Source organism: Zingiber officinale, chromosome 1A (genome assembly GCF_018446385.1).
Source record: "Zingiber officinale cultivar Zhangliang chromosome 1A, Zo_v1.1, whole genome shotgun sequence".
NCBI classification, from domain to species: Eukaryota; Viridiplantae; Streptophyta; class Magnoliopsida; order Zingiberales; family Zingiberaceae; genus Zingiber; species Zingiber officinale.
The window spans coordinates 29,702,969-29,775,057 of record NC_055987.1 but is presented as its reverse complement, the minus strand read 5'-3'; the positions used below and the strand labels follow the sequence as shown (position 1 = coordinate 29,775,057).

The following is a 72,089-nucleotide window of genomic DNA, read 5'->3' as shown; positions in this document are numbered from 1 at the left end:
CAACCCCCCTTCAAGTCGGTCGTCCGATCCCCTTCAGAAAGGATGAACGGGAAATAGAAGACTAGCATAAAACTGGTCCTTAAAGAATGTGAGAAAGTCATCATATGGCATATACGGACGGTCGCAGGTAGAAGGGATGGCAAGTTGGTAATCAGCGGGGAAACAATACGTAAGCTTCATTTGGTCAATTTCATTGCCATTGAATTTGGAGGCTGTGGAGATATACTAGAGCCCTGAGACGGGCAGGGGAGGATGAGGAGACTCAGCTATGAAGAACAGAGGGGAAAGAAGATCAAAAGATCCGAAGAAAGAAAGAGAGAGAAGCTTACTGCATAAGAAATCACCGAAGGAGGAGGAGATGACGGTGAGAACGAGGAAGATGGTGCAAGGAATAGAAAGAATCAGTGGCTTAAAAACGTGGAGAGCGGTCGTTCTCAGTCGTTCGATCAAGGGTTTAGAAAAGGAGAGTTTATCGCGGTCGTTGATTTCAAAAAGGCAATAGTCACATCATTACCAAACCGTCGTCTGTCACATCACGTCTACGGTGGCATGCGATCACACCACGTGGCATTCTTCTATAGGAAGCATTCATGGTAAAGCTGAGAGCATGATTGCGGGGCATGGCTGAGCGTGCCCAGCATTAATGGAAGAAGATTTGAGAAGTTTTCAAGAAATTAAGATGACATTAGTGGCAATTAAAAACCACTACTGTCGAGAGTATAGCTCAGTGGGGAATCAAAAAATTAGCTAAATGTCTTCTCTTAAGCAGCTGAACGACAATTATAAAATTGAATGTCTTCGCTTTAGCAGCCGAACGATGGCTATAAAATTAAATGTCTTCACTTCAACAGCCGAGCGACAGCTATAAAACTGAATGTCTTCACCTCAGCAGCTGAAAGGCGGCTATAAAACCGAATGTCTTCACTTCAACAGCTAAACGGAGGCTATAAAATAGAATCTCTTCACTTCAACAGCCAAATGACGTCTATAAAACTGAATGTCTTTGCTTTAACAGCCGAACGACGACTATAAAATTGAATATCTTCGCATCAACAGCTAAATGATGGCTTAAAAACCAAATGTCTTCACTTCAGCAGTCGAATGGTGGCTTTAAAATTGGACATCTTCATCAGTAGCAATCGAATGATAGCTATAAAATCCTGGGAAGATATTGGCAAAGTCTATAGGCGACCCTGAGTTACAAGACGCTTGATCGAGTAGAGAGGCTCACGAGCATACTAATGGTCCAGTCAGTCGGACTTGCAGTCTCCTTCAACTAGACTTGAAGGGGAGACTTATGATCTAGTAATAATATAGGGTCCCACCAAGGATGGGTCAAAGTAGGAAAGACCGCTGACGTGGAAGATAAAGTTAAGCTAGGTATCCAAGTCTGTCGAGCTGACCGACTACGGCTGAGCGGACCGAGTACTACCGAGTGAACCAAGTACTACCGATTGGATGATACCAACTTGAGAGACAAGTAAGCCGAGCTTGTCCTGGCTGGGTAAATTGTCCTCTGACCATAAAGAAAGATAGTCACTAGTCTCGCTGATCGGGCACCATGCCCGGTCGGACAAAGATAATTGAGGACAGTCAGGAAGCTCTTAAAGGGACGAGGTAGCAGGTCTAATGACACTGCTAGATAACCCCGACCGAGTGAACGTCGATGAGCCGAGTAAGTTCCCATCAAATATCTTATCATATCCTTTTGAGAGTTTGTACTTCTGACAGCAGGGCATGTCTAGCAGGTAATAGTACTTTAGAGGCTTCTAAGATGTCATGTCAGAGAATTGCATGGCTACTTAAGGAATAGTATCAGAGATACTTTTTAACCTGTCTCTTCCTAGGACACCTAGGAAGATTGCCTATACCTTGAGATACATGCACGAGCACCATGTTGACACTATAAAAGGGGGTTCTTAGCTATAGGAAAAGGTATGCACAACTTCATCTTCTACATCTACTTGATATAGTTATCATTTCTTGAGATCATCGATTACTGACTTGAGTATCGGAGGGCCAACGCTGAGAACCCTTTATCAGTCCAGCACTGATGTTTGTTGTCTTGCAGAGCTATATGGAGTCTTCATCGCATCAACCGTACAACCACATCCCCAGCTTGCCATCTTAGCTAGTTTTGGACAGGATCATAGCTCATTATTTTTAATATATTAAATATATTTTTATATATTTTTTAATGAGAATGGAAAAGAATATAACCCACATGATAAAATATTACACAATCTCATTCTCTAAAAATTAGGATCATTAGTTTTTAATATATTAAATATATTTTTTGTGTATAGTTTTTAAGAGAATGAAAAAGAATAGGACATACTTGATTAAAGATTTACATGACCTCAGTCTATGATCAAAACTTTGGATTTCGCAAAGATCTCATTATGATTTTAATGGATAGAGACTATTTTTTTAACAAATTAAATTTATTTTAAATTATGGATATTATTTTATAAGATTTAATTTATTTCTCTTCAATATCTCATAATCCTAATCTTCTCACATTACATTTCTCTTTCGTTGGTGATGCTTTCTCTATTAATCAATAAGAACATGAATTAAAATTTTTTTATCTTATCTATACAATGCAAAATAAAAATGCTAGTTTTTTTTTTGAGTTCTTCCTTGATATGAGTTATGACGAGTGGACCCAAGAGATGATGTGGTGATCAAAGTCAAGATGACGTGATAGTCAAAGTCAACGGTCCCCAGCTAGCTCTGATTGGCGACCCGGTACTAGGGCTCATTGGATGAGCCTGGCCAGATTCTGTGTCGTGAGGAAAAAAGGCCGACAGGCCCTTAAACCGGTCGGATGTAAGGGTTTCAGTGCTTCACCTTTGAACTAAATAAACAACGTGCCTAGTCACTCAATAGTCGATCGAGTTTAAGGACGGTCGCCCTTATAGGCCGGTCGGAATAATCGACCTACCTCACATTTGACCAGCTATAGACCTGGTCAAAGGGAGGGTCAAACTCATTACTCTGTAAGAGCCTCTCTACATATGGTCAATCGATATTATCACCAGTTAGCCCTATGGGTATATGTTTAATAGTAGAGTGGACCGGGTTTATATGATTCCATATCCATCTCTTCTATGTATAAGTGGAATAACTTTATAAATCTGGTCAAACGGGCGCATGCACTTTATCTACAAGTTATTATACTCTGGGCAGGACAAAAGACACTTTGGCTCAGAATATTAACCAAATCTCTCATAACATAGTATTTCTTCAAAGGCTTGTTATATGCCCGACTAGACAAAATATCGACCGGGTCTAAGGCGCTTATCTTCATATTGTGGATCGAACGGATTTTTAACACGCACAAGTTATTATATTATTTCTCAAACAGACTCTCATCGTGTCCACAACATCATATTAGTTCTCAAGCGGATTCCTAGTATAACCAGGGTATTATATTATTCTCCGAACGAATGTCTCAAAACTGCACAGAATATAACCAAGCGACTTAATACCATGATAGCTATAACGGCGACCGACCTTACTGGCAGACCAAGATATAGGCAGTATAATACACAACAGAGCAGATTATACAGAATATAACCAAGCAGCTTAATAGAGATGGTCGGCCTTAAGGACCGACCGAGATATACTCAGCAGACAACATCCTAATAACATGTTAGAATAATAACTGTGTCAGAGAATATTCTTCTAGAAACTTCTTCAGGGACCATCATGTCTCCCATCAGTAGACCATTTATAACAGCATATTCCTTCATCAACCTCAGTAATAACAGAAGCTATAAATGACAAAAGAGGTATACATGTGGGTAAAGGGAAGATTCCTCATATAATTATTATACATTGCCTAACAAACTCTGACACACTTTGCCACCTCATGATTGCGGAGGTTATGAAAGGTGGTATATAAAGGGGGAGCACTCTCCATGGTGAAGGTATGTTCTCTGAACATTTGTAACTTTACTCTCGTGTGCACGTTTTTACTATTCTTCATTCACCTGTCCGGACTTGTACTGACTTGAGGCCCTTCGCTAGGGACTCCCCCCTAGTTTCTGGGAGCTGACATTTTGTTGGCTCATCTCCATATGCGAAGGAGCAGAAGAAGCTTTCCCATGGAGTAAAAAGGTCTTCTTCCATTCAACCACCGATCCACAGTGCCAAGCGCATCATCTCTGTAGTTTTCAAACAGGATCATCCCTCTTTTCCTTTTCCAACTCCCTCTCTCTGTGCTTCTCTTGCTCGTTGAGATTGAAGAAGAGAAACCATTCCTAACGCTAACACACTGATCCGGTTGGTGCTATTATGCTCTTTGCTTAATTCAATTCAAATGTTGATGCATTTATCTATATTGTGTCTGATCAAAATAGAAGATTTTGTTATTTTTTAGCAATAATGAGTTAGATACCTCTATCATTTTATTTACTTGATAGACATTAAGTTTAACTTTTATTTAAATATATTTACTGTAATAAATTATTTAATTTTTTCCTTTACCTCCATTCTATCATTTACAACTATTCTAGTTTAAGTGATGAAAAATATGATTTATTTTTTCTTTTACTCTATGCCTAGAAAGTGTTGGACCCCGTGGTAGTTTTGATGTGATCAACCAAGTTAGTTAGGTCCTGCTGTGTTTGATCCCTGTGTCTGAGTGTGCAGGAGCTTAGGAGCACAGGAAGTCGAGCGGAAGACGCAGCTAGCGAGAAGGACGGCACGGGAAGGGAGCCGACGGGCTCGGTGCGTCCGAAGGACGAGAGAGCTGCGGAAGAGTACTCCCGGTGGGCGTGAAGAGCGTGTGCGGCGTTCGAGAGACGTTAAGCGGGGACGGAAGGCTGCTAGAGGAGAAGGCCGGGAATTGGGTTCGGGTGAGCCCTATTCTGGTTGGCCGCAATCACCCAAAAGAATGGAGCTTCGGAAGCTAAAGCGAAGAAGAAAAGGAGTCAAAAGAGGCTGGAAATTACTGTAGCAGAAAGTTACTGTAGCAGAAGTTACTGTAGCTTGAAGGCGCCTTAAACAAGCTTGAAGGCACCCTTGAATGCACCTTCAAGCCTGTTCAAGGCGCCTTCAACAGTCTGTTTTGACCGTTTGCGCTGCGGATAAAGTTTTATCCGCTGACCGAGCTGGAGGCGTCTTAAACCTTGTTGGAGGCGCCTTGGACCCTCGAGATAGACTTTCCAGGAGCTATAAAAAAGCCCCTGGAGCTAGGAATTCACTAACAACTTTGACAATCAATTCTGTACTCAATTCCTAGCAATAGTTCTGAGCCATTAGTGTGTAAAAGGCTTCTCCGCCTTCAGCAAAGGAGATTCTTCTAGTGCGCTTTTTCATCGCCCTGGATTAACAACCTCCTTGGTTGTAACCAGGTTAATTGTTGAGTTTCTTTTTACTTCTGTTAATTTAATTGTTATTATTTTACTATTACTTTTCTGAGTTGAAATCCGAGGAGGGTATTTTTATTTTGTGTTTTTAGCAATTCACCCCCCTCTTGCCGGCCTCCGCTGCACCAACAAGTGGTATCAGAGCCAGACCGCTCAGAAGGACTAACCGTCGACTGACGCACAACGATCAAAACGATGACCGGAGACAGTGAATACCCACCTGCATTCGAGGGGGAGTTTGCTTCATGGAAGCAAAAGATGGAGGTATACCTTAACTCTGATTTTTCTATTTATTTAATAATGAAATCTGGTTATGAAGCACCAAAGAAAGCAAACGGAGAAGAGCTCGAGAAATACCTCTGGAACGAGAAGCAACGTGACGAGTTTATGGCAAATGCACGAGCTGAATTTCATCTTCTAACCACAATACCAAATGAAGATCTCGACAAAGTCGGAGAGTACAATAGCGCAAAAGAACTTTGGGAAAAGTTCTTAAAACTCCACGAAGAACAAATTGAAGTTGAATCCGACTCCTCGATGGACACTGATCCGACGTCAGAAGAGTCCGAAACTGAGGTAAGTGCCGAGATAGAACCAGTAACCGAACTCCAACTTGAAGACCTAGAATGCTCATCACAAATGAGCATCGATGAAGGGGGAGAAACATCAGAAGACGAAAACAACTAGACAGGGGGAGAATCAACCACCGACAAGGTAAGTCAGGTATGGTCTCCACCTCTTGGCAAATTAATTGCTTCAATTGAAATATTGTCGAAAGGTTTTCGTGAATTACAAATTATTTCATCTAAAGAATATTTTAAATTAAAAACTGAAAAACTATTAAAGAATATTGAGTTAAAAGACATAATTTGTCAATTAAAAGATTTTGGCAAACTAACAATAGAAAATGTACAATTTTTTGCATGCTCAATATTTGTTGCCATAATTCTAAAAAACTGTGAATTAAGAACTTATGAGAAGTTAAAATGGAAATTTAAAAGTCATAATATTTGATCTTAGTTGAAATGTTAGACTTAGCACTTTCAGAGAAGAAAATTAAACAGTAAATTTCTTTATAAAGCTTTGTCAAGGAAGTGATTGTTGCTCCAATAACCAAGAAGGTCTAGTGCCTCGCCACGACCTGGAAGCTAAAATACTGAAATGAAATGTTTAATTAACTTTCTGAAAAAGCATTTAAAAATTAGAATTAAATAATGCTTTGAAAGTTTAATCAAACATTTTTGAAAATTTTGTTTATAAATTCATTTTTAGAAATATTTTTTCCTGAAAAATTCTAAAGACTTAATTTTCTTTTTGACTTGAATTTTTTTTGGAAAATACTTAGAATTTTTTTAAAAAAAAAAAAGTTCCCTCTAATTAAGACCCCATTTTTGCTGTGATCAAAGGGGGAGAGAAAAATACAAGTTTAGGGGGAGTTAGAAAATTTTAAAATTTCTGTTATTATTTTTATAAAAAGTGTTGCAATTTTACTAATTGCAAAAATTATGCTTAACTTGTTAGTTTAGTAATTTTTTCTTTAAAATTACTCTTTATGTCTATTTTAAACCCTAACTTGAACTTGGGTTGATGCACATCAAAAAGGGGGAGATTGTTGGACCCCGTGGTAGTTTTGATGTGATCAACCAAGTTAGTTAGGTCCTGTGTATTTGATCCCCGTGTCCGAGTGTGCAGGAGTTTAGGAACACAAGAAGTCGAGCGGAAGACGCAGCTAGCGAGAAGGATGACACGGGAAGGGAGCCGACGGGCTCGGCGCGTCCGAGGGACGAGGAGACTAGCAAACGTGAAGGGCTCGTGCGGTGATCGCAAGGACGCGAAGCCGGGGAGGAAGACTGCTCGAGGAGAAGGCTAGGTGAGCCCTATTCCGGTTGGCCGAAATCACCCAAGTGAGTGGAGCAACGAAAGAGCCAAAGTAGACTTGGAGCTCAGTAGTAGCTGCTGAAGGCGCCTTCAAAGTGGATTGAAGGCGCCTTAAACAGAAGGCGCCTTGAAGGCGCCTTCAAGCTGTTTCAAGGCGCCTTCAATCAATGACCGTTTGCGCTGCGGATAAAGTTTTATCCGCTGACCGAGCTGGAGGCGCCTTAAACCTTGTTGGAGGCGCCTTGGACCCTCGGGATAGACTTTCCAGGAGCTATAAAAAGGCCCCTGGAGCTAGGAATTCACTAACAACTTTAACAATCAACTCTGTACTCAATTCCTAGCAATAGTTCTGAGCCATTAGTGTGTAAAAGGCTTCTCCGCCTTCAGCAAAGGAGATTCTTCTAGTGCGCTTTTTCATCGTCCTGGATTAACAACCTCCTTGGTTGTAACCAGGTTAATTGCTGAGTTTCTTTTTACTTCTGTTAATTTAATTGTTATTATTTTACTATTGCTTTTCTGAGTTGAAATCCGAGGAGGGTATTTTTATTTTGTGTTTTCAGCAATTCATCCCCCTCTTGTCGGCCTCCGCTGCACCAACAGAAAGACTCCCATTTAGTTCTATGTAAATGATAATGATTGGTTTAGTCTCATTGCACTTTTTGTTTTCTAAGGATTGTATTGAGTTTTATCATTTTTTACATGTGTTTTTTATTTATTTAGTTTTTGTGCTTGAGTTGAGTACGAGAGCATGATTTTTTTTCTATTGTTATCCTATTTTATTATTCTTATTTTCTCAATTTTGTTCCTTTTTTGTAAGGGTTGTTATTCTTTCTTTATTTTTAAATAATTTTGACTACACTTATTTTCGACTAAGTGAATTATAAACTTATTATCTCCTTAAAATGTATTCTTATCTCTAATAATATTATGTTTATACAGTAAAACTTATAATTCTCTAAATTATGTTATCAAAAATTGAATAAATTAATAATTTTGCATCTCTACAAGTGAGAAAATTATTTTTTTTTTAAAAAAATATTTTTTAAAATTAATATTTTAATTTATTAAAAAAAATTAAACTATCATTTTTTATCCTATGCCTAAATGAAAAAAAGGTAAAAAAAAAATTAAAAAACATGTCAGGACTATATTATTTTTTCTCACCTAAGGCTTCAAATAGACTTGAGTCCGCCGGCTCATAGTCGGAATAGTTGCTTTTTCAGCCATTCAATTAATAAACTCACATCGATTGATGTGTAGTCTTCTTGTATTTGTGTCTGCCGTCACTAGGAAGATCACGACGAATCTCTCCTGAAATTCGCGCAGGAAATTCCTCTTCGAGAGAATGTTCTTCTCTTGCAAAACTTCAAGTAGTTCATCTACAGCGATGAATGAGAGTTTTTCCAAAATTGCACGTAGCATCAGTTTGTTTTTAAAAAAAAAAAAAAAAAAATCATTCGCAGTTGCATGGCAACTGCACGCCGACTACCAACAAATACGTCTCCTCCTACAGATCACCCATCGCAAAGTCCCAAAATTTTGTATTCAGTAGATTAGTAGTAGCTTATAATCAGTGTTTGTAGTTACAGCAACAAGATCTAACTCTGTCAGACCCACATCAGAATTGTTGGTTAAATGAATTGTTAAACCTTTCAAGGTCCTCATGGTTTCTAGCAAAAGAGGGACAAAACTTTTCCTCCTTGATTTCATATTCCGAATTGTTGGTTAGCTTCTAAAGCAAAAGTGTTGCACAATAAACAAAGTAAAGCAAAAGGTTGGACAGTCTGGTGCTTAGAGACACTTAACGATGAACAGCTGATACGAGCTCCATTAGTCTCCCCTTCCATCTCTGTAGAGCACACCTCCCTTCTTTCTTGCTTAATGCAAGATCAAAAGGGTCCACAGATAAGTCGCGAAATTGCAATCCTTTGTTTTTTTTTCTTTGCAATCGCCATCTACGTTGTAGTCTGAAGAATTCTTTTGCATTTCACGCGACAATTCTTTCCAGAAAGCCATGGTACCAAAGGTTGATGGAGGCTGTGATTCTTTGGAAGAATGCGAGGAAGTCTCCGGCAGTGGATTCAAGATCAGATTCAGCAAACGCCGACAGGTCGAAGTTGAGGAAATGCACCTCTTTGAAGGTTGCGTCTTCCTTCACCCGAGTGTGTCTCTGCTCCCCGATCTCCTCCTACAATGAGGTGTTTCGGGCCGACGTCCCCACGAGGAGGAGCTTCAGCTACCCGAGCTCGAAAGCTTTTGCGCCCCCGTCGCATCGGGTCATCGGCACAAGGAATTCACTGGAAACGAGGAGAGTGTTCAGGGGGAAGTCGCTGACGGACGATACATTGATGAGGAGGTTTGTGGTGGAGGAGGAAGCGATGATGCAGCTGAAGAGGAGGAACCAGATGGAGTTTGTGAGGCAGAGGAATGCGATGAAGAGGAAGAAGCTCGGGCCTAGTCCTCTCTGCAGGATGGCAATGGCTGCAGAAGAGCCCAGCCCAAGATCTGCATACAATTAGGGTTTCTTCATCTGATACCCATTCTTTGGCTCTATATATGCCACTCACTTCTAGGGGTTCGTAACCCTCCACTGAAGAAAAGTGGCTCTAATTCTTTGGCCGTAAAGGTACGGCGATCTTGTTCTATGCATTTGATTTTTGTCTTCGTCTTCTTTCTCCTTCTGATCCGCGAATGTTGATGGGAAGAAAACGCACATACCAAAAGCCAATTTGCAGAGCGGAGACGCCTGGATTTTGATGGCGATCTCTGCATTGAAGGTTGGCGAGAGCGAGCTAATGGCAGTTCTCCGTGCCTCGCAAGTTTCTTCTCTCTTGACGACGGCCTCGAACAAGCTGCTACATTTGACAATTTTTTCCGTGATACTTTTGCTATTCATCTTCTTCTTCTTCTTCTTTTTTTCTTCACGGTGATTTTTGGTCTCCTTTTCCCCGATCCTTTTGATCTTCTCCAAATTCTATTTTCTTTTCGTAGTTGTTTTGATTTTGCGATCGAGAAATCTCGAGATGGAGTTTTGCTCTCGTTTGGTAGGAAAAAAAAAACAAAATTGTTAAACATATGATCAAAATGAATCATAAAATTCATCATTTTGAAGGAGAATTTCAAATCCAGTACCGTTGCCTGGACTGATTATTTAGTATTTTGTTGAAGAATCTGATCTCATAATAGAAAAAAAGAATTAGAGACATTTAAAATATATTAAATGCGGTTCTAGCGTCCCGTCTAGGAAGGTAATGAATCCATAACAATTAATCGGTTGATCAAATTCAATATCTTTTTTATTATCTTCATCGTATATTCATATACATTAATGAATTGAATATCTCCAATTCTAATAATTTTTTTAATTCAATTATCATCTTTTACAAAAATATAATAAAATTAATATATTATATATATAGAGAGAGAGAAAAGATATCTTGCTGCACGGTCCGTGTAAATTGGTACGGTAGAACGATCCAGCACATATTTTAACGCGCGTCACACCAAATCATATGTATGCTTGTCATAGGATAAAATGTTCGTGTGTGTATATATATATATATATCTTACTATTTTATTAAAAAAATTTCCCCTTAACTAATTTTGGTGAAGCCTAAAATTAATTTATGTTAATATCCTTTTTTCTATTCACACTAAAAATAATTTCAAGATTTATTAGTAATTTCACAGGCGAAACAATCAGTGATCTAGAGTTCGAGACTCAGTTACGACGCATTATTATAAATTTTTTTCAGCATTAATTTTGAAAATCTTATTATAAATAATAAGAATGAAAATGTTGAATTAACGAAGAAAAGAAAAGGTTTAGATTAACTAAATTACTAGTTAACTAATATTAATTAAAAATAGTCATTGACAATGGCATTAAAAACTTATTGTCCTACAATAAGGTTGCGTTTAGTAGGGTGTAATCTGCCTTGTAATGTAATCCAGATTATATTACAAGGCTGATTATTTTGTTTGGTTTTATTTTTAACTTATAATGTAATATAATCTAGATTATAAAATGTAATGAAGTTTTGTAATCTGGATTACAAAACAAACATATTGTAATCCGATTACATTACAAGGTCATCTTTTAACAAAATTTTGAATGTCAAATATACCCCTACTCTGTCGTCGCCCATCTTCGCTCGCCGCCACTGCCACCGTTTAGCGCCACCCCCGGTGGTTGACGACCGACGGCCGACGATCGACGGCCGACGACTGCCGGCGACTGCAAACTCCGACAAAAATGTAGCGCCCGCCGGTAGAAGTGGATATTTTTGTCATTTTATAATAATACGAATTACATTCCTTATAAAAATAATGGACACCAACCAAAAGAATGTAATCACCTTTGTAATCAAAGATTACATATATTTCATTACCAAACGTAGTAATGTAATCAAGATTACATTACATTAAATTACAAATTTGATTACATTACAAGCTCAATTACATTACGCCTAACCAAACATAGCCTAAGTGTACGGTTAAGTTGTCTAGTAAAAAAAATATAGATCCATTGATTAAGAACTAGATTTTTTACAAAGTAAGTTATCTAGATGATCGAATATTATGCATGATCACAAAAGCAAGAGAAAGAGAGAGAAAAGGAGAGTGAGTAAGGGAGAGAGAGTGTTTTATATAAAAAATGTAGTTCTCTTTAGTTCCACATCTTAGAATTGATAATACTATAATCAAAAAAGTTTTTATAAATATTTTAGGCCGACAATGTTAAAAAATATATTTTTCTTAGTTTTTTTTACTAAGATAAGTATAATATTAAATTAAATTAATTTTTTTCATAGGAAAGCTCGTTATAGTAATTTGTTACTGTGATTCTCTAGTGTCACCCTTTGCATTATTGCACTATTGTATGGGTCTGATGAATCTTACTCAAATAATTAATTCTTGATTTTGAACGTATGGGTGACACTCGAATTATTGCACTATTGCATGGGTCTGACCAGGGGCGGAGCTAGGCCCCTTATAACCGGTGGGGCAATGAATGCCATTGTTGATTATGAAGTTGGTGAGCTTTTGATCCTCAATGATCTGATACAAATATAAACAGAAGTTACATTAATGACTAATGAGCATAGAAAATTTTGATAAATTTGTACAGTATCAGAAAAAACAGTTACTCAGAAAAGATGAAGCATCATTCACCAGGTCATAGTACAATTTTGCAACTTAATTGATTAAGCAACTAAACCCACATGAAGATTTGGTTCTTTGTATCACACAATGTAAAATAGCAATTCTGAACCTCAAAATAGAATTTGTTAACCAATTTGGTGATGGATATGAATCTAATAAATTAAATTGGGAAAGAATTGGACAAAGTAAGCTAGTTATATAGTGGTAAAAACTAAGTAAATAAGCTAGTTGGAAAATTTCTGACCTTGAACATCTTTTGCAAGAATTTGCATATAACAGAAGATAAATAGCTTTGTATGTGATTCTATTAAATACAGAAGGTAAGTCAAAGAAAAGAAGGAAGCACCTTAATAACATGATTAGTAGAAATGACAACTCTCAATTGTTGTTTTCTTGCATAGATCAAAGAAAATCAGCTGGAAAATTAAATAAAGGGTTAAGTTCCTGTATTTAACAGCAGCCACAATATAAAAGTTTTTGTAGGATTAAAAGGCCTTACAATAAGCTTGTAGCCATATCTGAAATTTGAATGACTTAACAGATACAATACACGAAATTTTTCTGTCCAGAATTGTGAAGCTAGCCCCCTTCTATCAAGTGGAGCAAAATATTTAAAGCACAATATATTATACAAAAATTACATAACAAAATATTTTACAAGAATTCCCTACGAGTACACATATTTTGAAAACGACGTAATATTAATTCATTGTCAATTGTATCAAAAACTTCTTTTTCAATAAAAGTAACCAAACAATCATTCAGCCACCGATCTCCCATTCGATTTCGAAGTCGATTTTTCACAATCTTCATAGCAGAAAATGCCCTTTCCACAGTTGCTGTAGCCACCGGTAACACAAGTGCAAGTTTAATAAGCTTATACACCAATGGATATACAATATCTCTTCTTGTTTCAACTAATTCTCTCGCAAGACTTCCTATTCCTTTCAAATTTGCAAACTCTTTACTGGAGTTCATATCCATAAAATAGTTATCAAGCTGATTACCTAATGCTAGAATCTCAATTGATGAAAAATCTGCGGGATAAAAATTAGCAAATTGAAGCAACTTTTCCTTGTCAAAAGCAGAAAACAAATTTTCTGGGCTAAGACATTCCATACAAAGAAGCAATTCAGTATTTACTTCTGTAAATCGATCATTAAGCTCTTGAAGTTGCATATCCAAGACTTCATAAAATAGACTAACCTTGTAGTAGTGTAAATTGGTAACAATTGGAGCTTTACGTCTTGATCTACCTTTGAGAACACGAACTTCATTCATGTCTGGAATTACAATATCATGGCAATTACAAAACATCATTACTTCATTCAATAAATCATCCCAACCATTATCTCTCATCAATTGCAATCTCTTTTTTGAGATTTTAACTTGTATCATGGCATTGACAATATCTTGATTCTTTCTCTGCAAAATCTGGGAAAGTTCATTTGTAACACCCAAAATGCTCTTCAGTAAATGCAAAGTGAAAGCAAAATCAAATGTTTCTAAAGAATCCAAAAGACCAGCAGCTTCAGCCTTTTGTTCTGAATGAGCACCATCTTCCACTACATATTCTAAAACATCAAGAACAATGGAAAAATGCACAATTAAACTCATCAATGTGCCATAATGTGAACCCCAACGAGTATCACCAGCTTTTTTAAGCCCAGATTCTTGATTTAAGCCACGACCACTGAAAATTTCTCCATTTCCAAGTGCTTTTTTAACTTCAGCCATTCGTTTCTCTCGAAAGATATCTTGTCTTTTACATGAACCTCCAACTACTTTAACTACAATAGCAACCAAATTAAATAGAGAAGCAACTTGGAGATGATTTTTTGCTACTGCAACAATAGTAAGTTGCAGTTGATGTGCAAAACAATGAACATAATATGCAAAAGGATTATCTTTCAAAATCAAACTTTTGAGCCCGTTAAACTCTCCTCGCATATTACTTGCACCGTCATATCCTTGTCCTCTAATTCTAGCTATACTCAATCCATAATATGAAAGTAGTGATTCTATAGCTTTTTTTAGTGACAGGGAAGAAGTATCACCAACATGAACAATCCCAAGAAAACGTTCAACAACAATGCCTCTCAAATTTACATAACGTAAAGCAATAGCCATTTGTTCTTTATCTGATATATCGCGTGATTCATCAACTAATATGGCAAACACTTCATCTCCAAGTTCATTCAATATGGCATTTGTAGTCTCAAGACAAGCAGCATTTACAATATCTTTTTGAATTTCAGGAGAAGTTAATTGATTATTTTCCGGAGCATTTTGTAAAACTGCATTCTTTATATCTTCATTATGATCTGCAACGAATTTCAAAAGTTCAAGAAAATTACCTTGATTAAATGAACTTTCAGATTCATTATGCCCTCGAAAAGCTAACCCCTGGCGTAACAAAAATCGTATGCAATCAACTGAAGCAGTTAACCTGACTCTATAAAGATTGCGAGCTTGCTCTGTTTGCCTGGTAAGAGCAACTTCAATGTGTTGACTTTCTTTCATCAAATCTACACATTTCTGCCAAGCTTGATTATGTGCGCTATTTGAACTTCCAACATGTTTAACAAAAATCTCTTTTTTTTCCAATTAGTAAACCCAACTGAAGTAAATGAATCTCCACCTACTTGTTTTCCAAAATCTGGTCGGAATAAGTAGCAACACAAACAAAATGCAGCATCTTTACTTATGCTATATTCTAACCAATTTCCAAATTCATTAAACCAAGATGGACAAAATCTTCTTGATGCTTTACCGATTTTTCTTTGTGGAAAATTATGATTGCGAGGTTGACAAGGTCCTTTCTGCAGGTAAGCTCTTCTCACTTTTTCCCGATCATTAGGATCATAGTTTGAAATCTTTACCCGTAACCCAGGATCTGATTGAAGATCATCCAAATTGATTTCAACTTGAGATTTTTTTAAGGGAACATGTTGTAACTCTAGATTACTTTTTTCTCTTTGACTTGTTTCTTCATTTACCATTGACTTTCTTTTAAGAAATTTATCCATTCCTGTTAATGTTAAGAAGAAAAAGAAAATGCCATATGAACAATTATTTGTAAATTTTAATATAATTTACTTAACTTAAATGTAACCCTACAACAAAAGAAGCTTCAATAATAGCATAATGGCAACTAGAAAATTGTAACAACAGCTGACACTAATCATCCACCACTTATTTTTTCCGCTTATTTATTCACCTCACGTCCTCAACTATCTAGTAAATGCAACACCGTAAGCCTATGTGATAAGGAAGTTCCTCTACAAGATTAAAATGTTAACTTCTTTTCTCAATTTGCATAATCAAGAATTTGATCAGTCGAGAAGTTCGCTTTCTTGGTCTTAAAAATATGTTATTTTACTGCACTATGAGTTAACTAGTAAATTAGTAATGTAACTTATGTAACTCATTAACATGACTTTCATAGGAATCTGTATTTTCATAATCAACAATATCAGATCGACTTTCTCCTCTCTTTTAAAAGCCCCTTTTTTCCATGCCAAAAGAATTGGTGACAATGGCACATGAGAAATTCTATGGATACTGTTGGTTAAAAATGTTCATTTTTTGCAGCAAAGCTTTTCTTCTGATATCATTTCCATTGAAGGTTGAGTGAATTGAAACACTTTAATATGCACCAAACTAACATAGTAGTCTTGCCACAATAGAGCACAAAGACGAAAATTATTTCTGCCTTGTAATAATAAACAGCACCAGTTCATTCTACAGATAATTGGAGTGAAGGTATAACTTTGAATCATGATATACAATTCACTCATGTTATTTAAACACACTTGGCATCTTTATTCTACAAACATAGCAAAGTGTCCAAATAGATGTAATGCTTGACTTACTGATGCTTTGATTTCCTCTGTGAATTTATTTCAAACTATTTATGAACTATGTTTGGGATAATGTAAGGCCAATAATATTTAATCAACCAAAAATCCAAAATTACTAAATAATAAGAGAAATCAGGGAATGGATTCCAACTTGCAAGCAGTAATAAGTGAAATTGGGGAAGATACCAGCTGTCCTCGAAGTCTTGAATCCGTGGACAAAGCAGTGGAAATTAGGGAATGACGTCCAACACGGTGGATGGTGGAGGCAAGCACAGTAGCGTCGTCGAATCCAACGAGTGGCGGCGGGGACAAGGCGGAGGGAAGTCGGCTGTCGACACCGTAAAAGAGAGCCTCGTCGAGTCGTCGATGAGGTTCTACTTGGAGAAGCTACGGAGGCGGCGGAGGGTGGAGACTAGAGATTAGAGAATCGGAGCGGAGGAAGAAAAGGAGGGCGAAGAAAATCTTAGAGTTGTTGTCGATAAAGATGGATAGGGATTACCGGATTAGGGGGTCCTCTCGTCTCAGGGAGCACAGCTGCACAGGCGGCCGCGGCGCATAGCCGCGCAGGGAGAGGGCAGCGAGGGTTGCAACTTACGTGCCCTAGTTTTATTTTTCTTTTTTGCTGGGGCAAAATTGTAATTCTATAATATCTATGGACATTTGCAAAATATTGAGGTGGGGCAGTTGCCCCACCAATCATCAACGTGGCTCCGCCCCTGGGTCTGACGAATCTTACCCAAATAATTAATTCTTGATTCTGAATGTAAGGATGACATTTGAAAATCAAAATAATTCGGATTTTCAAAGATCCAAATAATTTGAATTTGTAAAAGAAATATTTTATCCTAATGACTCTATTTTAATATTTTAATACTAAAATACTTTAATTAATATAATTTTATTATAAAAAGTAAATATAATTTCAATGTATTATATTCTACACGCGTCCGTGTGCACGATTCCTAATTCTTATAAAATTTGAAAGGCCGTTCTGCTTCAGCAATTTAAACAATATAAATTTATAGAACTTGATAAACTAAAAGAACGCCTTTCACTGATTTAATAAAAGATTTTGCCCATATGCGAAGGTGTCCAGTTATCTTCAGGCTTCAGCACCAAAGCGGAGAGGTGGCAGACTGCCACTGTCACGCCATGAAGAAACCACAGTCCTCAGGCATCTGGCGCTTTGCAAGTTGCAACCACACCTCCTCTGTTGCTTCTGAGCAAGCAGACAAGACTCGATCTCACTCACTCTCTCTCAACCCTGGCACCGGCTAGTTGCCATCAAGGAAATGACTAATCAATTAAGCGTACAGTAGACCCTAAACCCTTCTTCCTCCTGCTGCTCTTCTTCCCCAACCTCCCAGTCCCTCTTTCTATCTCCATGGCTCCCTCCTCCTTCTTGTTCTTCTTCTTGCTGACTGTTACATCTACTGCTACTCACAACAGGAGGGCTCTTCATCAGCCTTTCTTCCCCAAATACTCCTCATCCTCTTATTCCTCTTCATCTTCCCACACAACCTTCGGCGCCTTCTTCCCTCTTGAACCCTCCCCGCCGAATCCGCCTCCTGCGTCCTCCACCGCTGCCTTTCCTACCTTTCCTGTTAATGTCTCCTCCACGACCGACGCCTCTTCCACCTCCCCCTCCCGCCGCTCTCCGTCCAACCTCCTCCCTGCCGTCGCGACCCCGCTCCTTGCCGTCGCCTTCCTTGTCCTCTCCTTCGTGCTCTTCTTCCACTTACGCCATCGTCAAGGAGGAGTTGCCGACAACGACGTCGGGTCCGATAGCATCCGCTTCTTCCCTCCCCCTGCAGCTTCTTCCGGCGAGCAGGAGATCTCCGCCGCCGCGCCTTCGTCCGCTGCCTCTCTCGGTGGATCGGAGTTACTGTCTGTGGGTGTTGCCGGCAGCTCGCATAGAGACACGAGCGAGAGCTGTGCTTCCGGAGGCTTCACGACGTACTGGAAGCTCCGGTCGCCGGAGCTCCGTCCGCTCCCGCCACTGCCCCGTCAGGTACTACTAAGCGGTGAAGCCTGCCGTTCGTCGACGTCGGATGAGGAGATATGCTCGGTCAACACTTCCCCACCGCCGCCACCAAAGCATACCTCGCTCCTGCGGCCACCCACACCATCACCTCCGAAGCGAAGACCACCAGCCCATTCGCCACCATCTTCGCCGTTTGAGGCCGAGAGTGACGAGAAGGCAGGAAACTTGCAGTACTCCCCCAGGAAAAACTTGCGCTCGCCAAGAAAAATAGGGGACTTTGCCAGACGCGCACTCGTCGGTGGACAAAATCCGCCACCGCCGGCTCCGGTACCTGCAGCTGGTTCTGACGAGGGACAAAACGTCAAGATTCCAACTTTCCGGCTGCCGCTTCTCGCGCCTCCACGAGACTCTGTGTTGAAGAAGACGGTGATTTCACGAGAGAATCCGAATGCAGCGGAGGTGCACGAGGAGGATCTTGGACCAAAGTTGAAGAGGTTGCACTCAGATAAATCTCAAGCGATCCCTGAGCATTGAAATCAGGTTCATTGCACTGAAAATTTCTGCTCGAATTAGCAAAAAAAAAATGTTCTTGCATCCATCAATCTACATTAGTAAGGTTCAATGCAGCATCCAGTTCAAGTTAAACCCTTCGAGTAACTGCTGCTCCTTCAAAATTATTTTAAAAAAAAATACTAATGAAAGATTATTTATCTATTTAGATATCCACTGCCCATTCTAATTAGTGTATGTTATTTTAGCATGGATTTTATTGGCGATAGATAATTTGATTTATGGAGCATAATTAAGAAAGTATATTAGAATAAATAGATTTTAGTTAAAATATAAAATTAAAATAGATTTATATTTTTATTATTTATTCACTGATAGTTTAATTATATAGTTTTTTTATATTTAAAATGTGATTGTAAATAATTTATTTGAAATATGTGATAAAAGATGAATAGAAGAAGTAAACCAACTTACATAGAAGAAGTAAACCAACTTAGATAAGTATGTTGGGGTCAATTTATTTGAAATAACGTATGTGTAAGATGTAATAATTTTTCTAGCATTAATTGCTTAGTATGTTTATTTTCACCCGAATTATTTTTTTTTTAAGTATGAATTTTTTTTTTAGTCTGAATTGGATGTTTTAATATGGTATTTATAATTAGATTTTTACGTGATCTTTGTTAGTTGATTTGGACAAATGAAAGGTGTTGGTAGTGGGGAGGATTGCGGCACTAGTAAAGTAGTTGCTTGTCATACTCCATAAATTCCACTAAACTCCCTTTCCTTACAGGGAGTTGACCCAAGTGTAAAGAGGGTTGCTGAAAGTGAGGGGTGAGAACTCTCTTCTTGTGAAGAGAAGAGTATATCATCTTGTCAGAAGAACATTCAAATTTGAGATAAGGGATATGACTTGTTCAAATTTGAGATAAGGGATATGACTTGTGAAGCTTTGAAGGGCAGTTTGATATTGTGTGATTACTCTTCTAACTGAAGAAAAGGATTTACGAACACCCACTGTAAGTATTTACAGATATCAATATTAGGTTTGCATTTCAGAGGATACCCTATCACCATTCACCACCAAGAAAAGAGGAGGAAAAACATTCTAAGAATAGACCCAAGCAGAGGAAAAGAGACACCATACCAATTGTTGCTCCTCCAAAATCCTTTAAAAAAAAGCTACTGCACGTTTAACAAATTCTCGAGTCTTTAATCTTATTTCACACCCACCATGAGGTCCATACAAAAGCTGTAGTTTGTAGATGACTCATAAGATCATCACTCCTCGCGAGCAACGACCACCAACTTTTTGCCAATATTTTTACCTTCAAAAAGGCCTACGAATGCCGCAGGCGCTGCCTCGAGCCCCTCCGCTACGTCTTCCAAGTACGTGATCTTCCCCTCTTTCACGTAATTGACAACCTTCTCCTCGAAGTCGCGGTAGAGGTGAAGGTATTGACCCACAGTGAAGCCCTGCACGCGCACACACTTGCCGATGATATAGAAAAGGTTGTGCACGCCTTCTAGTCCTTTGAGGTTGTATTGAGAAATCATTCCGCACACGGTGACTCGGCCTCCAAGCCTCATGTTGCAGAGAACAGCATCCAACATCGCTCCGCCTACGTTGTCGAAGTATATGTCGATGCCCTCTGGAAAGTATCTGCAAGAGTATGGGAAGCTCGTAATATAATGTGTTCTTTAACCGGTAACTTTTTAAGTCGTTGTGTGGGATTAACCTTTTCAATGCAGCGCCCAGATCAGATTCTTTCTTGTAGTTGAATGCATTATCGAAGCCCAACTTGTTCTTCAGCAGATCGACCTGAAAGGGGCAATTAAAATCCGAGTAAATCATTTGACTTACTGATTGCTTGGATTTCAGGGCTGTCAAACCTTTTCATCGGAGCCGGCACTTCCTACCACGTAGCAACCCATGAGCTTGGCAAATTGCCCCACGAGCTGCCCAACAGCACCTGATGCAGCTGAAACGAACACGAGTTCCCCTTTCTTTGGAGAGCTGATCTCATGAAACCCTACGTAAGCTGTAAGACCCGCCATGCCTGCACAGCACCACAGTCAACCCCTTTTCATCATTCTTAATTATTGACATGTGAATAGGGGAATGGCCAAGTTCAAGTTTGGCTGGAAGAGAAGAAGTGAGATTTTACTTTTTCACTGTAACAGAGATTTCAGATACCAGATCTAGCAAGTGCAACTTACCGAGAAGACCGGTATAGTAAGAAAGAGGAACATCAGTGTGGTTGATCTTGAAATTGAACTCCGTTGGTGTAATGAGACTGTACTCTTCCCAAAAAGTTATTCCCCACAAGTAGTCTCCAGCTTTAAAATCCGGATGTGTAGAATCAACAACTTTAGCAACCCCGTTACCACGTACAGGCTGCAAATGAAGAAGAAACACATCGTCTTAATTAACCCTGGTATATAATTGAAAACGTACAAGGAAATAGATAATATGATTATGAATGGTGAGGTATACCGAGTTTGGAGGAGCGCTAGTTATGTTGATGCCGTCTTCGGGCCTGGACATGATAAAGCGCCCATATGGGTCGCAGGAGAGGTAGAGGTTCTTGACGAGCACCGCCGGAGGAGACGCTTCGGGGACCTTCAGAGTGATAGCTTCCGCCGTGACCAACTCCATGATGCTCTCCGTCGGCGTCTCACCCCTCTCTATGTATCGCTTCAGCACCACCTTCTTGTTCGCTACCTCCGTTGCCATTGCTCCTTGGTTCTCTCTCGAATTCAATTTTAATTTGGTGCTGAATTTACTGCTTTCGGGGTTGTGTGTGATATATATACATATTGGGGGATGATCCTGTGCGTCATGAATATGGATACACATGCTCAATGTTGAAATTGGATGGCGAATACTTATGCCTAACTGGATGAATCCTTTGACAATGATGAATCAACAAATTAATATGAATTTTTTAAGTGAAACTGAGTAGATATTGGCCGAAGGACTTGAAAGAGTCAAGGGTGGCAACTATTCTCCGGCGAACAGGTGATTGGACATTGGAAAGGTTGAGCATTAATGGTCCTGTACGTCATGAATATTGAAAACGCATGCTCAAGTGGCACAACCTGGACTTTGAATGGTCCCTTTGAAATTGGAATGCGAAGACTTTGCCCAACTGAATGAATCCTTTGACAACGATGGCGTTGTGTTTTTTTTCTAAAAATAGGGGAAATGAGAAAAAAATAGGAGGAATGAGAATTATATTATTGGAGAATGAAAATGAATATGAGCATATGGATATGATTCTTAAATATAATATTTGATTAGTTAAATATTTTTTATCAGAATAAATTAAATTTTTTTTACCCTTAGAGTAAAATAAGAGAAAAATATTAAATGTGAGAGAAAGTTAAATGTGAGAAAAAAATATGATAAGAGAAAATGTGATGAGAAAGAACTAAAAGAAGGAAAGTATGATGAGAAAAAATGAGGAATATGATGGGAGAGCATAATGAGAGAGGATGAGGAGAGAAAAAAAAATGTGATGGGAGAGAATGAAGGGAGAAAGTGTGATGAGAGAAAATAAGAAGAAAATGTGTGTAATGGAAGAGATTGAAAAGAGAGAAAGCGTATTGAGAGAGAAAGTATAATAAGAAAAAATGAGAGAGAAAAATGTGATGGAATAGAAAACATGATGAGAGAAGATAAGAAAAAAGGTGTCATGGAAGAGAATGAAGAAAGAAAAATTATGATGAGAGAGAATGAAAAGAGAGAAAGTGTGACGAGAGAAATGAGAAGAAAGAGTGTGTAATAAGAGATATTGAGGAAAGAGAAAATACGATTCAAAAAAGTGTGATGAAAGAGAAAGTGTGATTAGAAAAAAAATGAGAAAAGAGAGCATGATGGGAGAGAAAATATGGTGAGAGATGATAAGGAGAGAGAAAATGTGATGAGAGAGAAAGTGTAATGGGAGAGAATGAAGAGAGAAATGATTATGAGAGAAAACGAGGAGAGAGTGGTATGATGGGTGAGATTGAGAAGAAAGAGTATGATAAGAAAGAAAGTGTGATGATAGAATGAGAAAACAGAAAGTACAATGAGAGAAAACAAGGAGAGAGAAAGTGAGATGAAAGAAAAATTGAATAAATATTAATCCTGTCCGAAAATCAGAAAGATGGCTAGCTGGGGGTATGGTTGCTGTGTTGACTAGATGTAGACCTCGCTCCGCTTTGCAACACAAGAAACGTCAGTGCCGAGCTAGGAAAGGGATCCCCAGAGTTGACCCTCCGATACTCAAGTCAGTTACCAGAAAGAGGGAAGAAAACGGATCAATAGTAAACACAGACATAAATAGTGAATAACACGTACCTCCACCGGTGCATGGACCACCCCCTTTATATAGCGCCCCAGCGGACAACGTGCACGTTCCTCGAAACGTGGGCGCGTTTGACGTGACAGGCGGATATTTGCTGATAATGTGATAGGCGTCTTTTCAAATTCCACAACCAGATCTCATCCTAGTTTTACGCAACCCTTAATCGGACGACTCAAATCGATCGGCTGCAAGGTTTATAAAACCTCATTTGCTCGTCGTCTCCTTCGCATTGCCTTGCGATTTCATTTTTGATTTCGAGCACGCTCTATGACGCTTCTCCTCCTCATCTTCGCCGGTGACCTTTCTCAGTAAGGTTCTTCTTTCTTTCCTTCGTTGAATTCGTGTGTCGCTTCTACTCACTTTCTTTGTTTTCAATGGTAGATTCTCCGCAACCTCCTATGTCTGTCCCTGGGCTTTGGTGCACTTCCACTGAGTCCAAATTTAATGGGGATGAGATAGACCAGATGAAATCTACCGACCGTTTCCCATTTGACTATCAGATAATCATTCCCTCCACCTATGACCGGCCCTACAAGCCTCCAGCTAGCTTCTTGTCTTTCTTTAAGGACTAGTTTTGTGTTGGCCTTCGATTTCCCGTTCATCCTTTCTTTTCTGCCATCTGTAAATATGTCTACATCTCCCTACATCAATTAGTATCAAACTCGTTTAGGTTGCTGTGCGGGGTTGTCGTGTTATTTCGTCTATCTAATATCAATTCCTTGATTGAATTAGGTTCAACCCAGCATTATAATTTCCTTAATTAATCCACACTTCCTTCATAGCTCGGATTAAAGCTTATCATGAAAACTCACCTTAGCAACCTCTCCCTTGATGTCCTCAGCCGAAGCAGGATTGCCACAGCAAATTCCAAAAGCCCTCTAATTGAAATCATCACATCCGCATCAAAGCATTCAACCCAAGGACTCAATCCAATTACTCACCCAAACCTGAATGCCCAATTGTTGAGTCACAGTCGGATGTGCTTGCTGTCGGAAAAACAGTGGCCGGAGCAATGGTGTCGACCTTTTTGCATGTCACGAGGCACATCAAATTAATAAAAATTAGGAATTCGACTGAACTAAATAAAAGAGTTGTAATATGGAGTCTCGAGTCATATTTTTCCAAGGTTAACTAGTGAGTGTGCAACTCTAGAATTGGTTCCAATCAAATTATTACATCAACAAGATCAATTAAACTTCTCCATTTGATTCACATTGCAAATCAAATTCTTCTACCATCAAAAATAAAATCAAAGAAGGTTCATTCTCATCTAAACTTGATTTAATTCCACCTCATCAAGTTATCCACAATTAAATTCGGATTCTTAAGTTTCATTTACTAAATGAGTCAATTAATATACCTTCTATTCAAATGACAGGAACTAAGCATTCAACTCTCATATTAACAGTAGCATTTTAAATCTCAAGTCAAGCATTCATCATACTAGCATGTTCACAATTACAACAACTTCAACAATTGACTCAATCACACATCTCCAAGTCATTCTCACCATCAACAAAAATGATACAAAGGTAAATCATGAAGATCATCACGTGATTCATTCAACATCTAAACAAGTTCACAGTCACTAAGATAAAAAATCAAACCAACACTAATAAAGGAAAACCTAGTTAGTAGCTAGAAATTCAAAACAAAACACTAGCTGAAACTTGTTAGTAACTAAACATTAATTGATTTAAACTGAAATAAGGAAATCAGAATAGGAAATAGATTGAAAGATTAAATTAGTTGCTGAACATGGGGTTGAGATGCAGAAATTCAAAAAAATCAGAATTTCAAGGAAGAAAACAGAAACATCATTGTAACAAAACTGAAACAACAATGAAATTGCAAGGTAAAGGAAATTAGATCTAAAGATCCGAGCAATGTTGAGACAATTCAATGACTAAATCAAAGAAATCTAAAACCCTAAACATTCCACAAACCAAAACCCGTAGCAATCTTCTCCACTCTGCTGTAAAACAGAGTCACCTCTGGAGAACACCCTTTGGGTAACCATTGACAAAGAACCAAGCTTCCGGCTAATGCATCCTCTCGATCATAGCCTCTGGGAACCGCCCTTCGAGCTCACGGATCGGGTAACACTCACATCGCACGAAATCAGTAGCTCGACTCTGGAATTTTGCATCACTCGGCCAATTGATCAGATCGGTGTGAATTCAGCAAATGGTATGAAGATGGAATGAAATCAGGATGCTTCTGGGATCGCCCTTTGAGCTCCGATGGCTGATGAAGATCGCAGCACTTGGGAAACACCCTCAGCTTGGATCGCGGAAGGAAAGCAGAATCGAGCTCACGGACTGAGAAACACCCTCGTTCGCGATCTAACGTCGGACGATGAACATCGGAAGCTAGGAGATCGTCGGCGATGAAGAAGGACTGCTCACAAATCTGGAATGTGGAATGGGAGGCTGCGGCATCGTGGAGAAGAAGGATGAACAGTGGCACAGAATCGCGAGATCGCCGAGCTCCGGAAGCACTGTAGCTTCTCGCGGGTTTTAAATCTCCTCAGATCTGATCCAACGGCTGAGATGCTTCAGAGCTTGATCAACGGTAGAAAATCGCCTAAAATATGATTCAGAAGTACTGATCTTCATTTACGGTCCAGATCTACTCCTCATTAGGTTGGATGAGCCGGATCTTCAATGGATGGCTCCGATTTGCTTGATCTTCAATGGAAGGTCCAAAACACTCCAAGGCTTGATCGTTTCGTTTTGCCCTAGATTTGATCCCAAGTGTAGCCTGATCTGATCGGGTCTATGACCCTTTTGATGCCTACAAAATAATAAACAAATATTAACGCCAAATACCATGAAAATAGGTTAATTTGCAATTAAGTCCAAGATCACATGCAATTATGAAATACAATGTAAAATGTGAGATTAGGCTATGAAAAGACCATTAAAGATATGCATTATGAATCAAGATAATATAACCAAATCATGACTATCAAACAACCTGGTGTTGCTGTCCTCCGACCTAAAACACCTCAGATCTGTACAGCAAAGATTTAGCAAAGGGAAGAGAATTATTTCCGATTTTCACCAGTGAAGGAGATGAAGGAAAATTGTGGGTGGTAGACCTAGGGCACCACAGCATGTCCCTGTTAATACCTGAGGTTTCACCGGCCCGAGGCAGTGAATCCGGCTGCCAGAAAAATGAAGAGGGGGAGGCAGTGGCGCGCGTTGACAGATTTAGGCTCGGCTGGCGACGACGAGCTGGAGAAGAACAAGGGTCAACAGCAATCAACGCTAGGGCAGAGAGACAACGGTGCTGAGGCGTCTGCGGGTGGCGGCGCCGTCGAGTGTAGAAGGTGTGGCAGAGAAGATGGCTAGGGCACAGACGAAGGGAAAAAGAAATGGGGAAAAAGAAGAATCGGCGTGAAGGAAGGGGAAGGAAAACAGAGCACAGAGGTGCCCAATCTCCCTTGCCCACCAGTTTTGTTCGCAAGGGAGATGAAGCGCGAAGCGACGCGTTGGTTGGGGGGAAAGGGAAGAAGGAAGGGGACAGCGTCGGGCACGGCTCGGGCATGCGGGGAAGAGAGAAAAAGAGAAACGGAAATAAAAGGAAAAGAAAATAAAAATTCAACTTTTCCTCGTTTAAATGGGGTAGCCTAAACAGGTTTTCCCGTGACCCAATATTTATCCCCGTAACTTATATCATACGACCTCTAAAAAATTCCCAGAAAATTTCTAAAAATTTCGAAAAATTCTGTTAAGGTTATTCCTCTATTTAACCTTATTATTTAATTAATATTTGGGGTACCGTATTTTATATTCCGCCCGACCGGACTAACGCTCCGATCGTCCCAACGTTCCTCTGCTCTGTGATGAGCGTCTGATGATCTTGGCTGCATGGGCGTTCTGCTTAGACTAGCCCTTTACCAATCGAGCAGTTCATGCCCGATCGTCTACTACAGGAGAGCTCCGCTAGGTCCTCCTTGGATGAGCCCATTGGGTCTCTGCATTGACCTCCACATCGATTGCTATCTCCGTCCTTTGACCCGTACTTAGTGGATTTTCCTTTATTACCGTATCAAATATATTAAGAATATTTTTATCTAAAACTTAACTCTTATTCTCATTCTCATTCTCATTCTCATTCTCATTCTCATTCTTAAAAGGGATATGATTTCTTCAATATCTAATATTTAAATTTTTTTCTAAAATTTAAATTCATTCCTACTAACCCAGATTTAGAAATAAATTCATTCCTTCGTTACTAAATTCAATTTTTTTCTAAAATTTAAATTCATTCCTATTGACCCAGATTTAAAAAGATTTAGAAATAAATGCATTCCTATTGACCCAGATTTAGAAATAAATTCATTCCTTCGTTACTAAATTCCTTAAATAAAATGCCATCAAATATGAATTTTTTTAAGCCGAACGACTTGGAAGGGTCAAAGCCGGCAATTATTCTCCGGCTTACAGGCGACTGGACATTGGAAAGGTCCAGTATTAATAATTAACTCGAAAGTTATTGACAAGGCGGCCAGTTTCCAACAGACTGTCCAGATACATCCACAAGTCACATACAACAATCAATAATTCAAAGTAATTGTCTACTTGACTACCCATTACGAAATAAAAAATTCCACTAAAAGTCTCTACTTTGTCAAAGATATGTACAATTAAAAAATCTTAATAAACAAAGCTTTTATAATGGTATAAAAAGGATTTAGGGTTTCTAGGATATTTTCAATAATTAAATCTTTAAATGAGAATTTTTTTATAGCTCCCAATATATTATATTAATGTCATTTTAAAAATCTTGAATGGTCTTTTTGAACTATATGTCTAAGGCTGAGAGTTATCCCCGTGCCACTCTATAAATATGTGTTTCGTCAATTTGCTCCTTCCCAACATTGGTATATAATAAAAAATATCATCCTGAATGAACCATTTAAGTCATATATCTGAAACCAAGAGTTGTCCTCGTGCTACTCTATAGATATATATTCCGTCAGCTTGTTCCTTCGCAAGGTTGATCTATGACATTAAAAATATCATCCTAAATGATCCCTTTGAACCATATATCTAGCATCGAGGGTTGCTCTCGTACCACTCTATAGATATATATTTCGTCGACTTGTTCCTTTATAAGGTTGGTCAATGACAAAAATTGTCATCCTAAATAGCCCCTTTGAATCATATGCTTGGCACCGGGGTTGCCACATGTCACTCTATACATGTGGGTTCCATCGGCTTGTACGCAAAAACCTATTATTCTCTTTATAAAGAAAAAACTCATCTATAACTTTTTTATGGATCATATATTACAAATCATATAATTCTCTACATTATAAATCACAATGCAATACTATTTTATCATTAATTATAAGTTCTATCTTCAAAAAAATATATTTGAATTTTTAATATAGCTCTTTAACTACAAATCTCAAACACCATCTTTATAATTATTCAAAAATTTTTATCGAGGCCTCTTACAAAATTTGTATTGGGGATGCCTTTAGTTCAATAATAGGTTTGACTTTTCAAATCTACTCTTTTTTTCTTTTAAAGATTGAGCTAATAATTAATAATAAGATAATATTAATGTTTAACCATTCAAAATAATTTAAAATTAAATTATTTTATGAAATATTTAATTATAATATTTTATTTCATAAATTATTAGTAATAATTAAAATGTACCTTTATATATATATATATATATATATATTTGTGATAGGTTAAAAAAATATATAAATGTTTATAAGTAAATTAAAATTTATAAATTAATTAAATATTAAATGAAAATTATAAATAAATCAAATTAAAGACCATAATTAACTAAAATATTAAATAAAAATTATATAAGAATATTAAATGAAAAAATAATAAATAAAGATATGTAATTTATAATTTAGGAATATAGAAAAATTGCATAGAGATTTTTTTTATTACAAGGAGAATAGTAAATTTTTATATATGACATTGATATGGCATATTCGGAATAAAAAAAACTCATTTAGGAAGTTTCATTAAATGTCTACTAATTTTTCTTTATACGCCGACTTTAATTAAAGATGATCATCAACGAAGAATATTGAAGAATGAGAGTTTACGTTGTCAAAACCAATGGAAAGAGAAATAGCTAACATGAAGGACTAGAGCATACGAAGCCAAGGGCAGCAAAGCCGATTTGTGCCCTTTCGGATCTGGGCATGATCAAGCAACAGTGGGGGTTGACTGAGAGGTAGAGGTTCTTGATGATCACCGCCGGTAGCAACGTTTCAGAACCTTCAGTAATCGCTGCTAGCAGCAATACCCTAATACTAAAGGTAGCACAAAATCAAATAACAGTATAGTTATTGTCGATATGCGTTTCCAAAGACACTGCATCTAAGTACAGCCCACAGGTTGCAAAACTAAATAATATTAATAATAATAATTTAAATCAAATAATCTGACAAAGTTTTTGCCTTATTTACCATCTATTATCATCCATAACACTTCTAATATAATTGATTTGGTCTGAGCACAAAACACCAACATACTATTTACCCTTTTTCTCTTTGGATATAAGACCATCAAACGTAGGAACACAAAGCGGGCACTACCAACTCAAGCTCAACCCCAAAATAAAGTCCAACACGTTCTGAAGGATGTATTGGCACCAAAAGTCGAGGATTGGCTAATAATAATATATTAACATGCACATAAGAAAACGGAATCTCAGAAACACTCGTAGAATGCCTTTAGACTGTAGTAGCAGAGGTTACTGGTTTCCCTCGACCTAAGGTGAAACCCCTGGTACCATCTGGCATCCGAGGACCGGGAGGTTGTTTGTTAGAAATAATCTGTTCTCGATCAAAATGGATAGAATGGCTAGATGGTGGAGTGCCAACCAGATGGCCTCCTCCACGATTATTGTTGTGATGTTGGCCTCTACCTCGTCTCCCTCCACGGCCCCGGCCTCTCCCTCGTCTTAGCGATCCATCTTTTTCATTGAAATTCTCATCATTCTGTCCATACTTAACCAGTGTTAGGAAAATAGACTAGAATATCATATTTGAACAGCTACAAAATGACTGGTGTCTATTAAAATTGCTTCAGGTTTATTAGAGAAGATATATCCAAAGGTCAGCTGAACTGTGCAAAGAAATACTGATCAAAACCCAAAGAAGAATTCATAAAGTTCTAAATTTATAGAAAGTGTCCAATGAAAAACTGTGAAACTTGATGGTGCAAATGAAACAAGCATGCTTACCTCAAGATCATGTGACACTTCAGATGAGTGATAGGCATCATCAACCAGCCTTTCATTTAATTGGTTTGATGTCGAGACATCCTCCTCTCCATTAAAATCACCTTCCTGTCCTCTTCTTCCCCGGACTGGTCCATGTTTCGTCTTCATTTGAAGAAGTTAGTAACATTTGTAAAAGAATAAAATAACCAAACAGCTAATAACAAAGAAATATAATACCAGTGAGATTTGCTAAGTTAATACATAAGAAATGTTATTAGGAAAAAAAAAAACTAAATTTGTTTATTTCCTTTTGTAACCTATTAGAGAACCTTGTATGAAGAACTGCTACTGCCATGAGTTTGGATTATGTACTGTGTACACTGATAACGCAATGCAGCTCAGTAAATAAGACTGCTGTATTCGTTTCAATTCATGCACCTTTCCACCTAATAGGTAAGTGGATCTGATATCGCCGAGAGAACTACTGATCTCCTTTAAAACCCACCCTTCGGAATGGATACATGGATATGTTACATTTAATATTAGTTCATATTTACAGCATATTTACAACTGATTAGTGATTACCCCAAATATAATAACTATAAAGCAAGATAAACCAAAATAATCAAAACCAGCCATAACTATATCGTCACAGATAACCTAAACTATCTTAGCAGTTGCTACGCTAGCCCTTGATATCAAAAAAGAGGGGAATGGCGACTGTAGAACAAGAGAATGTTTTGAATTATACTAAAAGTGAAACCAAAAGATAAATAAATAAGACAAACAAGGGGAGAATGCAAGGAGGTTTGCAGTTAAAGTGAAAGCAACATGATTGATGGCCAATGATTACCATGAATTTGGGAAACAGTTTAACTCTGAGTCCATTTCTCCAGTTCTTTTCATCATTGAGTTCAGCAACCTGCATGACACAACACAATTAGTCACCTACCTTAGAAAATACAAAATGTCGAAAAGGTAGGATCATCAAGCATACTGCTTTTCCAGCATCTTCAACAGTCTCATACTCCACAAATGCATGCAACTACAAAGAAACAACAAGAACAAAAACATCAGCATGTAATATACAACAAACAAGAGAAGAACGAGAGAAGTTTGAAGACTGTTAAATAATATACTCCATGGCAAACATAATGAAGTTTCTTTGTATAGTCAAAATGCACCCTATAGTTTCAAAACTCTTATAATTTTGGCTCTCAACTATTGACAGCCATAAGTAACAATAAATAATTTGACGTGGCAAACATGTGCCCTCATTTCCTTGAGTTAAAACTATCACATCATCATTCCACTAAGTCACTTAAGGTGTCAGTAGTTGGCGATGGAGCCATTTTGATGATTTTAAACTCTGGGGGCCATTTTGGTAATTTTAAAACTAAGGGCATATTCAAAAAAACATATAAACCTAGAGGGGATATATTAAAATTTCCAATATATATACATAACAATCTGAGTTGGATAACCAAATCATAATAATCTACTAATCAAGCACTAAAACTTAAATGTACAAATTCTCATTGACAACGTAATCTAGCAATTGTACAACAAAAGGATCAAAGTACTTACTCTGTTGCCAAAGAGCATTTCCAGTCTTGTCAGTTTATTATTTGCAGCAGCTGTTCCATTGACAGTTTGTGGATAACATGTTCGTATTGTTTTCACACTAGATAACATAGATCAAGCTATTTAAGTAGCAAAGTTATACAGTATCAAAAAATTTTAAAAAAAAATCAAGATGATTTACCTGCCAACAGAAGAGAATAGCTTCATAAGATTCTGGTAACAATGATCCTCAGGCAAGTTTTCAGCCACAACAATGCGAGACTAGATGAACAGAAAAAATTGAAAAGCTTAAGTCTGTGGATCTAGCTGAGAAAGCCCATAGAGACCTGATTAAATTCTCACCTGCAACATCTCCAAGTCCGATTCTGTAAAAGGCTGTTGACGCCTAACTCTCTTCCCATCATCACTTACAACCTGTAATTTGACTCAAAATATAAAGACTAAAGCCACTAAAGAAAAATTTGATACGATGTCTTCAATAAAATCAACTGAAATTAAATATTATTAGAAAAACTTGCCAGTTTTGATGATGTTCGGAGTGCCATAGCAAGCTGTGAGATGTTCTGAACCAAGGATTTGATTTTCTTAAATGCTGCTACAACTGATATTGGCACTGCAAAGAGGAAACAATCACATTCAGACCTGACTTCTCAATTCCTCACGCATAGATCTTAGAAAAATAAAATATTCAGAATGTCCATGCTGTTTGCATAACCAGTCAAATGAAAACTAAAACCGTTAATCATTTGATTAGGAACACAAGGTTCATGTTTTTCAGCTCAGTAAAAGGTCATACTAGTTCCAATAGTTTAATCAACATCCTTTATTAAGTCAACTAAAGTTTTCATTGATCTCACCATTTAACAACTTTAATTCAACTGGTGTAACTATAAATTAAATTGATTTCCTTTCATCAAGTCCAAACAACCTTAACAACATGCTTCCTCTCATCTTATCATATAAAAGTTACACTTATTACTTTCCAGTTCCAAATAGTAGTACTTCCTATTTATCTTCTATGAGAAACCACACATACAAGGCATATTATTATGTGTGCAATGTTCTTCAAATTATAAAGGAAGTAAACAGATGAACCCACTATTAAATTTTGAGAAAGGTCCATTGAGAAAGAGATGAAATAAAAATATCTAAAAATGAATTTAATTTTATGCCTAGAAGATCAACTAATATGTTATTTTTTTAACCATCAACTACTGGACAAGGCAGCTCAATGCACGAAGCTCCCGCCATGCAGGGCCACACACACAACTAGTGGACAAATATCGAGGAAAAATAAAAATATATAAATAATTTGTCTGACTTGAAAAGAACTAGTGATAACCTTCTGGTAGATTTTGAGCGAAGGAAATTCCTACTAATTATGTTGAATTGATAAAGAGCATGAACAAAGTTGTACTACCACTAGTGTTAGAATCACAAGAAGTGCAATAAATAAACCGAATTCAACTCTATTCAAAAAAACTCAATTAGAGATATTTTGGTTTGATTCAAGACTTAAAAATATAACAAATAGAAATAGTAAAACTCTTCTAGTTTTTCTGGGATATTAATTCAAATGACTATGACTCGATATATTTTTGTTTCTGCAAACAAATGGATTTAGTAGGAAATTAAAGAGGTGAAATTGGAAAAAGCTAGATCAAGGAGTCAAACCTGCTGATTTTTTGTTTTGTCAATGCATAGTGATAATTTTACCAATAAAGTACCATCTTGACCAGACCAATCAAATTTTAAACCTTTATCAAAAAATGTATGTTGTAAGTGCAGGGTAGTAATGCTTTTATTTATGATAATTAATCAAGGAACAACAATATGCATTGCAACTAAGGTACCAAGCTCAGTTAAACAACACAACAACTGAGTCAGGTTGTGCCCAATAATTAAAGGCCATCCCCAAACCCTCCATGCAACAATTTGAAGGCATACTTAAGGAAAAAAAACGTCTACAAGGAATACATTCCTTGCCAGAAAGGAGCTGGACAAGTTTATTACATCACAATGAAAGCCAACAAGAAAAAAGATCAAAAATCAATGTTCAGAATTTTTTTTTACCAAATCCATCAGGATCTTTACTGATAAACCTCATCAAATGTTCAGTTGTAGCAAGGTTTGCATCACTGAAATAATACTCAACCTGTCCATGACAAAAAATATTGAGTTTCAAGAAGAGACAGATTACATACACAAAAAATTATTGATGAAATGCATACAACAAATATAAAATATTTTTATAAAGAGCTGAGTACTCAGGAGAGCAATAAGGCAGAAACACACAGACAGAAAAGAAAACAACTGCCAGTCTGAGAAACAAAACATGTAAATAAGATGATAATGATCTGAAATCAAATAATTAGATTAAGAGAAAATTGTGCCTTTGACAACCAGGTAGGTTAGATAGTTAACAGCTGAGCAAGAAGTGTGGGAGTGGTTTCCATTTATTCCAAATGGGAAAGTGTAACGCCCGAAAATTCTCAAAACTATATTAGAAATATTCTATAATTATTCTGGAATTTTTAGATATTTTTCCGAAATTTTTAGAGTAGCGGAAGTAGCAAAAATAATTAGAAAACGAAAACGACCTAAGCGGGAATTGAACCCGAGACCTATGGTTTACGGATAATACTAGTAACCAGTTGAACCCAGCAGGGCCGTGCTGAAAGGAAAGGGAGACAATTAAATTTATATTAGAGTTAGGCCGGAATTATCACTTAATATAAATAGAAAATAATTAAGTGAGGGTGATATTTTTGGTTTCCACCGTGAACTTCTTCTCCTTACCCTAACCTCACGCCGCCCCTCTCCTTTCCTCCTCCTTCTCTCGGCGCACCAAGCCAAGGGCCCTAGGAGCACCTCCCGGCAACATCAAAGGCACGAGGACGCTCCCCTCCGCGAGAGGAACGCATAGACGCGAGAAGATCGTTGAAGAGATCTCTCCTCCGTGAAACCTAGCGATTATAATCGTAAGAAATTACGAACAGGAGGTAAGAAACCCCTCACCTGCAGTATAAGTAGCTTTCGTTTGATTGCATGCCTTTAGTTTAGCTATATGCAGATTTTTCGGCGCCCAGGGTGTGTTTAAACCCTCCTCGCAGACTAGGGATCTAGTTGAGCACCTCTAGATGGGCCAGACACGTTATTCTCCTTCAGTTGGAGGCTCTAGACGTTGTCGGGTGCCTAGAGGTGGTCTCCCTATTAGAGGGGAGAGTTGGGGCACACCAAGTGTTCGACAAAATGATTAGTGTAGCTAAATACCACCTCAGATATTTTTAACAGCTCAGTTAAATGCATTAGTAGCATTTAAATCAGTATATTAGTCTAGTTTCAGCTTACATGGGATTACGGTCCAATGGGTGGGCTCCCACAGTCGCCTCTAGGTTCAGATAACCTAGCTCTAGGTTCAGATAACCTAGAAACAGCAAAATAAGCAACTAGTAGCTATATTCAGTATTTTATTTTCAGTGGCACTATACTTGGGTTGGGCTCCCACAGTCGTCCCTAGGTTCAGACAACCTAGTAACCCTACTAAATTCGGGACTTGCAAACCCGGGTCTAGTTAGGGATGCGCGCACAGCAAAGTACAGTTGTCGGGCCCACTAGCAACATGATTATGTATTTTCACTTATTACGATAATAGCTTTCAAACTCATAATCTAGTTATGTGATTATAGTTTAAGATCAGCACTAGCTCAGTTTTAGCTCAGTTTCAGTTACAGTTTCAGCTTATTTTCTCCTAGTTGATATCATGAGATAGCTCCATGCTTAGATCTTATTATGCATGCCATGTTTCAGTGTTTATGCCATGTAACTCCAGTATGCCATGCTTTAACAAATTCAGTGCATGTTTTCAAATAGCATTCTTTAAAAACATGTTTGCATCGTTGCATGTTTTAGTGAGGTAGATGGTTTCTTACTAAGCTTAAAGCTTACAGATACTATTTTTTCTTATACTGCAGATAAGGGTAAAGGAAAGATGGACTAGCAGAGGAAGCTGGAGGTCAATGCAGTGATGGTGTGTGTGGCAGGAACCTGGAATGAAGATCCTTAGGGAGTTTAGCAAATTGAGAACTTAGTTTCTTTTCTCAAGTACCTTTATGCACTTTCAGACCATAGAATGTTTAAACCATGGAAGATTTGTTTAAATTGTTAATAATTATGTTGGAATGCTAGTTAATAGATGTTAGAACTTATTTCAATTACTTTTAGAACTCTTATATGAGATTTTGGCACGAACTAGTGCTGAAATCAGGGTTCTGATTCGAAATTAGAAACCCAGTCGATCAGCCGATCGATCGAGTGAGCCACTGATCGGTCAGCCGACCGATCAGTGAGCCAGTGATCGGTCAGCCGACCGATCAGTGAGCCACTGGATCGGTCAGCCGACCAATCAGTGAGCCACTGGATCGGTCTACCGACCGATCAGTGTACTCCTGGATCGGTCGGTAGACCGATCCAGCCGCATACAGAAGCGAGATGGGTTGTGGATCGGTCAGCCGACCGATCCAAAGCTTTCTCCGTGCGAGTATTAAGCTGGATCGATCACTGGATCGATCCGACAGCCCAATCAATTCATGGATCGATTGAAATGCCTGATTACAGCTAGCAGAACATCCGAGAGGCATAGATTATCTTCCCTAGCATGTGTACAACTTCTAGGTACACCTAGAATATTAAGTTCAGATTTTACAGTAATCAGTTTAGTAAAATTTTAATCAATCCAGATTTCCGCAATAGTAATTTAGCACAGCATAATGTAGCGATCTGCCTCACAGCTTAGTCAGTAGAAGGCGAGTCGTTACAGAGTGGTATCAGAGCAGTTTTCATACTTCCTACACACACATCAGCATTGTACCTGCAGCTTCCAAGTAAGAATACCTCTACTTTATTTATGTTTCTTGCTTTCTTGTTATAGCTCATGTTTATAGATAACTGATGCATGTAAGTATGTGATAGTATATAACATGATAGCAATAGTTATACAATTATGATTGTATTAGTTATGCATGTCCCGTCCTCCATGTCCTTAGAAATGGCACGAGGGCCACTAGAAGGACACCGACTCGAGCCCCAGACGAGGCGGCGGTTCGGTGCCTCCCACCTTACAAGTGGCTCGATTCTGCTAGGCAGCAATGGAAGATAGTCACCCTCGGGGCTAATCAATACTCCCACAGTCACCTAACCATCGACGACTCCGGTGGTCTTAGAGGTTCCACCGATCCAGCCTACAGCAGCAGTAGAGGCAAAGAGAGAAGCATATCCGATCCAGTGGCAGAGTCAAGAGAACTTCTCAAGCACCAATGAACCATGGGATCAAGCCTAGTTCAAAACACCGGAGAGTACGATGGAGCTTCGGGACTGGCCAGAACACGAAAAGGTGAACGCTCGTATGTGGTGGGAGAGAATTAAGCGGCGCCCAGTGAACGATGTTGTGGGCTGACTTGAGAAGGAGTTCTTCGAGGAATTCTTTCACACGCGGTCACGAACCACCACTACGACGAGTTCACGAGTTTCGTCGAGCAACCTATCACGAGGAAGCCGTGAAGAAATTCAACAGTTAGCCTGCCATGCCCGTAATTAGTCGGACGAAGGAATGAATCCGGTTGATGCTCAAGATGCCGAGGCGGAAATAGCGATTAACGTGGTGGTGGCGTTGCACCACAAACCACGAAGAGTTAGTGGCAAAGTGCTCTAATCACCGAGCATTACCAGAATAGCATCAGCAGAAGCAAGTCCTCTCGGAAGCTAAAGGTCAAGGAGGCTCAGGCACTCGAAAAGAAGGCCACGGCCCCACGTGGCTTAATCGGAAAGGGAACTCAGAACAAGCGCAAACCGTGGAGTTACCCAAAGGAAGACCACCAAAGAACCCAGTTATCCAAAGTGTGCTACTTGGGAAATTCCATCCCGAGTTTGTCGTAAGGGCACACGAGGATGCTTGAATGTGGACAAGAAGGCACATGGCCAAGCCCAAACAAGATCGGTCTTCCTCGGCCACAGCAGATTCAGGAGGCCAGCTCAGTTACATCAGATGCAGCCGCTTTAGATGGTCCACACATCGGCCAGGGCAGATTCAGCCACAATGAATGCGAGGATCTACTCACTCACGAGAGAGGACGAGCAAATGCCTCGGCAGTTACTGGTCGATTAATATTTTCCAAAGAAATAGCTGTCTTATTCGATCTGGGCAACCCATTCATATATATCCGTGGCATTTGCGAGAAGTTAGCAATATCTCGAGGTACTCTCGAGTCGGATTTACGCGCCGCCTTCAGGAGAAATTACGGCATCCACGCACCGGCTCGAGCAGTGCCATTATAGACAGAGAACTCTTCCGTGATCCGATCGTGCTAAATACGACCGACTACGATGTCATTTTGGAATGGACTTCTTGATCGATACGGTGCTTCCATCGAGTGTCAGAACAGAGAGTCATATTCCAACCGGCAGCGCGGATTCAATTTGTCGGAGAACCTAGGAGAAAAGCCAAGTTTCTCTCGGCTGTGAAGGCACGAGGTTGATGGATTCGGGATGTACGGGGTTCTTAGCACACGTAGTCGGCACCAGACAGGACCAACAGCTAGCAGAGGTCCGAGTCGTATGTGACTACCCAGCAGTCTTCCCTGAAGAGTTACCAGCCCTATGGAGATCGAATTTGAGATAGAGCTCATTCCCGGTACAAATCCTATCTCCAAAGCACCTTACCGCATGGCTCCAGCAGAACTGAAGGAACTTCATGAGCAACTACAGGAGCTGCTTGACAAGGGCTTCATCCGTCCTAGTCACTCACCATGGGGAGCACCTGTATTGTTCGTGAAGAAGAAGGACGGGAGCATAAGTTTTTGCATAGACTACAGAGCACTGAACCAAGTCACAATCAAGAATAGGTATCCTCTTCCCAGAATAGACGACCTGTTCGATCAGCTAAAGGGAGCAGCAGTGTTCTCGAAGATAGACCTCAGATCAGGTTATCATCAGATGAAAGTTAAAGAACGGGATATACCCAAGACAGCATTCAGGACTAGATACGGACATTACGAGTTCGTAGTCATGCCCTTCGGCGTGACAAATGCTCCAGCTACTTTCATGGACCTCATGAACAGAGTATTCAGGGAATATTTAGATAAGTTCGTTATCGTATTCATCGATGACATACTTATCTATTCAGGAACTCAGGAAGAACACGCAGAGCACCTGAAAACAGTATTGCAGACCCTTCAGCAGAACCAGCTGTACGCCAAGTTCACGAAATATGAATTTTGGTTAGATCAGGTGTCCTTCCCGGGTCACATCAGGTCACATCATCTTAAAAGATGGTATCATGGTAGACCCTAGTAAAATAGAAGCTGTGAGTAACTGGAAAAGACCAAGAACGCCAGTGAGATCAGAAGCTTTCTGGGATTAGCAGGTTACTACAGGAAATTCGTAGAAGACTTCTCCAGGATAGCCTCCCCACTGACAGCTCTTACCAGAAAGAACAAGAAATTTCAGTGGACAGAAGCTTCAGCGAGCTAAAACGAAAATTGACCAGTGCACCTATTCTGACTCTACCGGAGAACGCAGATAGCTTTGATATATACAGTGATGCCTCTAAGTTGGGACTAGGAGCGGTGCTGATGCAAGACGGTAAGGTAATCGCCTACGCCTCCAGACAACTCAAGGATTATGAGAGGAATTATCCTACTCATGACCTTGAGCTGGCAGCAGTAGTGTTCGCTCTCAAGATTTGGAGACATTACTTGTATGGAGCTCAGTGCAGAGTGTATACAGATCATCAGAGTCTGAAATACTTCTTCACTCAGAAGGATCTGAATATGCGACAGCGCAGATGGCTAGAGCTGGTCAAAGACTACGACATAGACATCCTCTACCACCCAGGAAAAGCAAATAGGGTAGCAGATGCACTCAGCAGAAAGTCCAAGATGCCCTATTATCTCTAGCAGCCATGTCACCACCCCCAGAAGGATATCACAGATTTCGGTCTCGAACTCATAGTCGGACAGCTCTCTACTATGACATTAGAGTCTACCTTGCTTGGTGACATCCAGACAGCTCAGGAGCAGGATCCCGAAATTCAGAAAACCAAGCAAGAATTAGCGTAATCGTAGTAGAGAATTGAGTGTCCATGGCGGGTGTTGTATTGGCGACAGTTATGTGTTCGGATCGGGAGGAACTTAGAAGGAGGATTTTAGATGAGGCTCACAAGACTCCTACGCGATGCATCCTGCACCAAAATGTATCGGGACTTGAAGAAACATTTTGGTGGCACAGGATGAAGAGAGATGTCGCTCGATATCGGCACACCGCCTAACTCGGAGGGTTAAGGCGAAAACATCGAGACCAGGGGAGTTTGCGGCCCATATGAATACGGAATGGAAGTGGGAAGACATTTCTATGGATTTCATAGTGGGATTACCGGAACCACGAATGGTTTTGATACCATCCGGGTAATAGTCGACTGTTGACTAAATCACCCACTTCCTAGCTATCGAATATCCTATTCCACGGAACTAGCTCAGTATCTCGAGGAGATTGTTAGACTACATGGAATCCCACGAACCATTATTTCAGAGACAAGTAGGTTCACATCACACTTCTAGGAGTGTGTACGATTCTTGAGCACGAAATTAAAGTTTGCAGACCTTCCATCCGCATGCAGACGGATGCGGAGCGAGTAAATCGTGTACTGAGGATATGCCCGGCACGTGCCTAGACTTGAGGAAGTTGGTGCAAATATCTGAGTCTAGCAGAATTTACATACAACAACAGCTATCAGCCACTATCGGCGTGACACCTTACGAGGCTCTCATGGGGAGGTGTAGATCTCAATCTGCGATATGAGGTGGTGAAGAAGAACTAGAACTTCAGACAGATCTAGTGGCAGATACCACAGCAGCTATACAGCAGATCCGCCAGAGGATAGAGACAGCTCAGAGCCGCCAGAAAAGCTATGCTGATACACGGCGCAGACCTTTAGAGTTTTCAGTTGGGGATTCAGTGTTTCTCAGAGTAGCTCCCATGAAGGGAGTAATGCGTTTCGGGAAGAAGGGCAAGCTAAGTCCCAGATATGTGGGACCATCAAGGTTGTCAAAATCGAGATTCTACGTTGAAACGGAAGGGAGTTGTAGAATCGTAAACTCGTAGTATCGTAACACGAATCGTAAGTTTCTACCAAAATGTAAAATTATATATAAACATATATATACTCATAGAAAATAACATACATAAGATTAATAACCTCAAAAACACATTAAACATTTGATTAAACTAAACATTTATAAGGTCTTCTACAATCCACACATAAAATAAGTCACAAGTCACAAATTTTAGATAACATATAAGTCTACAACATGAAAAATAATAGTCAAGTTCTAAAGTCTAAACTTCATAAATTCATGAATTCATAATCATCCTCCATGTGTTCTTCATCTCCAGCATCCTCCATGGCATCTCCACCTTCTTCAACTTCATCATCATCATAACTAGGCAGCTCCAAATCATCATGAGGTGCTCCACTACTAGGTCCTTCTTCAACTGGAACCAAATCTTCATTTGAAGCATCCAAATCTAAATTTTCACTATCATCCACAATCCAATCATCATCAGAAGCTAGGTCATCAATGCTATAGTCATTGACTTTCCTCAATTCCTTCTTCTTGGCTAATTTTGAATTAGCCATCACAAAGACTACATCATTCATCGTTTTTGCCTTCAAACGATTTCTTCTCTTAGTGTGGACCTAAATAATAACAAAATCAATTAACACATACTCATATAATCACATACAACTAGGTAATTTCATTCAAGAATGAAATGCAATACCATCTCAAATGCACTCCAATTCCTCTCACAGCCAGATGAGCTGCATGTCAAGCTCAAAACACGAATAGCAAACTTTTGCAACTCAGGATGTTCATAACCATATGATTCCCACCATTGTGCTGGAGTTTTGGTTTCAATTCCACAAGTGGCTACTGCACTACCAAAGAATTTCTTTCGATATTTGAAGTCTTCCAGTTGAGCATCAATCTTCTTTACTTCTTCCATACTTTCAACCATCCTTTGTAGACAATCATATATTCCTCTTTTCACTTCAAAGTCAGCTTTAAAATTAGGACTGTAATGAAATTGAGGGTTAAGGTAATAGCCCGCAGCATGCAAAGGCCGATGTAGTTGATTATCCCATCTTGCATCTATAATTCCCCATAGAGGCAAGTAACTAAAGAGTGAGAAAAAAATTTGAATTAGTTTCCAAGAAATTATAAATTTATACGAGTATTTAATAATTAGTAATAAATTAAGTTACCTTTTCTTAATACCATTAAAGGCAGCTTGTATCTTTTCTTTGGCCCTGTCCATTTCCTCATAAATGAACCCCATGGCAGGCTTCTCATCTGAGTCTACCAAACGAAGGACTTTGATCAAAGGATAAGCACTCCTCAAGCATGTAATAATGCTTTTCCAGAAGTCCTTATCCATTACCACATTTTCAATAACCTTTCCATCTTTAGTCTTTGCAAATTGACTAGATTTCCATTCTTTGGATGTAAACATTCTAATCAATGCTCCCTTATTGTCATTCAAGCAACCCAAAGTCAAGTAAGATGTGGCAAAACGGGTAGTGGCTGGTCTAATCAAATCCTTTTCTTTGGTAAAATGATGCAATAGAGAAATAAGCGCAGTCCTTGAATAGATGTAAGTTGTGATCTTTTTACCTCGTGCAATTGTCTCTTTATGTATTGGTATCTTTTTTTCAAAATCCTCCAACATTAAATCGATGCAATGAGCTGCACAAGGCGTCCAATATAGCCTCTTTCTCTTCCCCATCAACATCTCCCCAGCTGCTTTGTAGTTTGCTGCATTGTCTGTGACAATTTGCACTACATTCTCTTCACCAACTTCTTCAACAATTTCATCCATCAACTTGAAAATCTTGTCAGCTGTTTTAGATATATCAGATGCATCAATTGACTTCAAAAAAATGGTTCCCATAGGACTATTAACCAAGAAGTTTAATATAGTCCTCCTCCTCTTATCTGTCCACCCATCAGTCATAATTGTGCATCCCATTTTCTTCCAAAATGCTTTGTGCTGCTCTATAACTTCTTTGGTGCAATCAACTTGTTGTTTCAAATACTTGACTCTAATCTCATGGTAGGATGGAGGCTTAAAGCCAATACCATGTCTTGCAACCAAGTCTAGCATCTTCTTGAATTCATCACTTTTTGCCACATGAAAAGGTATAGCATTATTGTAGAAAAAAGAGGCAATCCCTTGGCAAGCTTCCTCCCTCAAATTCTTCTTGAAAATGCCATTGATGGTAGTTTGACTACTCACACCCCTTTTCTTGAATAGATCAGCAGGATTCTTTGCAATTTCTCGCCTTTGTCTTTTTGCACCCTCCACCTCCTCATCTTCATATTGGCCAAGAGGACTTGAATCACTTGATCTTCCTTCAATCTCCTTTGCCCTCTTTATTAAATTTTCTTGCAATGAGGATACAATTTTCCACATTTCCTTCCTTACATCATCACTAACAGCCTTGCATGCTCCAACATCCTTTTGTGTTCCTGCCAAATGATGCTTGAGTCTATAAATCCCTCCATTTATCACCTTTTGACAGTATTTGCATTGCACTTTCTTTGGATTTTCATCAACTGCAATTCCATGTTTCCAACCTGGATCAGATCTATTTCCAGGAGCATTCACTGCCAATCTTTTGGAATCTGAAGTTCCACTAGTTGTGGAAGCTACGCTTGGAATGGCTGCACCACTATTGGAGCTTGCTTCACCAGACCCACCAACACTAGCTTCTCTACTCATTTTTGTGAAATTAAAGAAGAACAAGAACACCACCACGCAGCTTCAGCTTCACCAACGACACTGCAACAGCAGCTCGCGAACCACAGACGTGGCCAACAGCCTTCAGAGATGCAGACGGGACAGAGACGACCAAAGAAGTAAAGAACAGAGACCCACAGATGAGATAGATGAAGAAGGGACAGAGGCGGATGATGACGTACCTTTAATTGAAGTCAGTCACAGTGCCGGTCGACGCACACCGGACGCACAGGGAGGAGGAGACAGACGCGTACGTGAAGGAGACGATGGTTGCTGAAGAAGAACGAAGCACAGCAGTTGCGGCGACAATGGCTCGCGACGCGACTTAGGAAAGTTAGGGTTTCTTGAGATCAAATCTTCTGTCCCGAAACTCTCCCTGTCCCTCTGTCCCACACAGAAAACGGCAACCGACTCGTGAGAAACACGTGACGAAGGCGGAAATCAAGGATCGGCCCTTGCAGATCGGTCTGTGGACCGATCAGGCCATAGGTGGATCGGTCCACAGACCGATCTCCCTATTTTTCTGAAGGAGAAACGCACGTGTTATTTGGAGCGGGGTTTCTTGGACCCGTGTTTGATCGATCGCTGCGATCGACCTTCTGGTCTTGGAAAACCAGCGGACATTTCGCGTAAAATCGCTGGACTCTTACGAGTCTACGATTTCGGCTACGCTTCCACGCGATTCTGCACGATTCCACCAGATTCCGCTTCCGCCTGGGCACGCAACGCGGAAGGCCACCAAAAATGCGTAGAATCGTGCGATTCTACGTTCCGACTCGCGATTTTGACAACATTGGGGACCATACCTTATCAGCAGAAGAGTGGACAAGGTAGCATATGAGCTAGAGCTACCCCAGGAAATGTCAGCTGTCCACAATGTATTTCATGTCTCTATGCTGAAGAAGCATACCCCAGATGCCACCCAGCTGATTGAGCCCCAGTCGGTACAGATCCTCGAAGACCTCAGCTATGACAGTCGGCCTATTCAGATAATAGACCGAGCAGTTAAGAAATTGCGGAACAAGGAAGTACCATTAGTCAAGGTTATGAAGAGGCAACATGAGAGACAGAAGCCAGCATGAGACAGAAGTACCCAGAATTATTCTAAGTTCGAAGACGAACTTTTTATAAGGTATAGGGGAATGTAACGCACGAAAATTCTCAAAACTATATTAGAAATATTCTATAATTATTCTAGAATTTTTAGATATTTTTCCGGAATTTTTAGAGTAGCGGAAGTAGCAAAAATAATTAGAAAACGAAAACGGCCTAAGCGGGAATTGAACCCGAGACCTATGGTTTACGGATAATACTAGTAACCAGTTGAACCCAGCAGGGCCGTGCTGAAAGGAAAGGGAGGCAATTAAATTTATATTAGAGTTAGGCCAGAATTATCACTTAATATAAATAGAAAATAATTAAGTAAGGGTGATATTTTTGGTTTCCACCGTGAACTTCTTCTCCTTACCCTAACCTCACGCCGCTCCTCTCCTTTCCTCCTCCTTCTCTCGGCGCACCAAGCCAAGGGCCCTAGGAGCACCTCCCGGCAACATCAAAGGTACGAGGGCGCTCCCCTCCGCGAGAGGAACGTATAGACGCGAGAAGATCGTTGAAGAGATCTCTCCTCCGTGAAACCTAGCGATTATAATCGTAAGAAATTACGAACAGGAGGTAAGAAACCCCTCACCTGCAGTATAAGTAGCTTTCGTTTGATTGCATGCCTTTAGTTTAGCTATATGCAGATTTTTCGGCGCCCAGGGTGTGTTTAAACCCTCCTCGCAGACTAGGGATCTAGTTGAGCACCTCTAGATGGGCCAGACACGTTATTCTCCTTCAGTTGGAGGCTCTAGACGTTGTCGGGTGCCTAGAGGTGGTCTCCCTATTAGAGGGGAGAGTTGGGGCACACCAAGTGTTCGACAAAATGATTAGTGTAGCTAAATACCACCTCAGATATTTTTAACAGCTCAGTTAAATGCATTAGTAGCATTTAAATCAGTATATTAGTCTAGTTTCAGCTTACATGGGATTACGGTCCAATAGGTGGGCTCCCACAGTCGCCTCTAGGTTCAGATAACCTAGCTCTAGGTTCAGATAACCTAGAAACAGCAAAATAAGCAACTAGTAGCTATATTCAGTATTTTATTTTCAGTGACACTGTACTGGATTAGATATCCATTGGGTTGGGCTCCCACAGTCGTCCCTAGGTTCAGACAACCTAGTAACCCTACTAAATTCGGGACTTGCAAACCCGGGTCTAGTTAGGGATGCGCGCACAGCAAAGTACAGTTGTCGGGCCCACTAGCAACATGATTATGTATTTTCACTTATTACGATAATAGCTTTCAAACTCATAATCTAGTTATGTGATTATAGTTTAAGATCAGCACTAGTTCAGTTTTAACTCAGTTTTAGTTTCAGTTTCAGTTTAGTTTCTCTTAGTTGATACCATGAGATAGCTCCATGCCTAGATTTTATTATGCATGCCATGTTTCAGTGTTTATGCCATGTAACTCCAGTATGCCATGCTTTAACAAATTCAGTGCATGTTTTCAAATAGCATTCTTTAAAAACATGTTTGCATCGTTGCATGTTTTAGTGAGGTAGATGGTTTCTTACTAAGCTTAAAGCTTACAGATACTATTTTCCTTATCTGCAGATAAGGGTAAAGGAAAGATGGACTAGCGGAGGAAGGCTGGAGGTCAATGCAGTGATGGTGTGTGTGGCGGGAACACGGAATGAAGATCCTAGGGAGTTTAGCAATTGAGAACTTAGTTTCTTTTCTCAAGTACCTTTATGCACTTTCGGACCTTAGAATGTTTAAACCATGGAAGATTTGTTTAAGTTGTTAATAATTATGTTGGAATGCTAGTTAATAGATGTTAGAACTTATTTCAATTACTTTTAGATCTCTTATATGAGATTTTGGCACGAACTAGTCTGAAATCGGGTTCGATTGAAATCGAAACCGGATCGATCTGAGATCGATCGAGTTGGGTATGCCTGTTGGATCGGTCGGTGGCCGATCGATCGTAAAGTTTATGGATCGATCGACCGGCCGATCGAGATCTTAACGATGGTAGAAGCTCGCATCGGTCGGCCACCGACCGATCGGTGAGCCATCGATCGGTCTACCGACCAATCGGTGTACTCTGGATCGGTCGGTGGACCGATCCACCTATACCTGAAGCGAGATGGGTTGTGGATCGGTCAGCGACCGATCCATACCTCCGTGCGATCGAGGTCGATCGATCCTGGTCGATCGATCCGACAGCCCAATCAATTCATGGATCGATTGAAATGTCTGATTACAGCTAGCAGGACATCCGAGAGACATAGATTATCTTCCCTAGCATGTGTACAACTCCTAGGTACACCTAGAATATTAAGTTCAGATTTTACAGTAATCAGTTTAGTAAAATTTTAATCAATCCAGATTTCCGCAATAGTAATTTAGCACAGCATAATATAGCGATCGGCCTTACAACTTAGTAGTAGAAGGTGGGTCGTTATAGAAAGAGTGGGTATAGCTAGAGAGAACAGATAAAACAACCTTTTCTCCTTTATTCTACCAATAATGGATATAACAACAATACGCGACATAGTTATTTAAGACATGAGACACCCAAAAGCGCATAAGTACTGTGGGGCCTGAGACGTTAGGTGCAAGGTGAGGTGCACACCTTACCGAAGTAAGATGCTTTGGGTATAAACTTTTGTAACTGAAACATATATAGGAAATATTTCACTAACAAAATTCAAATATTTGATAAACTACTAAACAATAATATACATATAAAATTCACTAACATTCAAATTCACAAACTATTTCACTAATTTTCTCTGTGATGTTGATCTTCAAAATATAACATCGAAATGGAGTTGATTTTTGAAAATCAGTACCACCGAGAAAATCAATGAAATAGGAGGGGGGGGGGGGGGGTTTGATGATGATTTTTTAGAGAGGAAGAGTCACGCAAAGTAAAATAACTAAATACGTTTGCAAGGACCAAGGAAGGTCAATGTTCATTTTCTAGGGGAGAGGAAGAGTTACGCAAGAAAAATATATCGCATGCATGCAAGTTAATGCAATCTAATTAATTTAAAGGATAATTAAAGGTATGCATTAGGCTTTAAATTTTTTTAAAAAATTTCAATAAGGTATGGAAAATCGAGCCTTAAGCACACCTTAACCTCTCAAAAGGTGCATGCTTAAGTGCGCCTCATTCAAGTATTGTGCATGGGTCACTACCCAGGCGCGCACTTTTCACAACTATGATCAGAGATACATATTCTAGATCCCATCTCTTCTCTACACTTGTGTTTGATAGAAACAAGAAATTAAGTGGTTTTCACTAATCTATTAACATTTTCTTGCTTCATTTCTCTCTACATTGGTGTTTTCCTTTCTTATTTTTCTCACCTCTTATTCCCTTACTCATTTCTGTCGGTGCTGGAAGTACATCGAACCCAAGTTTTGATAATGACAAAGGGTTCAAAGTTAAGAATTATTGCGGTTCTAATAAATATGAGTGTGTAAGAAAGTCCTAAGTGAGTTTAGGCAAAGTAAAAGTCCTAATGAATACTAGACGGGTGGAAAACCCTAGTTGCGGCTAGGCAAGGAAATCTTGGTCCGAGGGACTGGACAGAAGTCTTAGCAGGCCAAGGATATCAGGAGGAAAATCCTACTGGTCGAGGATAATAGGTGAAAGTCCTGAAGGTCGCGGACACCATACAGAAGACTGGATGAGTCAAGAATCAAACGTCAAACAGAAAGTCTTGAAGTCTCGGATGTTGAGCAAAAATCCAAACGGCGATCGATTTGGCATAGTTTACCTGAGAAGAGTAGGTGAAGACACGTTCCCCATTGATGGAACAATAGACGTCGATTCGACCTAGAGTCTCACAAACATCCGAAAATTAGAACCGGACAGTCCTGAGACTGTCAAATTCAATCAAAATGATATATTTTGTTTGGTGCTAACTTTATGGTGCAGGAAATCAAAGTTGGAAAATTGGCCAAAAAAAAATGGGCATCCAGGCACCTAGACTAGGTCCAGACGCTCGGACATCCAAGTGCCAAGACTGGGTCTGGGCACTCAAACTGGGTCGAACTCAGCTAGGCATGCAGATGAGTTAGCACGTTCCGATTGGTTGGCACACGTCGCGTCCAAGCGCAAGGGAGTGGTCCAGGCGCCTGGGTAAGGATAAAAGTCGCTAAATAGAGTTTCAACAAGAGGACACCACGTGGGGGTGCTCGGGACCGGTCCAGACGCTCAGAGGTGGCCTATAAAATAGACTTCGACTAGCACCTCAAACATAACAACTCTAACGATTTACTCTCTTGCAACTCTAAAGGCAGACTTCATGACATTGCTGCTCCGACAACCAAAAGCACAAATCTCTGAATCTTTAGTTGTCGGTATAATTTTGTTTATAGCACTTAAACTATTATCACTCTGAACTTGTACTTATTCAGAATTATTAGTGGATTGTCCAATGAAAGCGATCAACGATCACATGCTTTGGAGTAGGAGTCGCCACAGGCTCCGAACCAAGTAAAAAATGTGTTAGCTTTGTCTCCATTGATACTTCTTTTGAATTCTTTCTTTCCGCTGTGTATAATATTGATTACAAAAAAGGTGAAAAAGCAACAAATGTTATTCACCCCTCCCTCTAGCGCTTTCGATCCTACAATTGGTATCAAAGCGGGACCACTCTGAATCAGTACAACCACCGTTCAAGCATGTTTTTTTTTCTTTTCGTGGTATTTTTTGAGTTTTTCAGAGTCGATCAGAATTGATGCTATCACCCCTTTCGATCAATTTTTTTTTTAAAATCGAGTTTTACGTTTCTCAAAGTTGGTATAACACCACTCGAGTTCAATACTTTTCATACCACACTATTAATCCAAGACCAAGTGGAACAAGTTTTCCTCGTTTCTTTGTGTGCAAGATTTCGAATGGCCATCAAGAAGGTTATAGTACCGATGGAGTATCGCATCAAGTTTTCCTCGTTTCTCCAACGAGGATTTCGGATACTGGAAGGTCAGATAGAGTACCACCTAAAGACGCAGGTAAAAGTCGATCATTATTCAAACCGAATTCACATTCCCCATCATAGACGGAGTACTCATCCCCTGCGACAAGTTGGACGCGCCAAGGAAAAAGATCGAGGTCGACGCCAAGATAACTCAGACTCTCCAATGCAACCTTACCAAAGACGAACTGAACCGAGTCGGTCCATTCACAAGTGCAAAGGACTTATGAGAAAAACTAATCGAATTGCATACGAAGACCTCCGATACAAAGGTAAGTAAATGGGACTTAATTTTAAATAAATTATATGATATTAAAATGCAGGATGATGAATCGGCGAGTCAATTATACACTCGGATCCAAGACTTGCTCGACGGTCTCCATGCGATCAGACCAAATGTGGATCACCGAAACATTATAAGATATGCGTTAAATGTTTTTCCAAGGAATACTTTGTGGGCATCGATGGTAGATGCTTACAAAATATCCAAGAATCTTTCAAATATTAGACTAGACGAAATATTTTCTGAATTCGAATTACATGAACAGCCTAATGCACTTCCGATTGAAAAAGATATTGTCTTGGTTGCAAAGTACAAGCAAGATGAAGGAATCAAAGAACAAGTACCAAACCAAACCTGAGTCCAAAGATGAATCGGATTATGCGACGAAATCATGGCCGAGCTCATGAACCTAGTTTGAAAATTGTACAAAAAGAAGAAGGGATTCACCAAACAAGAGATCATGAAGGTGATACAAACGAAGACGAAGCAGTCGAGTCCAATTCAAACCAAGAAGCCCAAATCAGAAGTGACCTGTTATAGGTGCAACCAGAAGGAGCACTATAAGTCGAAATGTCAAAACAAAAAGAAAAGAAGACTTGAAAGCAACATAGTCTGTGTCTTCTGACGAATCAGATGAGGACGAACAAGTTTTCTGGCATTACCAATACAAGCACAAGTAGTCGAAACCGAGTCCGAGAATGAATCAGAAGCTGAGTCTGAGCAAAGCTACGAATCCGTATCCAATTCAGACGATTCCAACTCCACTGTAAGTCCATCGTTAGTTAGATTGCATAATTTACTTTCTTACTTATCTAGAAAATTAGCCAAGTCCAATATCCGGATCAAGTTACTCCAAAAGGATGTCAAAGCCTTCAAAGAAGAGACTAACCCAAGTCCTTTGACCAAGTCAATTCAAATTGGAACTTCAACTCAAGTCCAACAACTTGAGGAAGAAAATTCTAATTTGAAAACTCAAGTCAAAGAACTCAAGGATACGTTGGAACAATTCACTTTGGGTTCCAAGACCCTTGATCTGATTTTTAAAAAATAAAGGGTCGTATACAACCGATCTGGACTCGGATACAAGCCTAAACATCGATTCAGATCTTACTTATCTTTAGTAAATCGAACCAATAGAAGTTTAGTCCAAGTATGGGTCCCTAAATCTAACTTGACTAATCAAGTTGGATTTAATCAATATTGAATTCCCAATGATCAAATCCATTACCTTAATAGACCTTATCGAGACTATGATCCAAGAGAAACCAATAAAAAGACCATCTTTATTATTAGATAGATTTACTTGATTGTTTGATTTACTATTTTCCTTATTTCTTCCTAGATTAGGGTGGTTAGATAAGGACTTAGGCTTAATCGACACTTAACTAGTTATACCAAGGATTTTCAGAAAGAAAGTTAAATATTCAATTTCCATAAAAGACTTTGTCTAGAAGTGATCGTTGCTCTGACACCCAGCCTAGAAGCTGATTATTGAAATGAATATTTAACTGACTAACTGTTAAACCTAACCTTAACTCAAATGTAAATCAATCCATAGATTTCAAATTAAATTGAAGAAAATATCAATATATCAAACATCTCACAAAAACCTAGGAAATGAAAATCTAGAAATTGGTGAGATCTTAAGATTAATCAATTTAGACTTACATAAACTAACTCAAACTAATCTATTATTTTACTTAACCTAACTCAAATTAATCAATTAATTTAGTTAACCTAACTAAAACTAGTCAATTACTTAACCTAACTCAAACTAATTAATTTAATTAATCAATTTACTGAATCTAACCTAAAACCTAATTAATTCAATTGATCTAATTTTTTAATTATTTTTTCAAGATTTAATCTTTAATTAATTTTCAAAACTTAAATTTTAAAACTTAAAGTAATTTTCAAAACTTAAATTAATTTTTAAAACTTTAATTAATTTTCAAAACTTCAATTAATTAATTCTTAACCAAATTAATTTTTCAAAACCTTAATTAATTTTCAAAACTTTAATTTAATTTTAAAACTTAAATTAATTTTCAAAACTTTAATTAATTTTTAAAACTTAAATTAATTAATTCTTAACCAAATTAAGTTTTCAAAACCTAATTAATTTTCCAAATTACATTTATGCTTGGACTCTAGAGTTATTCTCATGCTATTAACTTTACCTAATTTTTCATTTTTGCAATTTTTTCCCCGTTAAACAAAACAATCATTTAAGCATTTGTATCTTTAGAATTTTTAGTTTTTCAAATAAAGCATTAATTGAGGAGTTCTTTACATTTCTTTTGCAAATTATTTTTGATATAGGTCAATGGGGGGAGAAAAAGATTAAAAGTTAAGTTGCTAGTTTTCAAAAGTTAAAATTTTTCAAAAAGAAAAGAAGTAAATGCTATTTTCTAGAGGGGCTTAAAGTTAAAAAAAATTTTGGGAGAAATTTAACTTAGAAATTTTAACTTTGTAACCTTTTCTAAGTTCTGTTTTTATACTTAGAAATTTTAACTTTGAAAAAAGGCAATTGAAAATTCTTACTTGTATAAATCTCTAGTTATTCTTAACTAGTTTTTTAAAATTCTTAGCTTTTTAAATATTATCACTTTGTACTTGTACTTATTCGAAATTATTAGTGGATTGTCTAACAAATGCGTGTTAGTTAAAGCCCTAGAGCCAATCATTTGATGATTGTTGTATGGACTCATTGTATCATATTCTTGTATATAAATAAAGGCATTTGTTTTGGTTATTATACTTACTTGTATTGGTGCCAAATAACTAAGTATAATAGCGTCCTTGAATAGAAGGTTCTTACCTATATCAATCGATTGGTTAAATCGATAGTGAGATGATATAGGGAACACTACTCTTAATCATTCCTAGTCAAGTATTAACATTCAGGGACAATGTTAATACGACGAGACTAGCATGTAGGTCAACTCGATGACTTGATCTCACAAGTCATAGATATAGAGATATCAAGTTAACACATGGGTATGCATTGGAGAATGTATACTGAATGACCCGTCATGAGAAAGTATCATGGATCGTTATATGAGTGTCATATACTTTCTCATATGGCTATTAGTATGACTACTAGTCCTTGGACCTGAAATCACCATGGTTCCCTACATAAGGAGTTACGTACTTTGGCTTCGTCAAACGTCACCCGTAACTGGGTGGACTATAAAGGCGATTACTGGGTATGTAACAAATTATGCGGAGAAATGTGAGTGATGTAGATGGGATCTATCCTTCATATATGACGGGAGTGACATCGATATTTTTGATAGAGTGAGACCACGAAGTGCATGACCATGCCCAAATGAGTGAATATGAGATATTGAGCTCATTTGATTGAGTGAGTCTACTTGGAGTTCAAGATTTAGATTGATTAGAGGATGACACGGTCTATGCCTCATATTGATCAATCTAGATGTCTAGGATAGAAGGACAATGTCATATATTGTGAGGAGTCACAATTAGTAGTCACAAGGTGATGTTGGATCTCAACATTCTTGTAACTTGGGTAGTAATAATGTGTTGCTAGATACCGCTCATTACTTATGCTTCTAAATGGGTTTAGGAGCATTGCAAACGTTACAAGAACCTATAGAGTCACACACAAAGGGCAATTAGATGGAGATTAGGTTCATTTGATGAACCTAAAGGATTAGGCTCATGTGATGAACCAAATTGGATTAAGAGTAATCCAAATTGAGCTAATTGAGTTAGACTCAATTTGGTTCATGTGTTAAGTTAGTCTAATTTGGACTTAGACTCATTTAATTAATTTAATTCAATGAATAGAGATTCATTAAATTAAAATTGATTTGAACCAATGGTTAGATTAGATCAACCAAGGGAGAGAAGTGGTCAAGTTTGACTTGACTTGAGAGGAAGATGAAGGGTCAAGTTTGACTTGACCATTTGCCACCTCATTGGTGAGTTGGCATTAAGTGGGCTTATGATGATGTGCCACATCATCAAGACCACTTCATGGTGTGCCACCTCATGAGGGAGATCAAGAGTTTTTTACTCTTGAAATTCCATGGAGTATATAACCACTCACTTGAAGGTGGTCGGCCACTTTTTGTGGAGTTACAAGCTTGAATTGATTTTTCATTCAAGTCATCTTCTTCCTCAAGCTCTTCTCTTCTCTCCCTCTCCTCCCTTGGCCGAACCCTAAAAAGGTACTAGCACACCTTTTGTTTGGTCTCTCCATCTCTTGCTTGTGTGGATACACATAAAGGAGTGTCTACTTTGACACTCTCGAGATTCGACGAACTTTGGACGAGCGGGATTAAGCGAAGGACTTCGCATCAAGGGTAAAGCTCTTCTCCTTTGTAGATCTAGTTTAGATTTAGGTTAGAAAACTCATACTCGAAGTTTTACGAAATTTTAATCTTCGCACGGATCTGTGGCATGAGAATTTCAGGATTTCTGCAACGCAAAAAACGGTTTTTGCGACTGGAAAAACCCAACAATGCGATCGATGATCGCGGACCTTAGAGTAGAAGTCACCACATGCTCCGAACCAAGTAAAAAATAATGTATTAGCTTTGTCTCTGTTGATACTTCTTTTGAATTCTTTTTTCCACTGCATATACTATTGATTTACGAAAAATATGAAAAAGCCACGAATGCTATTCAAAACCCCCATCCCCTAACACTTTCGATACTACAATTTCTATTCATCTAACATAAGTCCAAAAACAGGCCGATCAATGATGAATTGGTTAATAAAACAAAATTTACTTTTCTATCGTCTATAGTCTCACTACTCCATTTTCTTCAAGTAAACCAGTCTATCCAAATCACTAAACTTCACATGAGAGCTAAACAATTGGTATATGTCTAGTAGAGTTGTCTTATCAAGCCAATTAATATTTGATGACGCTAGATGCTGCGTTATCTAAGAAAAACACGTTATAGTAACCCTCGAGCAGTTTAAAAGGTTCATCTCCTAACTTACTGACAAACCCAATGAAGCACCATAAATCTTTCGATAAATGTCAATTCTAATACACTATAGATAATATCACAAGGAAATTAAGCATATAAACTCATGAAATGCTTGAGGCAAAGTCACACGAACCTGTTTCGTGATCTTTTGGATAACTTCTTCTGGAAGCTCGTCCTTATCCAGAGGGGTTCGTTCAGGATCAGCACTCGTATGTCCACCCTCGTGATCCCTAAACCCGCCGGACTGGGCAGCCCCATAGTACTCGAACGAACCCGAGCCGGGAGCAAAATAATTTGAGCTTGGAGGCGCCTGGTGGAATACGTGCATCACTGGGTGAGCCACAGGAGCATGTCCATGACGGATCGGCACTGGGGTAGAATCGGGGAGCTGCGAGGAGCGGGGGACAAACTCTGCTGCCTGGGCGTTGAGTCGGCTGGAAGAAAGGGATCGTGAGAGGGAAGAATCACCGGACTCCGTTGGAGATCGGTCGTCAGCGCCACCGAAGCCGGAGAGGAGGGCGCGGTCCTCGGTGTCCCCTAGGGTTTGCACCAGGATACCGTCGGCCATAGATCTGCACAACCCTCTAGTCAACTTGGGCTCCAACTAGTCCAATATTTATACCACTGCTTGGACCTTCTTCTCGTTAATGAAAGGGCCACGACTTTGAATTTATTTCCGAGAGTGCCACTGACTAATAAATAACCCCCACGTGGCAGTTGCCGATTACATCGAATGGCGCTTCGGACTTGAACATAAAACAGTCAGGTAATTAGCACGTGATTAAGTAATTTTGTATTATTATAAGTAATAATGTTAACTAATTAAAATAATTACCTTAACGGCTCTAGGGCAGTTAAGATAGCAGATTTTTTTTAAAATAATTATAATTTTTTTGTATGTATTTTTCGTCCATCAAACAATAATTTAACAATAAACTTTTTTTTTCGTTTCTAGGCATCCTTTAAAATATTTATTTAAAATTTTAATATCTATTTAAATGAATAAAGTATAAGAACAGCCTGTTCTTTTTTTTTTTAAAGAAAAATAATATTAGAGTACGAAACAATTACTTGAAAGAGACGTTTTTAATTACATTCTAAATGCACATTGCTAAAGTTGCACCAATTGCATTTGGGGGTTAAGGTTTATATTATTATTATTTTTTTAATAATTTAGGTGTTTAAATTTCATCCGACTAATCATAAACAATCTTTTTTTAGGTTGTGTATTAGATAAATCTAAAACACATATTACTTAGAAAACGACATTTATAATACTGTTCAAATTTCATCCGACTAATCATAAACAATCTTTTTTTGGCTTGTGTATTAGATAAATCTAAAACACATATTACTTAGAAAACGACCTTTATAATATTGTTCAAATTTCATCCGACTAATTATAAACAATCTTTTTTGGGGTTGTGAATTAGATAAATCTAAATTAAAACACATATTACTTAGAAAACGACCTTGGTAATATTCTTGATGTTAAGATTTATATTAATCCAAGAGTTATGCATGTGTTGCCCTATGGATCATATGCATATGTGAATTGTACGAGTTCTTATCCATTTAGTAAATGCAGAATAAGTAAGAGGCTCTCATATGCTCAAGGGTCAGTATCTTGCCATATTATTTGCTCTAAGTTATTTTAAGGCATTAATCATTCATTTTTCTAAAATTAATTTTGAAAAATTATAATAATCTACCAAAACTAATTTTCAAGGGGACACGGCATATAATAGCTTGGGGAAAAAATAGGATTTCACTCTATTTTAATCCATTACCTCTATAGATAATTTTTATGAAATTATCATATCCCAAATGTTTAGTTGACTCCACAATCATATATATATATATATATAAAGATAAATTAAAAAATCAAATAGACCATCACAACAGAGGATATTTCTATAAATTTATTCATGAATTAACTTTTATCTATTTCTATAAATCTATTATATAATGAACCACTCGGCTATATCATGGATTAAGCAAATAATGAGACAAAAGTCATATGCGTACTCTAAGTATTCTACATAATCAATTTCAAAATCATCTATAATAAAATAAATTAAGAAATTGTAGATGGTTACATGCAGTTCGGATCCTCTGTCTCTAAATTTTTCTATTCCTGTGTCCCCTGTCGATCGGACAGACCAGATTATATCTCAAGGATGTCTTGCACATCACAAGAATATTACATACATTTTAAGGATGTCATGATGTCTTGAGATATAATCTGATCCGTCCGATTGATAAGGAAACATAGGGACAGAAAAATTTAGAGACAGAGGATCCTATCTCAGTCACATGGGGAAGGATATATTCTCAATTTTTATCTGGATTCGACCCTTAATACTGTAAGTTTATCTCATGGTTACCATCTCAATTATGGCTTAGGAGCATAATTAAACAGATAATAAATCCAGCGTAAGTGGATAAATGCATATATCTAAAGGCTTAATTAGGCAACTCTTTCTTTGCAAAATATGGAAGCACGTTTTGCTCAAATTTATTTACACTCAGACGATGCGATATGTCGCATGTCGGGAAGCACAAGAGCCAAGATCACAAGCGAAATCAGAAGCGCTACGGGAAGCAGCAGGAGGACGGAGGGAGGGGGCGGCAATGGCGGCAGCACAAGCGGGAGCACCAACAAAGACACTGCGAACAAGAGCAGCAGCAACAAGGATTTCATGCTGAAATACTTACATGAAACAGCAGCAGCAACAGCGGCTTCGAGTTGATGCTCATGGAGTGTATTTGAGCCGAGAGCCAAGTGCTCTCCTTCGTGCGTTGAGCTTGCCATGAATTCTGCCGTGCCAATGAATTAATCTCTGGGTTCAGGTACATTGCACCGGCTGCATCTTTTGAACGTGGAATCCAAAGCAAGTTGGAAAATTGAAAGGCGGATTAGTATTTAAGTCTCTGTCACGCAGGTTTGATGTTTTAGTTCCTCTCCCCTGTCCATCTGCCTTGTCCTTCTTCCCCTGTTCCTTTACACGTACGGCCCACCACGTCCCTGTCAGAACAATATGAAAGCCAACCTTCAGTGGCCGGTCATTAATCTTGACATAAAGGAGACGAGAAACTCTTCCATTTTCTGAAATTACCCCTACAATCTTATGCAGATCTCCACTTGTCTCTATCCCCTCCTGCTTGTGGACGTCGATGTCGTCGTCCTCTACCATCACTCGGAGCCCCCAGCTCTCGTCGCTCTCGTCATCGAGCTCGCTTCGAAGATTGCACATGAAAATACAGAAACTTTACAATAAATTACGTCATGAAGATTACACACGACACGAGTCAATGCCAGTAGAGGTCATAGATTGTGTGTTATCAAGTGAGTCATGGTTCAATAACGTTGAGCTAATGATTTAACAACGAAATGGAGCACATTTTCATCTCACAATGTAAATCAACCCCACAGAAAAAACATAACAAAACAAAGAAGAAAGACAAGACGAAACAGTCGATCGAAATGACACATGACCAAAGCACCAAAATCAAGGACACATACAGCCCCAACGCAACTACAGAACAAGACGCAGCAGTGAGAAACAACAAAAGTGAGTAGATATTGTCACTTTTTGGAGATCTCCAGAGGTGAACTGGAGGCTAAGACACACCTCCAGGCTCCGCCTCTTGGTTATCTCGACAAAGGACGTCCTTAATTCCATTGTACTTTTATAAATGCTAGTTACATCAGTATCACGCAGGTTAAGGGTGCATCGTCAGTGCATGCTAAGAGGATTCTGAATGTCGACCAAGAATGAAAAGAAGCATCTTGTTTTTGTTTGTTTGTTTGTTTTTTTATTTGTCTGTCTGTTTGTTTGTTTGTTAAGAAAGGAGGTGAGGATCGCGCATAGAATGACAGCAGTTTAATTGGACGGTTTTGAAATACAATTTCAGTAGGAATTCCGATTACGAGTACACTTAGACAACTTGTTTCATTTTTCAAAACTGAGAAAACCATTTGATGCATTGGACTGGGACAGAGTAAAGATATGAAGTCACTCGCCTTCTCTCTATATTGATGCATTGGACTTGGACAGAGTAGCATAAGAAGTGCTACTGGTCTCTTTCATTTCTAACACTGGGGATTATTTGTTTGTTTTTTTTATGAAGGTCAAAAATCTGGACAATTCAATTGGTCAATACATTTAAAAATAAGCCAAGGTAATAAATTTGGGAAAAAATTTAAAAAATATATTATTTTATTGAAATCGTCAGAGATAAACTTTTTTATTTATTATTCAAAGGCTACTCCATCTATATTTTATTTTTTCTATTTTTTATATTGTTGTAACAATTATTATCGTGTAGCCGCTGTACAATTCCATAACATAATTATAACATCATAGAAGTATCAATACTGTACGATACAATTTATTTGTATTAATTAAAATTGAAATTTCCATATTATAATAATTATTAACCTGTAACTGCTATTTAACTGGCTAACTGTTATAATAAAATCAAACTTAAAAATAATTACTGAAGGTAAAATATATGGATAAAAACTCTTTTAATTTTTTGCTCGTAATTTTTTTTACATACTCTTAAATGTATTATCTTGTTACTCTCTTAAAATTTTTTTAATATAATTTAATATTCTCAACTCATAATCTTATATCCATCACTAATGCAACAATGATCAGTCATAATTTTTTTAAAAGAATGATTTACTCAAATTAATTATGCCCAAGAATTTCAAAAAAAAATAGTGAGTTTTTATATAAATAGATCATTGTTCTGGTTAAAAATTTAAAGAATTGTTTCACTGGTCATACAAATTCTAGTTTTTTTCCCCTGCTTTGATCTCTCCGAGATTTGCTTATTTCACTCAACAAGCATATTTTCTCTCTAATAACTGAAGCTCCATTTCAGCATATACACAATTATTTCGGTTAAATATTATGGATAGTCAATTGTCAGTCAACGAATAGATTAACATATTCATTTTTTTGGATATTGTTCGAGAGTAGAATGAGACAACTTGGAAAGACACTTCAAAAGAGGGTTAGACTAGCGCTGGAGAGTCCCGACAGGCCACTCAGACGCTTAAGTTAAAGATTTGGTTGAAATAATATACTGAAAGAATAAGATGAAGAGTAGATGGTACCTTAGAGAGGGCCAGTGTGTGTGAATTCAAAATATTCCTCCTTGCACTTATTGTCTCTATAATTTATATAGCCATCAGAAGAGCATCTCCATATTAGACGTTGTATCATCCTTGTATGGGCCAATGGGGACCAAATTTGGCAGTTGTTAGTTGTCTCTCTTTTTATCAAGTGTCATGTGTTGGAAGGAGGGCATCTAGAAGACCAGATTTGATAACTGCATAACCCCTTCTCCATTCGCGCGGTGCTGTGTGTTATGGAATATTACCCATTGGTGTCTGTAATGACGTGATTATGTTGCTCTCACGTGCACCTAATCATAGGGTGTAGGCCTGATCTAAGGATGAGGGAATGAGGTTGAGTAGCATTAAAGATAGACAAAGTTGGCAACTAAAGCTGAAATATGGAAAATGTCTGGATCCAAGACAGAGGTATGGGGGATGTCAACGATTAAGACTGAAATAGGATGTGGGGATCTAAGATTAAAGTGTAAAGGGTATTGATGTCAGGCTATGATACTAAGACAGAGAGGATGTCAACAGTTGAGATCGAGACCTAAATAATATCAGGATCTGAGACTGAGACTAAGGCCCGGGTGACATCGAGATCTAAGACTAAGGCCCGAGTGATATTAGGATCTGAGATTGAGACTGAGGCCCAGGGGTTGATGTCGGGATCTGAGACTGAAGCCCGAGTGATACTGTGATCTGAGGTTGAAATTGAAGTCTGTCAGGATATGAGGCTTAGACTAAGACTTAGGTGATGTCGTGATCTAAGACTGAGACTCGGGTGATGTTGTGATCTAAGACTGAGACATGGTAATTGACTTGTCCTCGATCAAACTTGAATCTTTAGGATGAGTGTTCTAAGTCGGTTTGATCAAACCTGACTCTCATCTAGAATGGGCCTAATTCTGTTTGGGTAATGTCTGATTCATCTTAACTTTAATTGACAGCTCAGCATGACTTTTAAACATATAGAACATGTGGGGTTTGTAGGATTCTACTGCATCACAAGTCTCCTTTTCAAATCTAGTTGAAGAGGTGTAATCTGACCGACTGAACTGTGTTGAGTTGTCACCTTCTTACCTTTCTAGAACATTAAGCTAAGGTGTTGGAATTTCAATGGGACAGTTGATCAAGTCCTAGTTGTTAGGGAGATAAGGTGTCACATTTAATTAACATGATATGTAAGATTGTGTATCATCCTTATGATTAGCGCACTATTTTGTCACATTAATGAGCAACATGGAGTATCCTCCTTGAGCCATGAGTACACCTTACCTTATTAATTGTAAAGGCGTGTGACGGTGTTGTTGTCGACATAACCTAAGATCCAATGGTGATGGTGCATTGCTGCCTATTTGGTCTCGACATCTCACAACTATTTTTGAACCATCACGGAGATCAATGTGTCACTTTATAACTTATTGTTGGATCGAAACGCACGTGAGAGAAGGGTGAATCATGTGATTTTTAAAAAGCTATTTTTTCAATTTTATAAAATAAGTGTTGGGTTTGTAAGGTTGCAAATATAGTCCCACATTAAAAACACATGAGAAAGATCATGAGTTTATAAGAAAAACACTACAACAAAAATCACTTTTCGCAGCGCGCTATTAACAGCGTACATTAAAAGCATGCCGTTAATGGTATTATTAACGGCGTGCATGTTGATGTGCGCTGTTAATAGTATGAACTTTGAAATAAAAAAAGGTATTAACAGCGCGCATTAAAAGCACGCCGTCAATAATATATTATTAACGACATGCATGTTAATGTATGCTGCGAATAGTTAATAATAATAACAGCCAAACGTAGTAAATAAAAAAACATGATTAAAATTTAATGATTAGTTTGGAAATAATAAAGAAAAAGTAATAAAAAATAAAGTTATATTAAACAAAATTAAATTAAAAAAAAATACATGAAACAAAACGTAACTTAATTGGTTAAAAAAATTGTTGTAACTTGGTTAAAAAAGTCAACAATTCCTTCGAATAAAATTATATGCGTTCATTGTAACTTGGTTAAATAATGAGTGAAGATTTTGCTAAATTAAAAAAACGCCCGAACCCTTCGCCGCCGAAGCCTTCGCCGCAGCCTCTCCGCAATAGTTCTACCTCTCTTCACTACCGTCGCCGTCGCCGTCGCCATCGCCGAACTCCTCTCTACCTCTCGGCACTCACCGCCACCAGCCGTAGGAATCCTCTCCGCCTCTCTGCACTGATCATCGCCGGCCGCACGACTCCACTCCGCCTCTCTGCACTCGCCGTCGCTGCAAGACTTCCTTCCATCTCTCCGTATCATAGGACCACAGCAAGAGTAAGCAAGCCCTTTGATAGCCACTCCACACTCTACATCAAGCCAAAAGCTCAAAGCAAAGGTAACCCTAATCTCTATGTCCCTAAACTTATTTGGGCGGCACTCTACTGCAAGTAGTTTTATTCATAAATTGGAGCTCGAGTGTATTTATATATTTTACGATTTTGTGTTCATTCTGCTTGCATTGAAGATTTTAATCTTGCATGTTCATATTGCCAGCACAAGATTGTTCTATCAATTTTTTTCTTTGATCCCCATTCCTGTTTGACGTATTTATATTGTGGACTAGTCCCAGTTTATGAGTTTTCATGCCACTCTGGTCATGTATGCTAGAACTTAGTAGTTACATTTAATGCACATCTAGTTTTAGTCTGTATCAGATGTGTTTCCAGGATTTAGTTTCACCTCCAAGCAAATTGCATTATGTGATTCTGTTTGTCTGCTGTCTAATGTACCTGCTAAACTTTTGGGTTTCATATTTTAGACTATTCCTTTTCATACTTCCTAGAGCTGATCTCTATGCAATTTATTGCACTTCTATTAGTCGACAAATTTTTAACTTGTGATCTTCTGGAATATCATTGCCTGTCCTATTTAGATTTATATGTGATCTTCTGGGTTTTATTAGTCGACAAATTGCATTATGTGATTTGTCGGACCAGTGGTATAAGTTTTTTTTGGACTTATATCGAGAGAGATGTATTTCTTTGGTAGCCGAGAAGGTTAGCTACTTCCTCCTTTCTTTCCTCTTATTTTTCTTAGAAATTATTTTGGAGTATAGTGTCTCAAATTGTTATTATTATTTTTCTTTTAAATTCTTCCCACAGCATAGATTAATTCTGATTTAATAGAATTGGTTAGGGATGATCAATTCTATAGAGTGTAGTGGAGGAGTTGGATTAATAATTACAATTTCGCATCCTCTTTTTGTGAGCGATTTATATAAAAGAATTTTTAGTTTCGATTGCTTAATGCTTCGATTTGTCTTACAATATTTGCGCTCCAAGAGTCATGCCTTTCTTCTTTATAAAATGATCAAGTATTTTACTAGTTTCAATTTACAAGCACGTTATCGATGGTATAATTCAACACCTCCCATTTTCTTATCTTGATGGTATAATTTAACACCTTCCATTTTCTTATCTTGATTTGGAACATGCTAATTTGATTAGAATTAACTGATCTTGTGTGTTACATGCATATATTAATACAATTCTATTACGAGATCGCAAGTTTGGATTGAAGGTCACAAGAGAAAAAATGGGGAGCCCAGTACTCAAGCCGTTGGAGAGAAAATGGTAAGCATGTTCATTCATTTTAGATTTCTTTGAAATTTTATTCCATTGATATGGTTTTTCATAAGCATTTATACTTAAGATCTCCATTTATACTCTTACCAATGTCTTTGTAGAAAGACTTTTATCATTGTTTTACTTAGTGAACAAGTATAAATGAGGTCTTGTCATGTTGAGTACCCAACTTTATAACCTTAAAAAATTCTCCTTGTTTTACATTGAACTCATAAATACCAAAGCCAAAAGTAGATTAGAATAAAGAAAACTGGACTTTCAGTAATTCTCTCCCAATCAAACAATTCAAATCATAAAGTAATATATCACATATAGAGAAGGCAAGTAGTGTGATTTCTTAAAATTGCTGCTTCTTAACGTACTATAACAAATGTATGCATGAGAAAGCAAAAAATAGCAAGACCCAAAAAAAATTCAAAAAAATGTTTCTTTTCCAAGACAAATACACCATAAGTATAACAATAGTTGTTGGCCAAACAACAATTGATACAAGAAGGAAACAACCAATATCGTTGAGAGTACAACTATCTTGCTGGAAAGCAGCCATTAAGCTGACTTGGATGAAATAGAAATTTCATATCAGGTAAATAGTTACCTGGAAACCTACAGAGTCTCCTTTTAATCTGGACTTAATAATGGGTGACAATAATGAGAATGCATACAACCAATTAGCACTTTTTTTCCCTTTTTTGTGTGTATGTTTGGGCAAAGGTTTTCATACTCCAAGAGGAAAATGAAGATTGTTTTAATTAGCTTCATTGAAAACATATGGTCAGTGTTCCTGGCATTTAAGTTTGACAGGAATAATGGATTCCCACTTCTTTGCATCGTAAAATGAGATAGTAAAACCTCAAATTAAGTGCCTACTCACTGGATCATACTGAATAAACTAAACTCGATAAAAAGCAAAGAGGAGTAACAATGGAAACCTTGAGACAAGGATAAAATAAGAGACAAAATCAATCACAGAACCAACAAACTAGACCCCCAAATCTAGCTTTTCAATATAATGAAAATTAATTCTTCAATGACATCTGGTATATTGTATCGATAGAAAGAAGTTTATAGGATAGAGGAGTATGTTAAAGTTGTGCATCTGTTTTATCCTTTGATGTCTTTTCTTACCATTTGCATAAATTTATCAATATGATGTCTCTATGTTACCTGGATAACTGTCTTTGTATCAACAAATGCTTCTATCTTCTTCCAGTCTCGATCAAAACTGAAAATCCAAAAGATTATTATAGTACTAAAGCACTGTAATTATTAGTCAATCTTCTTCCAGTCATCTATTATATTAATGATAATATATTGAAAGTTATTTTTTGTTGCAGAAAAAAATATTAGAATGTCCACCCGAATCTCAAAACACAACTAATATTGCTGATGATGCAATTAGCATTGTGTTTGGCAATGAAGCTCGGGGTAGAGTGCGTGGAATGGGCTTTGGAGTAACACCATCGAAAGTTGGAGCTTCAGTGCAACAAAATGGAATGGTTCAACAACTTCAAACTATAGTACAAAATGTTCAACAACAAATGCAGGAAATGAGGCAACAAAATCAACTAGAAATGCAAGAAATGAGGTCTATGTTTTTACAAAGTATGAGACAACAAAATCATCCAGAACAGGTTAGTATAAAATAAGTTTGATATGTACACTTAAATGATTTTGAATTATCATGATGACATTGTTTGACACGATTTTGTTATAAAATTAGATTGCTAGTGGTGGTATTTGTAGCGGTATTGGGAATGAATTTGGTAGCAATAGCGATATTAATATTGGTGCCAAAAAAAGTGATGATTTTGGTCATGTTTTTCAGGTGATTATCATAAAATTATGTATTTCTGAATCACAAAATTGTTACAAAAATATATATGATTTAATTAATAACTTTATATTGTTTATTTACAGTCAAATTCGAGAAATGCGAGTCGTGGAGATATATGTGTTAATACTAAATGTAAGCTGCTTCATTGGTCTGCTGATGAATTAGTTGTTGCAGAAGGTCGAATTACATCCACAGATCCAAATATAAAAGTGCATCATGTTATTCTTGGTGGATCATGTTGGAAAGTTTGGGTTGATAAAGTTTTGGTGGAAAAGATGGACCTAATTCGACCAAATGATGAAATGCAGTTTCTTGATGATGCAATAGGAAGCACGGTTGCATGGTTATCGAAGTTTATAGTATTGTGTGATTGATACATAATATACTAATTTGTGTGGATTGTAAGTTTAATTGTTGTTATGTAATTACTAGTTTGATAGAAATTTTGTATCTTGTTTAAGATCTTTAAATTTTTTTGGTATAATGAAAAACTATGACTTTTGTTAATTTTGTGGATTTATTTGCACTAAATTTATTGTAAAATTTTGGTTTATTATTTTCATCAAATTAATATTTTTTTTAATATAGTTAAGACTATCAACAGCGTACATTTATAAGCTGTAGATTATTATCCTTAGTGCATAAAAATGCTTTCCGCGGCGTGCTTTGCGCGCTACGGATAATATTATCCGCAGCGCGCAAAGAACGCCGCGGAAACTACTATTTGTAGCGTGCTTTGCGCGCTGCGGATAATATTATCCGTAGCGCGCAAAGCACGCCGCGGAAAGTATTATCCACGGCGTGCAAAGCATGCCGCGAAAAGTATTATCCACGGCGTGCAAAGCATGCCGCGGAAAGTATTATCCGCGGCGCGCAAAGCACGCCGCGGATAATATTATCCGCAGCGCGCAAAGTACGCTGTCAATAATTTAGGATTTTTAACAGCTTTTAATTGTGCAGCATGCAATGCACGCTGCGGAAAGCGAATTTGCGCGCTGCGAAAAGTGATTTTTGTTGTAGTGAAAGATATCTCCATTGGTATAAGACCTTTTAGGTAGAGTCCAAGAGCAAAATCATAAGAGTTTAGGTCCAAAGTGGGCAATATCATACTATTGTGGAGATATCTAAATTCTTTTTGATCCTTCAATTGGTATCAGAGTGAGGTCGCTCTTCACTAGACTAACTATCGGAAGAAGAATGAGCTAGAGTCATGATCCTAGATCGAACCACATGGATGAATCCTTGAACGAAGTAAGAGAGACCCTGTGTAGGTCAGTGACCTATTCCTTGAGGGGAGACCCTGAGCAGGTCAAGAATGACTTTATGCTTGAGGGGGACCCTGTGGTCCTTTGTTTAAGGGAGTGATTATTGGGTTTACAAGGTTGCAAACATAGTCTCATATTGAAAACACATGGGAAAGATCATGAGTTTATAAGAAAAAAGATATCTCCATTGGCATGAAGCTTTTTGGGTAGAACCCAATAGCAAAACCATGAGGGCTACCCAAAGTGGATAATATCATATCATTATGGATATATCTAAATTCTTTTTGGTCCTTCAATAAGTATGCAGTGGAAAAATATAAAAACAAAAGCAAGTAAAAAGACACACGTTCAGTTTTACTTGGTTCGAAGTCTTCGATGACTCCTACTCCAATACTCAGGTCTCGGGACCTATCAACTGGTAATTCACTAAATACCTCTTATGGAACCGTCGGAATAAGGGATCGAGTACAATAAAAGAATAAAAAAAGTGTAACAAGCTACACTTCCCTTTTCTGCAGAAATTAAGTACAAATATTAACTTCGTTACCCAACACTCTTTGTAGAAAATCGACTCGAGCTCAGTATTGGACTGCTCCTTAGTAGTAGTCGAGCATAGCAAAGTCATAGCAGGGCAGCAGTAGGAAGCCGGAGCAGTCAGAATGCCAAATGGACACCTAGAAGCTTGTAGAATCATTGTATTGAAAGCCTTAGTTGAATGTCTCTTTTATAAGGGATGGAAGGCGCCTTCAATAGTATTAAAGGCGCCTTCAATGCCAACTTCTATCCCTTAAAAATCAGCTTCTTATAGTCGATGACATCTCTGCCTTATCTGACAGAAGGTGCATTCTATGAACAGTACTCAAGGCGCCTTCCATCGCCTGGAAGGCCCCTCGAGTACTATTCATCCGAGGCACTTTATGCTCATTTTACCCTATAAACTTTCTTAGTCCAACATAAAAATATCTAACATATAACATAAAGTTAGCACAATAATAATATGATTAATTTATGACTTAGATCATATCCTCTATATCAGGATCTAGTCATGGTCTCAATTTAGGTTTTTAAAATGAGCCTAAATTGGACAAACGCCTACCGTCCCCTCAACTGGGACACATCCTTACTGAGTCACTCTCCTCAGTGACTTACCTTCACTTACCAAGTGTCAAGTTATCTCCTCAATGTCTAATTTGACCCACCAGGTCTTTCTATAGAAATCACACATCTGGACTTCGCCAATCGGGAATCATACATCCTGATTATGTTGGTGCAAAAAGCACCAGATGATCCAAACTAAGTTTTGATTATAGAAAATGGTTCAAATTTAAAGTTTCTTGTTGTCTAACAAGGTTGACTGAGTTTGTAGGAAAGTCTTAAGTAATCATAGGCAAAAGAAAGTCCTAGTTGATACTAGGTAGATGGAAACTCCTAGCTGTGGTTAGGTAAGTGGAAAGTCCTAGCTATGGTTATGCAACGAAGTTTTGGTCCAGGGGACTTGGTAAAGTCTTGGTGGGTCGAGGATTTTGTGTAAAATCCTAAAGTTGAGGACTCTAAGTGAAAATCCTGGGGGTCATGGACATTATATGGAAGACTGGACGGGTCATAGATCGGATATTCAGCATGAAATTCTGAAGTCATGAACGTTGAGCAAAAGTTTAGATGGTCGGGAGAACTGGTCTGGCAAAAGGTAGTTTCTATTGAAAGGAGCAGATGAGGATGTGTTCCTCGTTGAGGGAACAATAGACGTCGGTTCTACGTTGGGTTTTCAGAAAATCAGAAAGTTAGAACCAGACAGTCCAAACACTGTCAAGTAGCTTTATTAATCATATTTTATTGTGCTAACTTTATCTTACAGGGTATGTTTTATATTTTGGACTAACATGGCTTACAGGGAATGAAAATCACAAAATAAGCTCAGATGAACAGTGTTCAAGGCGCCTCCGGGGATGTTGGAGGCGCCTCGAGTGGCTTGGCAGAAGGCTCACACAGAGAGGCATGGAGGCACCTTCCTGTTAGAATGTATATTAAAAGTCTAGCTTTTGTATAAACATTTATAAGAATCATATTGGTCAAATATTTACATTTATGCTAAGTGTAGTTGTCCGTTTAATTTATATTGTAGATAACATGGTGTGAGGAGACACACAGAAGTTCATGTTATCCGTTCATTATAAATTATAAACAGTTGCTCACAGCCAAGATGGAATGGGACAAACCATTGGAGTGGTTATAGTGTAATTAGGTATTAGTTTATCTTGACTAATAAATTACACTAGTACACTATAAGTGTATTGAGCAAGACCATTTGAGGTAGTATCTTTTTATACTAACTATATAAAAGAACAAAACGTCTGTTATTATGGAAGTGTGTACTCTTAATCATGATATAATAACAAGCACGTATATTTAATATTTATTTCTTTAATTTATCAAAGGGTGTGATTTAGCTCGTTAAATCAATAGGCTCGATAAGTTGAGAAATGATATTATTTATATGGTGTGTTGTTGAGTATAGAATAAAACTGTGTCCTAGTAATATAGGTTGATGATGTCCCCTTGAGGAGCTCATAAGGATTGTCATGTAAACCCTGCAGGTGGACTTAATCCGACATGACGATAAGGTTGAGTGGTACTACTCTTGGAGATAGATATTAATTAAGTGAGTTTGTCAGTAACTCATTTAATTAGTGGACATTCAATATCTTAAACATAGGGAGACTAACACACTCATAATAAGAAGGAACCTATATTGTAATATGAGATTGGTGCGGTAGTGCAATAATAACTCTTTAGTGGAATGAGATATTATTGATGAACTTGAGTTGGGTGTTCGGGGCGAACACGGGAAGCTCAAGCTCATTGGGAGACCAAAACCAATTCCTCCTCTCGGTCCCTATTGTAGCCTCTTATATAAAGTCTTATATCCACCCAAAGCCTAGCTTCTTAAGACCCAAGTTAGGGCCGGCCAAGCCTTGCTTGGAGACCAAGTAAGGGGCCGGCCAAGCTAAGCTTGGAGCCCAAGCTAGGATCGGCCAAGCCTTGCTTGGTGCCCAAGCAAGTGGTCGGCCACATCATGAAGAGAAGGAAGTTTTATTTTGTAAAATCTTTCCTTTTATAGAGATCCATAAAAAGGATTTAAAAGGATGATTTTAATATAAAACTTTGCTTTTTTAGATCGGTCATAAAAGGAAATAAAAGGGCGTTTTTATTTTGTTAAAACTTTCCTTTTATGTTGGTTTTAAAAGAGAGTTTTAAATTTTAAAATCTTTCCTTTTATAAATTTCTACAAAGGAACAAAAGAGAGATTTGAAATCTTTCTTTATTTGTAGTTATCTATAATGTGAAAGAAAGATTTTAATTTTTGATAAAACTTTCCTTTTGTAACCATGTTTTATTTTAAATCTTATCTTTTATAGATATCCATAAAAGGATTTAAAAGAGAGAGATTTTAATTTATAAAACATTCCTTTTATAACTATCCACAAAAAGGATTTTAAAAGAGAGATTTTAATTTTGTTTAAAATCTTTCCTTGCTTGGAGAATAAGCATATGGTCGGTCATGTCATAGGAGAAAAAGGAAGTTTTATTTTTGTTACAAAACTTTCCTTTTTTGCCAAAACTAAGGAATATAAAATAGAAGGAGGGGGTACCTCACCCAAGAACACATCTTCTATTCCTCTTCTCTCTTCCTTAGTGGTGGCCAGCCCTTTGCTCTTCCTCTTCTCTTCATCTTTGTGGCCGACGGCATCAAGACTTGAAGGTTGGATTGGTGGCCGGTTCATGCTTGGAGAAGAAGGAGAAGAAAGAGGCATTGTTTCCTAGCTGTAACGCCCGAAAATTCTCAAAATTATTTTAGGAATATTCTATGATTTTTCTGGAATTTTAGAATATTTTTCTGGAATTTTTAGAATAGCAGAAGTAGCAAAAATAAATAGAAAACGAAAATAGCTTACGCGGGAATTGAACCCGAGACCTATGGGTCCTATGACTTGTGGTGAACCATGGTAACCAAGTGAACCCAGCAGGGTCATGCTGAAAGGAAAGGGGATCAATTAAATTTATATTTGAGATGGGCGGAAATACCCACTTAATATAAATAGGGAATTAATGGGTGAAGAGTTATTTTTCTCTTTTAACGTGACTTGCTCCTCCTCACCCTAGTTTCCGCCGACCCTCTCCCTTCTCTTCCTCTCTCGGCGCCAACCACAAGAACCAGCAAGGGTTTGGTTCCAAGGGCAATTCCGGCGACGACTTCGACACGAGGACGTTCCTCTCTGCGAGAAGAACGCATAGACGCGAGAAGATCGTCGAAAGGATTGTCTCCTCCGGAAATCTAGCGATTAGAATCGTAAGAAACTTCGAATAGGAGGTAAGAAACCCCTCACCTGCAGTATAATAGCTTTTCGTATGATAGAATACCTTTAAATTAGCTACATGTAGATTTTTCGACGCATAGGGTGTATTTAACCCTCCTCGCAGACTTAGGGATTTAGTTGAGCACCTCTAGATGGGCCAGACACGTTTTCTCCTTTTAGTTGGAGATTCTAGATGTTGTTGGGTGCCTAGAGGTGATCTCCCTAATAGAGAGGAGAGTTGGAGCACACTAGGTGTTCGATGAAATGCTTAGCTCAGTAAAATGCTACAGTAAGCATTTTTAATAGCTCAGTAAATGCAATAGAAGCATTTAAATAGTGTAGTTAGTCTTGCTACAGCTTATATGGGACTACGGTCCAATGGGTGGGCACCCACAGTCGCCTCTAGGTTCAGATAACCTAGTAAAAGCAAGATAAATTAATTAGCTATGATTCAGTATTTCATTTTCAGTAGGGGCACTGTACAGGATTAGATATCCATTGGGCTGGGCTCCCACAGTCGGTCCCTAGGTTCAGATAACCTAGTAAACCTTACTAAATTCGGAACTTGCAACCCCGGGTCTAGTTAAGGATGCACGCACAGCATGTATAGTTGTCAGGCCCATTAGCAATATGATTATATATTTTGATCTATTACCTTATTAGCTTTCCAAAACTCACAAAGATCAATTATGTTAGATAAGTTTGAATTCAGCTCTAGTTTAGCTCAGTTTATGTTCACTCAGTTTTTCTTTATTGATACTCATGATAGCTTATGACTAGCTCTGTATGTCATGCTTTA

General features: G+C 38.3%; 5 protein-coding genes, 1 non-coding gene and 1 pseudogene across 6 annotated transcripts; 3 read left to right on the top strand and 4 right to left on the bottom strand.

The window, feature by feature from the left end:
• Positions 1-9,286: 9,286 nt before the first annotated feature.
• LOC121997204 lies at positions 9,287-9,775 on the top strand. Its single transcript, XM_042551498.1, has one exon. The coding sequence runs from the start codon at positions 9,287-9,289 to the stop codon at positions 9,773-9,775; it is 489 nt and encodes a 162-aa protein (XP_042407432.1).
• Positions 9,776-9,990: 215 nt separating this feature from the next.
• Positions 9,991-10,118, top strand: LOC122039360. The gene has a single exon (XR_006128192.1). It is a non-coding gene; the product is annotated as a small nucleolar RNA snoR86 (small nucleolar RNA).
• A 2,958-nt stretch (positions 10,119-13,076) lies between these two features.
• On the bottom strand, positions 13,077-15,451 carry LOC121997197 (annotated as a pseudogene).
• Positions 15,452-17,669: 2,218 nt separating this feature from the next.
• Positions 17,670-18,803, top strand: LOC121997191 (formin-like protein 1). The gene has a single exon (XM_042551478.1). The coding sequence runs from the start codon at positions 17,670-17,672 to the stop codon at positions 18,801-18,803; it is 1,134 nt and encodes a 377-aa protein (XP_042407412.1).
• Positions 18,804-19,929: 1,126 nt separating this feature from the next.
• Positions 19,930-21,650, bottom strand: LOC122022429 (2-alkenal reductase (NADP(+)-dependent)-like). The gene is made up of 5 exons (XM_042580422.1): positions 21,277-21,650; positions 21,000-21,177; positions 20,673-20,839; positions 20,519-20,601; positions 19,930-20,442 (listed from the first exon to the last, which is right to left on the bottom strand). Exons 1-5 carry the CDS (start codon positions 21,637-21,639, stop codon positions 20,061-20,063), a joined length of 1,173 nt encoding a protein of 390 aa, XP_042436356.1. The 5' UTR covers positions 21,640-21,650; the 3' UTR covers positions 19,930-20,060.
• Positions 21,651-29,517: 7,867 nt separating this feature from the next.
• Positions 29,518-55,665, bottom strand: LOC122022418 (la-related protein 6B-like). Its single transcript, XM_042580412.1, has 10 exons — positions 55,207-55,665; positions 34,004-34,085; positions 32,449-32,543; positions 32,273-32,344; positions 32,112-32,191; positions 31,934-32,030; positions 31,344-31,391; positions 31,200-31,268; positions 30,368-30,508; positions 29,518-30,122 (listed from the first exon to the last, which is right to left on the bottom strand). The coding sequence occupies exons 1-10, from the start codon at positions 55,639-55,641 to the stop codon at positions 29,856-29,858; spliced, it is 1,386 nt and encodes a 461-aa protein (XP_042436346.1). The 5' UTR covers positions 55,642-55,665; the 3' UTR covers positions 29,518-29,855.
• Positions 41,028-44,184, bottom strand: LOC122022408. The gene is made up of 4 exons (XM_042580400.1): positions 43,966-44,184; positions 42,249-43,865; positions 41,765-42,161; positions 41,028-41,681 (listed from the first exon to the last, which is right to left on the bottom strand). Exons 2-4 carry the CDS (start codon positions 43,763-43,765, stop codon positions 41,328-41,330), a joined length of 2,268 nt encoding a protein of 755 aa, XP_042436334.1. The 5' UTR covers positions 43,766-43,865; positions 43,966-44,184; the 3' UTR covers positions 41,028-41,327.
• Positions 55,666-72,089: the final 16,424 nt, after the last annotated feature.

Coding starts and splice junctions, on each gene's coding strand:
- LOC122022408 (XM_042580400.1), bottom strand. CDS start 43,765: ATGAGTAGAGAAGCTAGTGTTGGTGGGTCTGGTGAAGCAAGCTCCAAT. Junction 42,162..42,248: donor TTTAATGGTATTAAGAAAAG/GTAACTTAATTT, acceptor CTCACTCTTTAG/TTACTTGCCTCTATGGGGAA. Junction 41,682..41,764: donor ATTGGAGTGCATTTGAGATG/GTATTGCATTTC, acceptor GTTATTATTTAG/GTCCACACTAAGAGAAGAAA.
- LOC121997204 (XM_042551498.1), top strand. CDS start 9,287: ATGGAGGCTGTGATTCTTTGGAAGAATGCGAGGAAGTCTCCGGCAGTG.
- LOC122022429 (XM_042580422.1), bottom strand. CDS start 21,639: ATGTGTATCCATATTCATGACGCACAGGATCATCCCCCAATATGTATA. Junction 20,840..20,999: donor TTACTATACCGGTCTTCTCG/GTAAGTTGCACT, acceptor GGTGCTGTGCAG/GCATGGCGGGTCTTACAGCT. Junction 20,443..20,518: donor CTGGGCGCTGCATTGAAAAG/GTTAATCCCACA, acceptor ATACTCTTGCAG/ATACTTTCCAGAGGGCATCG.
- LOC122022418 (XM_042580412.1), bottom strand. CDS start 55,641: ATGGCCGACGGTATCCTGGTGCAAACCCTAGGGGACACCGAGGACCGC. Junction 32,544..34,003: donor TAAAGATCCTGATGGATTTG/GTAAAAAAAAAT, acceptor TCCTCTTTGCAG/TGCCAATATCAGTTGTAGCA. Junction 31,392..31,933: donor AAATGCTCTTTGGCAACAGA/GTAAGTACTTTG, acceptor GTTTCTTTGTAG/TTGCATGCATTTGTGGAGTA.
- LOC121997191 (XM_042551478.1), top strand. CDS start 17,670: ATGGCTCCCTCCTCCTTCTTGTTCTTCTTCTTGCTGACTGTTACATCT.